We start from the raw sequence: 70,106 nt of genomic DNA, 5'->3' as shown, positions 1-70,106 counted from the left end.
GACCAAAAAGTTTCTTTAAGGTTTTCTTTTTCTCAGCTTAATATCATAATATCGTGCGCTTAAGTCACATTCACTCATTTATTAATTCAATATTGTTTTTGCTATCAGTACGCTGTGTAGCTGTGTGGGTAATAAATAATAATCATTCACTTCAACTCCTGTCGATACCTATAATATGAGTGGTGAGCGGTCAAACCCGATAAGTCGAATAAATGGGATTTTGAAATTGGAACTATATGTGACGTGTCAGTGTGTGAAGTTCTTATTTAAACATATAGAAAAATAGACCCGATAAGATTTATCGGGTTTGACCGCTTAGCCCTCGAATATGTTCACAGCATTAAGTTTGCCTTACATAAAGTTTTTCTTTTGTGCAACAAAGCTAAAAATAAAAAAAATATGTTTCTAGGCGGGCGTCAGTAAAGGCCTGTTCTTCGACAACCATCTGCGCTACATCGTTCTCAACTCGGAGTTCGTTGAGTTCACCAAAAGGGATCTCAGTTATTTATTAAAGGTAACTTTCTTATCTATTTCTTAATAATTGAATCTAAACTGGAATTCACATAATTTAAGACGATTGTTGTAATTTAGTCCGATTCCGCAATAAAGATTTCACAATTGGCTACAAAAGAAAAATAACTTGTCGGCGTTAGAGCTTTTTCACATTGTCCTATTCGATATCGGATGTCGGATGATGCTTTATTTTTGAAAACTTTGGCTCTTTCTAAGTCCGTTCTAAGTTTACAAATAATTTATAGTCTTAAACACAAATCTGCGGCTTTAAATCCCATTCATAACCAAAACTTTATTTTTAACAGGAAAACTACAATCACAACTTTACAAGATACGTGTACTCCCTCCCTGAGACAACGGCGGAGGAAGTGATGGCGGGTGCGGCGCCTGCCCCCTCCGTGAGGGTGTCCTATTCTAACCCCAAGACGTTCCACAAGTCGGCCAAGCGGCTCGGCCTCATGGACGACTTTCGGGTGAGTTCTTTCGGCGACAAGTGGATTCGTGGACGGAACTGAAACGTCCAAAATGCACATGCGGAGTTTTTGCGAAGAACCTATTAAAAAAAAATGCTTTTCGATGGAAAAATACACTTAAGGAACAATAAATGTGGTATACATTTTCTCAAATTAAGGCAAACTTAAAGCAGAAAAAACGTCTATTTACAAAACTACTACGACAACGGACATTATTTTTTTCATTACATGTCCGCTCTGTCATTCCCTTTCATGTTTCATGTTTTCCCTTTCAGAGCGGAATACCCCGGACGGCGTACCGAGGCGTAGTCCAATGCTCAGTGAAAGACCGACGCGTGTACCTCGCGCCAGACTTCACGTGGACGCAGTACGACCGTACGTGGGAATAGCGAACGTAGACACGCGTAGATAGTCTTAGATTACAAAGTAACCCAATGTCCTTTTTTTAGGACAACAACTAATTTATCAACACTTCTCCGACTGCGAATTTCCTTTTTGTAGGACACTGGGTCTCTATTTCATTTATAGAGTTTAAAAGTGACAAACATTTTTTTTAGAAAGTGACTCTATGACATTTGATATAGAACTTTTTCGGCGTGGTCTTTGTTAGGATATTTTTTTCAAGGAAAGTAGAATCAGTGGGCCGCCTCTCAAGGCCAGTATTTATCACAAAGAGATGGACAACATTTTTCGCGTGGCATGTTCCAATCAACACATTTTGATGTCACACAACAGCATAGTGCTTGTATAGTTCGCGCACAGGTTCTGAGGAAGCAAAATGATCACCCTCGACACCTTGTGCGCTAACTGTAAAAACTGCTGCGCTATTCTCCATACCTTTCCTTTTAATACAGCCTGAGAAAAAGTAACATTTGCCTCTCTATTTGAATAGAGAAATTTTAGTAACCTATAATATCTGATTTTAGTTCTAAACTCCTATAGGTATAATATCACTTATAGTACTTATAAGAAAGAGTTATCGATTGTGAAAAGAATTCTTAAGTCTGGGAAAAATCGTTCCTAATGAATTTGAGAGCTGAAATAGATCGTCCTGTTACCACAAAACACGTTTGTGGTAACAGGATTATCAAACTTAAATTTTTGATAGTCAGAATCACCGCAAACCGTAGGAACGCTTGTGTGAACGCGTGCATTGAAATACTGTTGCCACTAAGTCGGATCCTGCAATAAACAGTTCCTGCAAAGAATCGGATGTCTCCGTGTTTTTTTATTTTATTCTTTTTTTATTGATAATAACATGGAAAATACAACATGTGCACCATAATACAATGTTTCGCCAAACTGCGGAGCAGTTTGTTGGCGATGAGCTCGCTCTTTTATACATCAAAAGCAGGTACATAATTTTTGCACTGTCCTACCGTCCCAGCGTAGTCCTTTTTTTATCAAGTACCTATAGGTATATTATAAGTGGACATTGGATAAGTGAGCCATCGCTGGTGGCGCGGGCGCGGGACAGGAGTACAGCGGTGCTTAAAAATCTACCTTACACTAATAACTATGTTTTATTTTAAACTAACAACTCGTAAAAATACAGGTGGCTAGTGGCGCTGTATACATTATGGATAAGTACTTACTACTATTGTTTTATGGAGTTATCGAATTTATCTAACAATATTTCTTTCAATTTTTCTTTTAAGGTTCCTATTTTTAATTTGGGGTTACCTAATAATATTGTGAACGAGCTTTAAGCGTGGCAGCGGGATTAGTGTGGCTGGCCTTTACATTGAGACCTGTTTACACATATGGTACTTGCTACTTGCGTTTAGTGGCAAATGTTTGAAGTCGCACTAAACCACTGAATAAATAATAGTACTACAAAACCGACGTTTGACAGCGAATCAGAGACGAATCATGTTGTCCCTTTCAACTGTATGGCACTATCCCTTTCAGCTATTTAGAGTTATCAAATTTCAAGTAATTATCTGATCTGTGGTTGTGTACGCAAAGGAACATCAAGTTTGCCAAACCTAAGTGGCAACGCTGAGTCGAATGGAACCGAGAGCGCTCGAAAGGTCGTGTTACCCCACAGACTAATCAATCATTGTGTAAGTAAAACTGCCCCGGTTTGAAGGCCAGTTACACTTACCACGCGACCAAACTTACCCGTATTCCTTATAACTTTCTCCGATTGATAACTTTTTGCTTATAAATTTGGTCGATATATTCGATCGTTAGACAAATTTTGTGAGAATGCAACTGTGAGTTGTTTAAATTTTAATTTACTAAATTATAAGTAACATGTCGTGCATTTAGATAATATTGACTATTTTACAATTTTATACAATCTCATTCATTTATTAAACATGTATATAATAATTGAAATATATGTAAATATAAATATAACATTTGTGTAATTGTATTCATACGGGACAAGCCATGGTCCAATACAAAATATGTCACTAAATATAAAATTGCCAGACTTATTGTGTATAAAATAAAATATGCCAATGTAATATTTAAATTAATTTATGTAATTAAATATAATTACTAGTATGTCAATTTAGGTATATACTAAACTAGTAGGTTTTTTGTGTATTTTGTCCTAAGGAAATAAAAATCAAGTTTTCCTTAACTACCTAGAAAACTTGAACTAGATTGAGAATAGAATATTAGTTTGTGGGGGAAAATATTTTGATTGATAATTTATTTAAATAAAATACCCAAATGGACATACTATGTATATACATAAATTAAGAGGCTATTGTGCACTGACACTAGAGAAATACACTAAAATTGGTGTCGCAATTTGAGAAGAGGTGAATGGAAAGAACGATGAATGAATGAACTTACACACACACAGATGAAAAAAATATATGGAAGTAACTAAAAAGGCACTGATATTTTTTTCCCTATAAACGACGTATTGTGTATAACTGTGTATGCCCTCTTCTTACCTACTATGCAATAATAGTAAATATGAAGAAGCTTACGATTTTGACTACTTCGGTGTTATGTTTCATATAACTACGCCCTGCCCAATGTTCTAAATTAAGGTCAATTTTGTCGTCTTTTTCGGAATTGGGCAGTAATGACATAAAATGAAGTGTTTTTTATTAAGGACATTGGGCGGGACTCGCATTGGTTGCACCTAAAGGAGGCGGATTAACCCTTTTCCAGGCATAATTTATCGACCACATACGCGCCAATAGAATTTCTACTTTAGCGTTCCGATTTTAGGTTCAAATTATATTGCACTTTCGGGAAATGTGACATCTTGAAATAAATCATCAAAGCTGGATTAATTGGGATGTGGGATTTCACTGATATGCGTTAAAATTGTTAAATAACAAACGAAACCGTCGACGCCATCTATCTATACAAATTTTCTTGATTTTCGTGGCACGTTTTTTCCTTAGACTGTATCCATCTATTACGGAGTTCTATCTATCTTTGTTAAAACGAAAAATCTTAAAAATATAATTATTTATTTATTAAAAAGTAACAAAAAATAGTCTTGACGGGACTTCATCCTCGCCTTTCACAGCCATGTCAGCCATTAGGGGTTTTTCCAGCTAGTTACCATCAAGTTGTTACCACTGGCATAGAGTAACTTATACTAGAGCGGTACTGTCATAGTAAATTTTGTAACCCCAGTAAATTCACTGCCATCTGTCGACACACTTTAAAACTAAAAATGAAGATTTATAAAAATACGATAGAATGTATTTAAATATAGATAAATGATTTTTTTTATTTGCATTAATTATTTTTATGATTTTGACCCATGTTCTTTCACTGATATGCGTTAAAATTGTTAAATAACAAACGAAACCGTCAACGCCATCTATACGACTGTAGGCCAAAACTAGTAGCGCCCTCTGAACGAGAATCAAATTTTCTTGATTTTCGAGGCACGTTTTTTCCTTAGACTGTATCTATCTATTACGGAGTTATATCTATCTTTGCCAATGGTAACTAGTGGGAATAACTCGCCATTAGTAGTTTTTTTTTAATTGACGTTTTTCTGCTTAATACAGTTTTTTTTCAACCCAATAAGTAACAAATTCAACATTTAATTAATGCAGAAATTCTAGGATTAATTATTAGGTAAGTCAACTATTTCTTGTCTTCTGTCCCGTCATCCAGGCGACATCAGTACCACAGTTTATTTAAACACCTCTCTATTGTACCATCCCCCACCTGACTGTTCGTAAACCTTATTAGGACAAGTGTTGCCTGTTTGTGCCATTTTCAATCAAAAAGGTACCATAATATTGTCTTCGGTTACCGCGATAGTTACTCATGAAATAAAACTATGAACCCGTTCGTGGTCACCCGTTGACCACGAACGCTGTAAAGGGTTCGAAACGTAGGGATGTATAAATTCAATATACGCGATATAATCCATTTTCATAGATTTATTTCAAAAAAGGTACCACATTGTCGCTTGCCTAGATTCAATCCATGTCCTTATGGTAAGCGACAATGTGGTACCTTTTGCTTGAAAACGTCACATTATTATTGTACGTGGTAGATGGCCCTATGGCCCTTTGTGTATGGTTAATAAATGCCATAAGACTAGAAGTAACCATGGCACGTTGCTTCGACATGTACGAGAGGTACTTTTTGAGTAGAACCATAACTATAGTTTGTCAAAGGACTGTCTCATTTCAAACATAGACAGAGAGAATCATACTATCTTTGTCTTACACTTGTACTAGCACCCAAAAGAAAAGGATGAGTATAGTTTTTTTTTCTTATTTACTGACAAATTGGTTTGACCAACTATATATAACCTGTGTAAGACTGTGATCTGCATATTCGTTAGTGTGCGCTGTATAAAGCTCATGTTATGTAATTGTAATTTAATATAATTCAGTTTGTTATAATTCTGTCATGTTTTATTTACACACCATTTTACTGACTATATTTACCTATAAAGAAATTATGCTGGTCTTTGTAAGATACTAGCTTTCTAAACTAAGCACAGATTTATGAATAGAATCTTTACTCTGACCTCTGAATTGTAGAGGAAAAGTGGAATGAATTTTTCGATATTTTTTAGAAACATGAGTTTTTTTGGACGAGAAAACTATTTTCCAAAATTCGCTTCGAATATACTGAAATAAGACCAAGCTCACTTTGCATGACATTTGCAATGACAAAGTGCAGCTATGTCATCATAAATGATAAATTCCTATGAAAATATGACGTTTATTTATAATAACACTCGCTCACTTTGTTCTGTATAAATTGGTGCAAAGTTAGCTCAGACGGACTAATATACTTAGGTTTTTAATCTTTTTACGCAATTATAGTGTGTGGAAGTAGCTTATTAGTAATTAATATGCTATGTCAGTGTGGTATAAATTCTTATTTATTAAAATATGACGTATTTTTATTATTTAAGGAGTACCAACAGCTACAAAATCATTATGCTTATACGCAGGGCCGGATCTAGGGTAGAGCGAGTGGACCGACCGCTCTAGGCGCCGGATGGCAAGGGGGGCGCCAAAATGGCAAATGAGAAAAAAAAAATAAGTTTTAAAAGACGCGAGTGTGACGCGGGCCCAAAATACGGTTCGTTTTGCTTTTGAGTAAAAAGCTTCAACGAAGGGCGCCAAAACCCGATTTCGCTCTACCCTGATACCCTGATCAAGGACTCGGGCCGGCACTGCTTATACGTATATTGTGTATTGTGTGGTGTATAAGGGAGAGGTAGAAACGGGAGTTGGAAGAGGCAGACCTCGGCGGACTTTCTCTGATCAGATCGGGGAAATCCTGAAGAAAGGCCAGGTCAAGAGCACCCTAAACCGGCGAGCGTGTATGAGGAATGTTATGAAAGTGAAGGAAGCGATAGAGGTATGTCAGGATCGTAGCAAGTGGAAATCCGTGGTCTCTGCCTACCCCTCCGGGAAATAGGCGTGATTATATGTATGTATGTATGTATGTATATTGTGGCACACCGACACATGGTCACGTCAAAGTCGGTGTAACCTATAACCTAACCCACCTAACTATAGTGACATCAAAGCCGGGCTCCAGGCCCCGTCGGCCATATCATGTGTTGCAGCGCGCGCCCGAACACATGGAGCGTCCGTAGTTTCCCTGTTCTATGGTCCTCGTCTACCACCACATGGTAGCCTGTCTTGTGGAGGCCCCGGAATATAGCAGTGTCTTTGGCGACGATGAGGAGATGGCCTGAAACAAACGGGCAGTGTAATAATCCGTGCAAAAAGGTACAAGTTGGAAGTTGGAATCCGGCGATGTGTCGGGGCGACACGACTGGTTTCTATGTATTTCTATAAAATACCATTTGAACTATTCGATGTCAGCGACGCGTTGCCGAGCAGCAGACGACTCGTCGCCTACCGCAAATCTACATGACGCGGCGACGTCTCAACACGTCGTCTGCAGTTAAGACACGTCACCTGGTTCCAACTTGAACGTACATTAACGTGCCTTAACGCTCTTACGATAGATGTTGCTGGGTGAATATGATAGAATTGCGTGTGCTAGACAGTCGCTAACAAGCCTTCAGACCATCTGACCTTGGTAATGTTTATATGATATTTTGTTGGAAACAACTGTCTACACGGTCCGTCCAGACCACGCGGTCGGAGGGGCTTGTCGGCGACCGTCTAGCAAGGGCTTTAGTCAGCTTGGTTAGTTGGTGGCTTGGCGCCCTTGGGCACCCGTAACAACAGAAGGGTTGTACGTTGCCGGCCTTTGAGATCGGAGTACGCTCGGATCTTTTCTTGAAGGTTGGTATCTCGGAGTCGCGAGTTCGAGTCTCCGCCGAGACCATGATTTTTCCGTTATTTCTAAACATATCTTTTCTTGAAGGTTGGTATCTCGGAGTCGCGAGTTCGAGTCTCCGCCGAGACCATGATTTTTCCGTTATTTCTAAACATAGGAGGCTTTGGTTCGCATGCGAAGTTGCAAATATACACATTTAACATATATTTCAAACGAAAGGTAACTTGTCGGCTATCAAGTTCAAGACTACCTACCGCGAAAGTCAAATGTTTATTATCGAGTGATCCAGTTTTGTTAGGGAGTGAATCTTCTGTACCTAGTACTGTTATATATTAATGTTATTTTTATTAATGTTATTTTATATTTTTCATTTTTTTATTTTCTATTTTTCTTTTCGTAATTTTTGTAATGTGTTAAAATATGGGTTTGTAAGACCTGAAATAATAGATTTATTTTTTATTTTATTTTTTTATATATTCTGTGACGTGACAGTGCGGTGAGACAAATAGCGATGCCACAATTTAGATGATCAATGAAACTGATATTCAGATGCAAGCGCGGCCTCTGTACAATAAAAACACCTTTCTCATTAAAATACTTTATTACACAAGCCATAGAATAGAGGAATTTTGATTTGTGTTAGAATGTCTTAGTCATCCAAAAGGCCAAGTCATCTGCCGGCCGCCCAGCACCTGCACACAGAAGCAGGGTTCCGCCCCAGCGTCTCCCTCATTTATTACCACACGGAAACCGTCCCATAAACGCTTGTCCCGAGCCACGCGCCGGGCGACTAGAAGGAGGTGGCCTGTATGCAAACACATTTAATGTTAATGAAGTAACCTTGTACCAGTTGTACTGTATATACCTAAAGGATAGGTACCTACACGGGCACCAGCACTAACGGCGCTAATAACTAATAAGACAAAAATGTCAGATCATAAAGCTATTTCCTTGTATTTACGCGCAGCAAACAAACGCTTTGGACGTTGTTTGGACGCCACCCCTATCGTGTGCTATTGAAATCACATTTACAATAAAGCCGCGACCAGAGGGCCCACCGGGACGTGTTGCCTCCCAGTCACACTTACGTACGAATTTACAAGTGCGAGTGCAAGGCAACACGTCGAACGTGGTTCGCGATAGGCCCGCGGATTATTTCTTACATTCTTTAATGTTTTCTTAGATATAATCGGCTCGGTAAGTCGGCACTCAGCGAGTTCCGCGTGGTCGCGGCTATAAACGCCTTCTTCGCTAGAAAAGACATCCAAAGTCAACATCTACATCCACAACACCAATCTTATTGCAACGAAATAAGGTCCAACATTAGGTAGTCAGTTGTTTTGCTGTTAGTAAACTTACCAAGAATTTTCTCGTCTTCATCTGTAGCGTGGCATAGTCTCGGAATATGCTTCTTTGGCGCAACCACGTAGTGGACAGGGGCTTGCGGATTGTATAATTCGTCGAAAACGTAACACTGTAAACACATTCAATACCTACATTATTTTTGTGACTTGATATGATTGGGAATTCAATATTAGGGGTGGTAAGTAAAGTTGCAAACGTCAGTCTAGAAATTAGATACGGGATCGAAGCTAGGTTTAACCAAAGATAGATAATGGTTTAACTCTTGACCATCTTTACCTATAAAGTGCGCTCCACACTACGCGCCGCGATTCGCGCACGAGTGTGGAGGAAGCTTAAGGATTAGTAAATGGTAAAATGTTCCTTTTTTTGGACACTGTCATATTTATAAAATATATCTTTCTCTGTCCCATTCAGCGGAAAGTGTTCGACGAAAAGATAGATGGTATAAAAACCATAACCTTCACCAAAAATGTCACACACACGCCAACCGCATTAGTACAATACTCAAGGTACTTTATTGGTGCTTCCTAAGGGATCTAAAGTCCGCCCCAGACTACGCGGCGCGAAGCCGCGAACGCGAGTGTGGAGTCGATTTCGCTGATTAGCAAACTAGACTCCACATTCGCGCATGAGTTAAGGATAATCCTAGGTACATACCAAATCGTCCTCGTAAATATAGTCTTCGCGCTTAACACCAAAACAATTTCTGTTCGAATTCGTTTTGCTTTCTATTGCAGCCATTATTTAAAAATAAATTATTCTGATAATTTAACTCCTGAATATTCATTGAAACTGTCAGATACTTGTAGAATACTTGTTTTGGCTCTAATTAAACATGGATTTAACAAGTCACCGTGAATCTTGATAACTAAGATTGATAATGAAAACACCTGATAAAACTTTATCATATCAATCTACTTATTGTTTGCAATAATTCGTTTTATTTATAGGAATTATAGGTTTTCATGTTTTCATGAACTGCAAACAGTTAGGTAGCTGTTTATTGTTTGTTTAATTTTCCCTGATCTTATTTAAGCTGTATTTAAGTTATTCAATAGGTTTTAACACTTTTAACATCAAAAACATAGTGTTAAATTAAAATAAGCTTTTTAAAGTTTTGATATCGTTTTAAATATCGTAGAACGGAACGTAATGCGCCATCCTGTCAAGTGTCAACGAGAACGAGAAATAAAAAAAACAAAGTAAAGACTTAAGAAATATGGCGGGTGGAGAGGTCGAACTCGCGCAATCTGCTGCCCCTGGTGGCGATACCATCTTTGGAAAAATTCTCAGGAAGGAGATTCCAACGAAATTCGTTTACGAAGATGATCAGGTATTTATTTCGTTATTTATATGCTTACTTATTTTTGTATTCCTGCTGATTTTCACATCCGTTCACCGGCTCTTGACATTTGGGTCAGCTGTTTAGCCTGTTTATCTCAAACCTTTGCGTTTTTAGTGTATTAACTAATCTCAATATTACATGAATATATATTGTTGAAATAATTTGAAATTAACCCTTAAATGCATGATTTTTTGTATAACTTTTTAATAAATTGAAATAGATGTGTCATGCTGTATAAAAGTAATAAATGTGATTTTGGATAGCTGCATATTGAGCCACGGACCATCAAATATACGATGCATATATACATCATTATGCATTTAAGGGTTAAGAAAATTCATCAATATCAATACAGAAAATTGTCCTTAATTTGAAGGTCAGGTCAGTGTTGCCAGGTGTAACCTTTTACCGGAATTCTTAGGGATTACATAATTGTATTTTTTATTATTTTCAGTGCGTTGCTTTCCACGATGTGTCTCCGCAAGCTCCTACGCACATCCTGGTGATCCCGCGTAAGCCCATCGCTCAGCTATCCAAAGCCGAAGATTCTGATGAGCAGTTACTTGGTAAATATGTTTTACTTGGCTAAAATTTATTCTATGTTCATAATTACACAGGTTATTTTTGAAATAGCTTGTCAAGTTGTCACACAACTAGCTGGCCAGGGTCTTCAATGGTTGTATTTGTAATAAATTGAATTCCTCAGGACATCTCCTGATCGCGGCGCGCAAGGTGGCTGCACTGCAGGGTCTGGACGAGTCTGGCTTCCGTCTGGTGATCAACGACGGCAAGAACGGCGCCCAGAGCGTCTACCATCTCCATATTCACATCCTCGGCGGCCGCCAGCTCAAGTGGCCCCCGGGCTAATTTTGTTATAATAAAGTTTTTGTTTATGTGAAGATCTTTTTTTATTTTTCGCAAATTGTAAAGAACACTAGCCGCTCTAAAATTTGATGCCAAATGTGCTTTGCTAAGGGCTACTAGCGCCATCCAGGGTTAGCCACTAACTCGAGGTTGACTGGTAAAGCCCAGTTACCAGAACAATTTAACCCTGTGTTGACGGTTAACTCCGAGTTAGTGGCTAACCCTAGATGGTGCAAGTGGCTTATGAAATGCTACTTAAAATTTGTATATTTTACGAATAGTTGAAATGAAGTGTATAATTGTACATGCACATTGGGCTTCAAATACCAACTCTCTACTAGTAAAATAAAACTATAGTTTGTCAAAGGACTGTCGCATTTCAAACATAGACAGACAGAATCATACTATCTTTGTTTTACACTAGTACTACCCCAATAAGAAGGATGAGTATAGTTTTTTTTTTTTTTTAGTTACTGACAAATTGGTTTGACCAACTATACTTATTGTATTCTTTGATTTTAATCCTATAGTCTGTAACAGCAGCATACTTGCCATCATACTTAAAACAAAAACGCATTTCTGCAATAAGAATTACGGTTCCAAATCGAATAACTATAGTTTGTCAAAGGACTGTCTTATTTCAAACATAGACAGAGATAATCATACTATCTTTATCTTACACTAGTACTAGCACCCGAAAGAAAAGAATGAGTATAGTTTTTTTTGTTCTTATTTACTGCCAATTTGGTTTGACCAACTATAGAAAGGAACCCTCTGGGTTAAGCTTTTTTAGTATAATGCGCTGGCTACATTTTAACATCTTGTCGCGTGTAACGAAACGCAACGCAAACTCTCGCTTCCCCCGCCGCCGCACCACTACCACTTGTATTGTACAGTTCCGGTTGGTTGTTTGCAATCCATTTGTTTATTTACATATTAACTACATCTTATAAGTAAGAAAACGTTAAGAATGGGTGATAATCACTTAATAACGTCCATCTTTACGGAGTTTCAAAAAACTCTTGACGAAGAGCAAGAATTGCGGGAGGTAAGATCGAAATCGAAATTCTTACATATAAAAACTTAGATTTTTCAATAAAATTACTATTTTTGACTGTTAAAAGCTGTACAATTAGTACAATATATATTTTTAAGTTTTAATTTACTGTGTCGCTATTTGTTTATGGTGTATTTCATGTGTTTTCTCATTAATTTTAGGTTATCCGCACAGTATGTAAGGAGGTTGATCAAATCTCACGGGAGGCGGTCACAATACTGCAGGTCATTCATCACAGTGAGGACGGAAGTAAGTTTAATTTTAGTCCTCTTTCTGCCTTATAAAATACCCGTTTCTACAAGAAACTGTCTTAAGCGAGGTTTAGACTAGGAAGAACTTGCATGCAATTTTCATTACATTGCGGTATCTGATAAACATTTTGAGTGCAGTTTAGCTTAGTAGTCAGCAATGTAACGTAAATTGCATGCAAGTTCTTGCTAGTCTAAAGCTCACTTTAGGAAATGAAATGTTTTTTAGGGTTCCGTACCCAAAGGGTAAATCTTCTTCTTCTTCTTGTGCCATGTCCTCATCGGACGTCGGTGACCATCTCTCGGAACTTATTCCTATCCTGTGCCACAGATTAATAAATAGTTACTACGTAACAGATACATCATTCCCATACAAAAGCGAAAATACCTACGCTATAATAGCCTACAAAATCTTAATAATAATACCTGCTGCTCAGGACGAGAAGAAATGTACCATAAGTACGCGAACAAAGAGTCGAGACTGCCTTGCTCGCCGTGCGAGTCACGTGCCAACGCGTCATCGTAAGAATGCGCTAGGGTTGTACTGTTACTTATGCTATTATTGTAATAAAACAAATGTTGCGAATCAACCATATTTTTTATTAGTCAATCAAATATTTAAAAACAACAATTATATTACCTGACTCAAAAAACTCCTTCATTTACGATTTACCTACTTATGTTCAAAGAAATAAATGATGACAAAATTCATAAAGATAGATTTAAAATACTACTCGGTAAATACGACAAATTTTCCTTTGTTTTTTGACTTTTACACCCATCTACTGCACAATAATTTTGTGGTTTCGGCATTTCGAAGCATAGGCGCGGGAAACGCGCGGGCGAGCGCTCAGGCGGGCGTTCGGCGGCCCTCTATCGGTTGAATCGTCGACGATACGCCGAGCGGTAGGCATATAGCGCGTGGCCTTGAGCGAGTGAAGGAGGCCTGCCTGTGCCAATCTGCTCAGGTTGGCAGCGTCGTTAATATGAGTCCAGCTTTTAATATTGTCCATCCAGGCTAGCTTCCTTCTTCCTCTACCTCTTTTGCCCTCTACTTTGCCCTCTATGAAATGAAATGTTTTTTAGGGTTCCGTACCTAAAGGGTAAATACGGCACTAAGACTCCACTGTCCGTCTGTCTGTCACCAGGCAGTATCTCATGAACTGTGATAAATAGACAGTTGAAATTTTCACAGATGATGTATTTCTGTTGCCGTTATAACAACAAATATTCAAAACTGTTAAATAACAAACGAAACCGTCAACGCCATCTACACGAGAGTAGGCCAAAGGTAGTGGCGCCATCTGATTGAGAATCAAATTTTCTTCATTTTCGACGTTTCTTCCTTAGACTGTATCCATCTATTACGGAGTTATATCTATCTTCAACATTGTTCGTACATAAACTAATTCCAGTTGCCCCGGCCTGCCAGCACGCTCGAGAGCTGTTTGAGAAGGCCCGCGCCGGCTACGCCAAGCTGCGGGAGACAGTGCCGGCTACAGATTACTACAAGTTGGTATCTCTTATTTTTTCTATAATCAGAAACAAGACTAAGGTTATAGATGCACTAAGCCAGGCCCAGAAACAAAATGGAGATGGGCTGGCCATGTTGCCAGACTCCAGGACGAGAGTAGACCTTACAAGCAACAGCTAGGATAGGTCCAGATGGGAAAAGAAAATGAAGATGGCACGCTGGGCTGACAACATAGTTAAGGTGGCGGGGGCCAACTGGGTATGGGAGGCGCAAGATCAAGAGATGTGAAAAATTCTGGAACAGGCCTATACCTCTGGGGGTTCTGGTGTGATTTTTTACTCTTTACAAATTAGGTTCACATCCTACACTAAGTTTGCAATAGATACCTAAGGATACTATCAAAGAGGATATAATAAGATAGAGCGGTACTGTCATAGTAAATTTTGTAACCACAGTAAATTCACTGCCATCTATTGACACACTTTAAAACTAAAAATGAAGATTTACAAAAATACGATAAAATGTATTTAAATATGGATAAATGATTTTTTTTATTTGCATTAATAATTTTTATGATTTTGACCCATGTTCTTTCACTGATATGCTTTAAAATTGTTAAATAACAAACGAAACCGTCAACGCCATCTATACGACAGTAGGCCAAAGCTAGTAGCGCCCTCTGATCGAGAATCAAATTTTCTTGATTTTCGAGGCACGTTTTTTCCTTAGACTGTATCCATTTATTACGGAGTTATATCTATCTTTGATACTATGTATAGTATTCACATTAGCTATCTCAGAATACATAAAAATACTATGTACAGAATTATGAATAGATATCTAATAACTAATAATATATGTGTATTCCCATTTGTCCCTTCCGGGCATGGATATGGATAGGTGCATTTATATAAATAATTCCCACTTGTCCCCGCCTCGTGTGGCGGCGGTCACGTAGGGCGGGGAAAAATGGGAATACACTCTGTGACAGCAAAAGGTCACAAATCTTCTTGGATCAGAGGTGTAGGGTTTGAACCAATGGTTGTTTTCCTCTTTGACATTCTTAAGCACATTGTAGCACAAGCTGTATAGTACAAATAGCAGAATAAGCAACCAATTAGCCTCATGCATGAAGTTTATATTTGAACGAAATATGTTTTATTCGGATGTTTGTTACCGTTATATCATGTTATAAATGCATTTCCGTTTTTAAATTACCATTTAATTACTTAAAATTATAAATAAAAAGTACAAAAATTTGCCCGCGAAAAGCTAGTGAGCGAAACGCTCGAACGCCACGTGACGTCACGCGTTCGACAGATTAGTGTCATTAGTAGTAAACGTCAGTTGGACCGCCCAACGTGTGACGTCATCACGCTCTGTCGAATTCGCGCCAAAAATTGTGAGCGTTTCAACCGCTCAAAAATTTTCAACATTTTAAATATTTTTTTAATAAAATAATGTTAAGGTTTACAAAAGTATTTTTATCATTTCCGGTGTTACAACGATATAAATTATGAATCCAAAAATAAAAATAAATTCATGCATGGAGCTAATTGTCACTTACCACCTAAGACACTATTGTAAATACTTTCTTTGCAACTAAATACTTTAGAGACCTGAAATATTCGGGCAGTCATCGATTTTTTCTTTAGAATATGACATTTGCATACTTTACTTAAAATAGCATTTAATTCGTGATAAAATTCCGCAGGTACCACGACCACTGGCGCTTCATGACCCAACGCTACTGCTTCCTCATATCACTGACCATATGGCTGGAGAAAGGCATCCTGGCCACACATGAGACAGTGGCTGATGTGCTCGGCAGTAAGTACACCTCAAGGAAATTTTATTTTATACAAAAGTTCTTTATTTATTTCTATTACTAAGACTTCGCTGTCCGTCTGTCACCAGGCTGTATCTCATGAACCGTGATAGCTAGACAGTTGCAATTTTCACAGATGATGTATTTCTGTTGCCACTATAACAACAAATACTAAAAACCGGCCAAGTGCGAGTCGGACTCGCGCACGAAGGGTTCCGTACCATTACGGAAAAAAAACACCAAAAAAATCACGTTTGTTGTATGGGAGCCCCATTTAAATATTTATATTATTCTGTTTTTAGTATTTGTTGTTATAGCGGCAACAGAAATACATCATCTGTGAAAATTTCAACTGTCTAGCTATCACGGTTCATGAGATACAGCCTGGTGACAGACAGACGGACAGCGGAGTCTTAGTAATAGGGTCCCGTTTTTACCCTTTGGGTACGGAACCCTAAAAACAGAATAAAATAAATATTTAAGTGGGGCTACCATACAACAAACGTGATTTTGCCGTTTTTGAGCTTAATGGTACGGAACCCTTCGTGCGCGAGTCTGACTCGCACTTGGCCGGTTTTTATAAAAGTTATTATTTCAATTATGACAATCACATTTTGCGCAATATTTTTCAGTTAGTGCAGTGGAGGAGAAAGAAGGCTTTCACCTGGACGTGGAAGATTACCTGGTCGGTCTACTGCAGATGTGCACTGAACTGGTGAGTTTTATATTTTTTGAACCTGTTTGTTTGTTTTGAAGACCGCCGTCGCCTGGAAGCATTCGAAATGTGGTGTTGGAGCAGGATGCTCAAAATCAGCTGGACAGAAAAGCACACCAACCATGAAGTTCTAGAGAAGGCAAAAGAGAAAAGACAAATAATGCACGCCATTGAAAAACGTAGAGCTAAATGTATAGGTCACATACATATAAATAAAATAGATAAAGCCTTTATTACTGACTTATTTTTAACAATAAAAAAACATCTTTATATATATATTTCACTTATTCTAATTTGTGTTTCTGACATCCGGGACGTTTTCATTGTCAGTCTGCCCTTTGGCAAAGGCCTCCCCTAGAATTTGCCATAACTCCCTGTTCACATACATATAGGCTAAACTAAATTATACTGGAGGGTAGAATTGAGAAAGGAAGAGAAAGAGGAACACCTAGAACACACACATAGATACATGACACGGATAAAAGAATGGTGCTGTAGCCATTCATACCAGCATAGAGTAACTTATACTAGAGCGGTACTGTCATAGTAAATTTTGTAACCCCAGTAAATTCACTGCCATCTGTCGACACACTTTAAAACTAAAAATGAAGATTTATAAAAATACGATAGAATGTATTTAAATATAGATAAATGATTTTTTTTATTTGCATTAATTATTTTTATGATTTTGATCCATGTTCTTTCACTGATATGCGTTAAAATTGTTAAGTAACAAACGAAACCGTCAACGCCATCTATACGACTGTAGGCCAAAACTAGTAGCGCCCTCTGAACGAGAATCAAATTTTCTTGATTTTCGAGGCACGTTTTTTCCTTAGACTGTATCCATCTATTACGGAGTTATATCTATCTTTGATACCAGGAAGTGAAAACGAAAGCCCAGAATAGGCTGGAATGGAAAATGCTGCAGCGACAGAGGGCCGGGCCCTCTTAATATTGATAGATAGTTTGTTTGTTGCTTTTTTTTTGTATATAGGGCGTCCCAAGACTATGGGACATGAAGGGAAAGTACCTTAAATATCTTATATAGGATACTTTGCTGAAAGAAGACTATGTTATTTTTAAAGGTTAGTAATACTGCATTCAAAGATTTTCTAAAAAAATATTTGCTTCGTCTGGGAATCGAACCGACTTAAATGTGAAAAAAAAGTCACCCGTATTTTTATGATGCCAATCGAAAGAATGGACAAAAAATAATATTTCTTCTTAAGTAACAAATATCAATATTAAAAGAAAGGAATATAATAAAAAAAATGGACCCCAGCGAAAATGTATGAAAAATTTAAATTTTTTTCGCGATTTCGGGGTTGGTCCCATAGTAAAAGTTGCTCAGTATAATCCCATAACCTCCCTGGCAACGGGAATGCACTTATTTATTAGCCACTCTGTATAGTAATGCAACAAGTAATTCTGTTTGATGGTGTTGGTAGTCGCGGCTGGCGGTGAACGCCGTGACGCGCGGCGACTACGCGCGGCCGCTGCAGATCTCCAAGTTCGTCATGGAGCTCAACGCGGGCTTCAGGTGATACTCCTCACTTAGGGCACTGAATAACTCATCTTCCTCGCGTTATCCCGGCATTTTGCCACGGCTCATGGGAGCCTGGGGTCCGCTTATATCAATAATATCTCCAAGATGCAATATAATTTTAAATTACAATCTCTTAACCATTGTTATAAGACCTAATTTATATAATGATAACATTAATACTAATACCTAGCATGCTTTAGATTTAAGACTATTGCTGTGCCCTACCAGGATCCATCTGAAACCTACTATGTATGTACCAACATGTAAACCATGGATGCAATAAATAAATAAATTATAAACCGATTTAGATGCAACTTGGTATGGGGATGGTTTAGCTATGGGGAAAGGATATAGAATAATTTTTATCCCCGAGATCATATCCTAAGGGTGTAAAACTTGGAGTGAAAATTTATCGAGTGGACTAAATTGGGGTTGAAAAAAAAAGGATGGATTTAAAAGCAGATTTGTTTAAAAGTTAAAGTACCCAGATTACTAATTCCACGCAGACGAAGTCGCGGGCAAAAGCTAATGCTAAATATTTTTGCAGACTCCTAAACCTGAAGAACGACCACCTCCGCAAGCGGTTCGACGCTCTCAAATACGACGTGAAGAAGATCGAGGAGGTCGTGTACGACCTCAGCATCAGGGGTCTGCTGCCGCGACCGGACCCTGTCGCTGTTTAAACCACACGTGTCTCTCCTGTAGTCCTGTACACAAACATTCACTTTTACAAACATACAGAAATAACTAAGGATAGTGCTAATGCTAACTCCATAGACCATACATCAGTTTTCTTATCAAAATGCGGGTTATTTGGTAGTCGGCATCTAACGTCAAGTAGTGGATTTATCTACAGATTTAATATATACGCTAGATGGCGCAAATACCACGATTTGTATTGAAACCAAGCGTGCTGACTTTTTCGTACAAAATTTACACATAATATAATTTTAAAATTACTTATCTGTGATAGGAAAATGTTCTTGCCTTTGGGTGCTCGCAATTTTGGGCTGTTGCAATTAATTATCACGCAACGAAGCAGTTTTTAAGTTTTCACGGACGTCCGGCTGCAACAACTGACGCGCGTGGACTGTAAAGAGCGACGGTCAACCTCGACGCTTGGTCTGGGTTCGGACACGCGAAGTAGATGCATTTGCGTCTTCTATGGTATATTTATTTCTGTGGATTTATCAGTATCGCTACTTGACACCAGATGTCGCGAGTCGCGACTGACGAAATTATTGCTAAGACAATTTACAACTAATATTACAAGGAGTTGAAAATAGAGTTCCGGTTAATCCAGTTATAATATTAGCTGAAAATTGTTGAGCATTAGACTTTTCGTTCTCCGCGACATCTATTGTCACCTAGAAGTACTGAAAAGTCCACTACTTGACGAAAATAACCCGCGTTTTGGTAAGAGAACTAATGTATGGAGTTAAAATCTCTACTTACTTATTTCTCTATGTTTACAACCATACACGCAAATTAACCTATTAGTATTGAAATTAAATGTGTGCGGCGCTACATTGTGAATCTTATCTCAATGCACGAAGGTTGATATTGGGCTGCAGCCGCGCTGGTCAGCTGACGTCTTTAGCGTTCAAACGGTAAGTTGGTTTTACTGTAATAGGGTAGTTGGCAATTTTTTTAATGGTATCAGTCGATCAGGTTTGTTTTGAGGATCAAATGTCTGTATGGGACTCATCCCATTGTCTTAAAGCAATACAAAAGCCACAAATGATGGTCAAAGTCTGGCATCGCCACTTTACTGAGCAAACAATTTAATTCAAATAATATTATGCCCCTTCAAATCATACGCGAAATTAGGGATCAAACTCTACTATATAAAATCCTAAATGGGCTGGTCGATTCCCCGCTCCCCGCGCTGCTCTAAATTATTCGCTGTCCCTTTCCATCGAACCACTTACGCAAAGAACAGTTTTATCGTAAGAGCGTGTAAAAATTACAATGATAAATATTCTCATGTTGACTTGTTTTTCATTCCGTCAGTACAAAAATTTGTTTCTGCAATTAAAGTGTAGCGGCTGTGATTTCAAATGCAGTGTTGAATCAAACCTGCGACGTCACCAGAAGACGCACAACCGGAAGCACCAGAGAATACTCACTGTTAAATAACCTTACAAATGTAGTAATTGCGAGTACAAGTGCAGTAAAAGTTTTAATTTACGACGACACGAAAGGACACATACTGGCGAGAAACCTTTTACGTGCAGCTACTGTGATTACAAATGCAGTCGGAAGTCAAACTTACAACAACACCTGGTGATACATACTGGGGCGAAGCCATTTCAGTGTAGCCACTGTGATTACAAATACAGTAAGAAGTCAGACTTACAAAGACACCTGATGATACATACTGGGACGAAGCCATTTCAGTGTAGCCACTGTGATTACAAATGCAGTCGGAAGTCAAACTTATCAATACACCTGATGAAACATACTGGGGCGAAGCCATTTCAGTGTAGCCACTGTGATGACAAATGCAGTCAGAAGTCAGACATCAATACACCTGATGAAACATACTGGGGCGAAGCCATTTCAGTGTAGCCACTGTGATTACAAATGCAGTAAGAAGTCAGACTTACAAAGACACCTGATGATACATACTGGGGCGAAGCCATTTCAGTGTAGCCACTGTGATTACAAATGCAGTCAGAAGTCAGACTTACAAAGACACCTGATGATACATACTGGGACGAAGCCATTTCAGTGTAGCCACTGTGATTACAAATGCAGTCAGAAGTCAGACTTACAAAGACACCTGATGATACATACTGGGACGAAGCCATTTCAGTGTAGCCACTGTGATTACAAATGCAGTCAGAAGTCAGACTTACAAAGACACCTGATGATACATACTGGGACGAAGCCATTTCAGTGTAGCCAGTGTGATTACAAATGCAGTCGGAAGTCAAACTTATCAATACACCTGATGAAACATACTGGGGCGAAGCCATTTCAGTGTAGCCACTGTGATTACAAATGCAGTCAGAAGTCAGACTTACAAAGACACCTGATGACACATACTTGGATGAAGCCATTTCAGTGTAGCCACTGTGATTACAAATGCAGTCAGAAGTCAGACTTACAAAGACACCTGATGATACATACTGGGACGAAGCCATTTCAGTGTAGCCACTGTGATTACAAATGCAGTCAGACTTACAAAGACACCTGATGACACATACTGGGATGAAGCCATTTCAGTGTAGCCACTGTGATTACAAATGCAGTCAGAAGTCAGACTTACAAAGACACCTGATGATACATACTGGGACGAAGCCGTTTCAGTGTAGCCACTGTGATTACAAATGCAGTCAGAAGTCAGACTTACAAAGACACCTGATGACACATACTGGGATGAAGCCATTTCAGTGTAGCCACTGTGATTACAAATGCAGTCAGAAGTCAGACTTACAAAGACACCTGATGATACATACTGGGACGAAGCCATTTCAGTGTAGCCACTGTGATTACAAATGCAGTCAGAAGTCAGACTTACAAAGACACCTGATGATACATACTGGGACGAAGCCATTTCAGTGTAGCCACTGTGATTACAAATGCAGTCAGAAGTCAGACTTACAAAGACACCTGATGATACATACTGGGACGAAGCCATTTCAGTGTAGCCACTGTGATTACAAATGCAGTCAGAAGGTATCATGATAAATTGCTCATTTTCTATCTATTTAACCAGATTTAGTTATAAAATTCAACATGTGTCAACTACCCTATTACCACCAACTATTACTTTGATTATTACTAGCAGTAGTGTAGTAACAAATGAGAAAAAATAACCCAACAGTTACCAGTGGTAACAACTTCATCTAGGAATCACCCATTGTTTTGAAACCATAATTGCTGTCAGTGTTGGCCGAACGCTAATGCCATTAACCATTAAAAATTAACAATTAAAAAGGTTAATGGCCATTAACCATTAGCCATTTAATTCGGATTAAAGTTAATTCGGATTAAATTTTTGAGACGTTAATGGCCATTGAAGTTAATTCGGATTAACTTTAATTCGGATTAACTTCAATGGCCATTAAAGTTTCAAAAAATTAATTAGAATTACTCTCAAGTGCATTAACGTCTAATAAAATTACATTCGTGATATTTTAAAATGAGACAGCAAAATGACCCTGACTGAACCTTGGCAGTAGTAGCAGTACCTACCTACTACCTAGTAGAATTCTGGTTTGGTGCAACACAGACATACGCGGTTTTGGTCATTTAAATCGTCTTGATGAGCACTTCGGAGAGCCGTACCCATGATAGAGCTGATGCTGAACCCTGGCAGTACCTAATGGATCTAAGGTTTGGTGCAACATAGGCACACGCTGTTTTAGTCATCCGACTCGTCTTGATGAGCACTTAGGAGAGCAGTACCCACGATAGAGCTGATGCTGAACCCTGGCAGTACCTAGTGGATCTAAGGTTTGGTGCAACATAGGCACACGCTGTTTTAGTCACCCGACTCGTCTTGATGAGCACTTAGGAGAGCAGTACCCATGATAGAGCTGATGCTGAACCCTGGCAGTACCTAGTGGATCTAAGGTTTGGTGCAACATAGGCACACGCTGTTTTAGTCATCCGACTCGTCTTGATGAGCACTTAGGAGAGCAGTACCCATGATAGAGCTGATGCTGAACCCTGGCACTACCTAGTGGATCTAAGGTTTGGTGCAACATAGGCACACGCTGTTTTAGTCACCCGACTCGTCTTGATGAGCACTTAGGAGAGCGGTACCCATGATAGAGCTGATGCTGAACCCTGGCAGTACCTAGTGGATCTAAGGTTTGGTGCAACATAGGCACACGCTGTTTCAGTCATCAGCTCTATCATGGGTACTGCTCTCCTAAGTGCTCATCAAGACGAGTCGGATGACTAAAACAGCGTGTGCCTATGTTGCACCAAACCTTAGTTCCGCTAGGTACTGCCAGGGTTCAGCATCAGCTCCATTATGGGTACTGCTCTCCTAAGTGCTCATCAAGACGAGTCGGGTGACTAAAACAGCGTGTGCCTATGTTGCACCAAACCTTAGATCCACTAGGTACTGCCAGGGTTCAGCATCAGCTCTATCATGGGTACTGCTCTCCTAAGTGCTCATCAAGACGAGTCGGATGACTAAAACAGCGTGTGCCTATGTTGCACCAAACCTTAGATCCATTAGGTACTGCCAGGGTTCAGCATCAGCTCTATCATGGGTATGGCTCTCCGAAGTGCTCATCAAGACGAGTCGGATGACTAAAACAGCGTGTGCCTATGTTGCACCAAACCTTAGATCCATTAGGTACTGCCAGGGTTCAGCATCAGCTCTATCATGGGTACGGCTCTCCGAAGTGCTCATCAAGACGATTTAAATGACCAAAACCGCGTATGTCTGTGTTGCACCAAACCAGAATTCTACTAAGGAGTAGGTAGGTACTGCTACTACTGCCAGGGTTCAGTCAGGGTCATTTTGCTGTCTCATTTTAAAATATCACGAATGTAATTTTATTAGACGTTAATGCAATTGAGAGTAATTCTAATTAATTTTTTGAAACTTTAATGGCCATTGAAGTTAATCCGAATTAAAGTTAATCCGAATTAACTTCAATGGCCATTAACGTCTCAAAAATTTAATCCGAATTAACTTTAATCCGAATTAACTTTAATGCAATTAGTTAATGGCGGAACTAATGGTTAATAAAATTGATCAATGGTTAATTAAAATTAACAATTACGGCCAACACTGATTGCTGTATTAATATTATAATATATTAAAGAAATAGAGGCATTTTCATAAGCATGTTTTTTTTTTAGTCTGGCAAGAAAGAGCAGAAATTAAAAAAGGGCAACACTGTAGTGTCGTCCCGTTTTTCTTAAATTGATTTGAAAGGGACGACACTACAGTGTTGCCACTTTTTAATTTCTACTCTTTTTTGCCAGACTGTAATGTGATGAGCATAATAAAATTCTAGAATGATAATTAGTTAGCGCTTAGATTTTTGTTTGTATCTATGGTTGGTTCGAGAAAGAATGTGTAAAGCATTTTGTACTTACCTGTATGATGTACACAGCAATAGTTGCTAAGCGGGCGAGGTGTTCAAAATTATCTTGACGCGACTTTATTGTTAAGAGAATAAGAGCGTGTCAAGATAATTTTGAACACCTCGCTCGCTTAGCAACTTCTGCTGCTCACTGTATAGTATAAATTTTCTCAAATGATTTTTACGCCTCACACCCTAATCTGTTAAACAAAAGCCTTTGTTTCTTTTGTTCAGCGGCTACCAATGCTACCGCTACCGACTGAACGGGAACAAATTCGTTTTAAAAGAAATTTTACCGTCCTATTTATATGGTTCAAATTTATGTAACAGCTCTGTATTCTGAGGCCACACAGGCAACCGATCGTCCTTCATTACCCAAACTCGTATCTCAGAATGAGCTGACATTTTGAATCTTAATACCATCACAATAGTTGCTTTTTAACGACATGGTTGCTTTGGCACGTGCTTGGCACGCGACTAAGGCGCCTCTACATAAAAGAAACAATGGCTTTTGTTTAACAGATTAGGGTCTTAGGCGTAAAAATCATTTGAGAAAATTCATACTATAACAGGTTTTTTTTTTAATAGGTTGATCAGTTAAAAATAAGAATACTTACATGTTTGATAATTTGTAATTATTAAAATAAAGTAATCATCAAAACAATTTCAGTTTGATTCACGATTGGTCAAACTTACTTAGTATACAATGATCCTGCTTTGGTACAGCCATCAGGTATATGAGAGCGGCCAAAGTACTCACAAATATCTGAACACGCGTCTATTGTCAATGCGCTAGAGTGCGTGTTCAAATATTTATGAGCACCTCGGCCGCTCCGATTTATCTGATGCCGACTGTTCCAGTTTTGTACTAAAATTAAACTGTAATTTTTTTAGTAATAATAAAACAATGTTTTGATAAGTGATCTGACGGAGACTGATCGAGAACATTCGTTGTTTGTCTGATTTATGTTTATTACGAATAAACAATAAGATTTTATAAACGAGTTTTAATTATACCGAACTGTACTTATAGAGATATGTGGGTTAGAGGGTTGAGAGGTGAATTCGGGTAATTTTGGAAATTGGATGTTTCCGGAAATAACATAAAAATCAATCTTATTCCGTTGTAATAAGAGTTTTGCAATCATATTTCTGTGTTTCTAATATTAGTAAAATAGGATTTTAAGTTGCACACATTTAGAGTTAGACCAAGAAAAGTAAGCAACGATTTTGACAGTGCAAGTGTTATTTTAAACGCCAAACTTCTATGAAATTATGACGTATAAATAACACTTGCACTGCGTGTGCTAACAAAATCGTTGCTTACTTTTCTTGGTCTTGGTCTAATTCTAGTCAGTATTCCAGCGGTCACCAGCTGGTGGTAACGCTTGCTCTAGGTGTAGGTCCAGGTCTTACGTGGTGGCAGGTCAGGTCGGTTTGACGTTACCAGTAGAAGTAGTCGGTATTCCAGCCGTATTCCAGCGGTCACCAGCTGGTGGTAACGCTTGCTCTAGGTGTAGGTCGAGGTCTTACATGGTGGCAGGTCAGGTCGGTTTGACGTTACCAGTAGAAGTAGTCGGTATTCCAGCGGTCAACAGCTGGTGGTAACGCTTGCTCTAGGTGTAGGTCCAGGTCTTACGTGGTAGCAGGTCAGGTCGGTTTGACGTTACCAGTAGAAGTAGTCGGTATTCCAGCGGTCACCAGCTGGTGGTAATGCTTGCTCTAGGTGTAGGTCCAGGTCTTACGTGGTGGCAGGTCAGGTCGGTTTGACGTTACCAGTAGAAGTAGTCGGTATTCCAGCGGTCACCAGCTGGTGGTAACGCTTGTTCTAGGTGTAGGTCCAGGTCTTACGTGGTGGCAGGTCAGGTCGGTTTGACGTTACCAGTAGAAGTAGTCGGTATTCCAGCCGTATTCCAGCGGTCGCCACCAGCTGGTGGTACGCTTGCTCCAAGTGTACGTCCTGGTCTTGCGCGATTTGTCTTTGGTGGTGCGCGTCCAGCGCTTCCCATCCTGAAACACGCCCGCTGGAAATCGGAAACATATTATTATACTACTGACTAAAAATGTTTAAAATAAATACATTTATTATTATACATATTAAGGGCGCTCCAGACTACGCGGCGCGAAGCCGCGAACGTGAGTGTGGAGTCGATTTCGCTGATTAGCGAACTAGACTCCACACTCACGTTCGCGACTTCGCGCGGCGATTCGCACACGAGTGTAGAGGACCCTTTATAGTCAGTCTGTGGCCTTTACTCATCTTGCAACAAATCTTATACGATTTTAGATACAGTTCAACGAATAGGTTTGGCGATTGTTGTAAGTTGAACCTAAATGTATAAATAGCACCAGCGTAGGATTTACAGTCTGGCAAAAAAGAGTAGAAATTAAAAAGTGGAAACACTGTAGTGTCGTCCCATTTTTCTTAGATTGATTTGAAAGGGACGATACAACGGTCTCTAATTTTTATTCTGAGATTTGGCTTAAAGGACCTATGTAGACCATTAAAAAAAACAATTTGATATTTATTGTCCCGTCTGGACAGCCGTCAGTAATCTCAGTATAAAAGTTGTATCGATCTACCACCTACAAGGGCCTACTGACACTCTTTGATAGAGAAAGATAGTCTTATTGCGATTCCTATAAGAGGAAAGAGAAAATAGTGACATGCTTTGTCATTATCACCGACCGGGTGGCATCATAAGTAGTAGGCGATGGCGAAATACCGAAATTTATAAGAGTGAAAGAGAAAAATCCTACGCTGCCCAGATTTTATATGAATATTCTTTCTCTTACCCCCGGTCGCTCGGAGGCGCGTCTATAACTACTTGTATACACTATGTCTATGACCACCTACATCGTGAGAGATACGAAATATACCGACCGATACATCGCATGGCATCCAGATTGCGATACAATTTTATGCGGTGGTTAAAAATAACGCGGAAGTTCCGCAGTTACGGATACGGATGCGAATATTCGCAACATCCCTGGTTGGATGACTTACATGCGTTGATGGTGGCATCCATCTTGTATTTGTTCTCGACTTCATGCAACATGTTGTGTAGGTGGTATATCCGCCAGTGCAGCTTCTCAAATTTCTGCAAGAACATCATGTGGTCCAAGGTGCGCACTTCGGTATTGTTCTTGCGTATCTCCATTGTCGTATTGTATAGGTCCAGCATTTTTCTATAGGTATCCTAAAGATTTATATATGTTAAGCCCCCTCCACACTCGTGCGCGAAGCCGTCTATCTAGTCAGATTTTATATATTAGAGCGTTCTTAATAAAAAAAATACTCCCAAACGCGAATACTAGACCCACAAATTGCGTCTTGCGTCCGCACGTCCATTTTATCGGCAATATCGGTCATAATCAGCGAGCCTAATTGGCGTTTGCGTCCGCACCACCTGATTAGATCAGACAATTTAATCAGATTGGCGAAAAACTGTTTCCGTCTGGACTGGCCTTAATCCTAAACCCAAAATATTTCTGACTGTAAGGCCAGGATTACACTTGTAAGTTTTACTTACGTAAGTAGGGACAAAGCTATTTGCTAGAATGAGACAACGATATTCATATCTCATTCTGTAGTATAGCTGTGTCCCTACTTACGTAAGTAAAACTTACAAGTGTAATTCTGGCCTACGTAAAGCTCATAGAGAAATATAGGTAAGGAATGAGTGCTAACTCCATACATCAATTTTCTTATCAAAACGCGAGTTATTTCGTAGTCGACAACTAGCGTCAAGTAGATGATTTATCACTACTACTAGAATATGTCACGAGTGTCGCGACTAACGAAAAGTGTATTGCTCACCAATTTACAACTAATATTACAAGCAGAAGTAGTTGAAAATAGAGTTCCGGTTAATCCAGAATATTAGCTGAAAATGTATGAGCATTTTAGACTTTTCGTTTGTCGCGACATCTATTGTCATGTAGATGTCGACTACGAAAAGAATAAGCGTTTTGGTAACAAAACTGATGTATGGAGTGAGCGCTCTATGCTTATTACTTACTAGATTTTGCCCGTGACTTCTTCTTCGTGGAGTTAGTAATTTGGGTACTTAGTTTATTTTTTATTCAATCTGTTTTTTATTAGCTTTACAAGCTTCCCATTTTCACCCCCTTAAAGGATGATTTCTGAAATAAAACCTGCCCTGTGTCCTTCCCCGGGACTCGAACTATCTTTATACCAAATTTAATCTCAAATTTTATATCAAATTTCAAGTTTTGTAAATATTGCATGTCTTTTTAATGAAATAAACAGAAAAAAAAACAATATCTAAATCGGTTCAGCCGTTTAAGCGTGAAGTAACAGACAGACAGACATACAGACACACTCGCATTTATAGTATTAAGTACGGTAAAGCTGTAGTAAAATCCTTTAAATTAAATTAAATTATCATTTATTTCGAGCTTCATGGCTCATAAAATGTTAGTACTTACAATAAAACTTAAAAAACTATACCTCCAGAGTCTTGAACACGAAGCCGACCTCAAAAGACGCGCACTGGTCGCTCCTCATCCTGATGTCAGCGGTGCGCCACACCAAGCCATTAGTCCCGTGTATAATGTCAGCCGCTGACATCACCAGCAATTCCTTTTCCCTCTCCTCATCCATCAATGGACTCGCAGTCGGTCGGCGGGCCGGCACCGCTCCTTTCATATAGGCTTCCTGAGGTAGCTGCTGGGTGATGCTCAGCCGTAATAAGCCTGGACATATGCCAGAATCAATATAAAAAAACCGGCCAAGTGCGAGTCGGACTCGCGCACCGAGGGTTCCGTACTTTTTAGTATTTGTTGTTATAGCGGCAACAGAAATACATCATTTGTGAAAATTTCAACCGTCTAGCTAGCACGGTTCATGAGATACAGCCTGGTAACAGACAGACAGGCGGACAGCGGAGTCTTAGTAATAGGGTCCCGTTTTTACCCTTTGGGTGCGGACCCTAAAAACAGTTTCGAAATAATTTTCGTAAACGTATTCATTTTGAGTCACTCATGTATGATACGACGAATGTCATAAAGACAGTAAGAAGTAGTAGTTAATTTATTAGGGTTCCGTACCCAAAGGGTAAAAACGGGACCCTATTACTAAGACTCCGCTGTCCGTCCGTCCGTCCCTCTGTCTGTCACCAGGCTGATATATCTCGTGAACCGTGATAGCTAGACAGTTAAAATTTTCACAGATGATGTATTTCTGTTGCCGCTATAACAACAAATACTGAAAACAGAATAAAATAAATATTTAAGGCTCCCATACAACTAACGTGATTTTTAGTCGTTTTTTGCGTAATGGTACGGAACCCTTCGTGCGCGAGTCCGACTCGCACTTGGCCGGTTTTTTTAAACAGTAAACAGCGCCGTGAATTTACATTCTTTTGCTTGCATGTTTTTTTGAAATAGGTACTTAAGTCTTTTAAGTTTTTAACTTTTTAGTAATTAGTTAATAAATCAATAATTAATGTTAATATTACTTACCTGTTAGTAAAATTATATGCTTGCATATTAAAATGAGGAAACTACCGCGTCTTTGCATCATCTCTTATCACATTGTTAATGTTTCATCGCAGTTTATTCCAGTAATTACTTGTTTATTGTTTATTACGATATTTAATTAACAATATAAAAAATACAGTTTGGTTATATTTGGCTAATTAAAATATTGATTATCGTGCTTGACCAAAGAGGATATAATAGGATAGAGCGGTACTGTCATAGAAAATTTTGTAACCACAGTAAATTCACTGCCATCTATCGACACACGATTAAAACTAAAAATGAAGATGTATAAAAATACCATAAAATAACGGGCTTGATTAAGTAAAATTATGTTTTATCCCTTTCTTACAAATACATAAATCAAAATGAAAGATCAAGACAAACGATGCATAGCCTAATTCGGCCAGTACGCGTTTATGAATAACGCCAATAGTCACCGTCACTACCAATACCAACTTATCAAAGTGACGTTTAAAAAGTTAAACACTTATTAAAATATAATCATTTATTTACTTAATTATAGTACAAAATTTTTATTTGAAAACTTAGCACAGACTTATGACGCAAACACCGGATTGACGGGGGCAAAAGTGCACCAGTTCTTGTGATTAATTAGAAATCGCCTAAATTTATCGACATCGTAAAAAACAATTGAATCCATCATTATCAAAATGGCTAATAGCTAAGTTTGAATACATTTAATTGTGTGCAAACCTCTTTCATTTATATTTATCACAAGTATAAACAACCGATATCTGACATTGACGGTGTCGAGACACTTGTGACAAGTATTGAAATTACATTAAATAATTAATTCGGTACTTTTGACTTCCGGTTCGAGCGCCATCTTGATAGTTAGCATCGTGATTAATTACTTTGTTTTTTGCTCATTAATATTGTTTAAAGTGTAATATCGATAGCTTATTATACAGTAAACTAATGTGGTAGTGTGCAGTGAATGGAGAATTAATTTTGAAGCGCGTTTAACCACCATCTTGGAGTAAACGGCCGGTAGTCCACGTGCTTCTTGTAAAGTCTAGCTATCGATTTACAAGAGCTAACAAATCACCGTACACTGTCTTGTACAACCGTACAATTTTTGTCGTTTTTAAACCTCTTAATACCTTGATACTGGCGAAATAGTCCCACTGGGCTGAAGCCATAATTTTAAAAGAAGAAGAAGAAGAATTCGGTACTACAATATTATTTATCATTCCGATTAATTAAGCCTACCTTTTTGTTTTTTTCTTCTTCTTGTTGTTGTGCCATATCCTCAGCGGATGTCGGCGACCATCTTACGGAACTTGGTTCTATCCTGTGCCAGTCTAGACAAATTGCCAGTGTCATTAATATTGGACCAGCTTTTAATGTTGTCTATCCAGGTTAGCTTTCTCCTTCCTCTGCTCCTTTTGCCGTCGATTTTCCCTTCCAAGATGTTACGAATTATGTTATACTTGTCGTGTCTATAGATATGTCCAAAATATGAGGTTTTCCTTGTCTTTACGGTGGTCAAAAGTTCAAGTTTTTTGTTCATTCTATTCAGAACTTCAATGTTTGAAACTTTGTCTCTCCAGGAAATTTTTAACATTCTTCGGTATAACCACATTTCGAATGCATTGATCTTAGCCTCCGTGGTCTTATTAATGGTCCACCCTTCGACACAATAGAGAAATATCGACAGGACGTAGCATTTGACCATGCGCCATCGTAACTTTAATATCCTTATGCCTTTGTTTTTTTAAGTCGGTTAAAAATGCCTCGCAAGAAAAAAGATCGTTTATTTTCATGAAAGTTTAGTTTAGTTTATTTATCACATTTATACAATTTTCACACAGGCAAAATATACGTACATTTCAGCTTGTACTACTTGTCGTATAATGATCGTTTTTTTTAAACTGACCATTCAGATATAGAAGATATAGCACAGAATAACTAATAGTACTACCGTACAGAAAATTCACTCCTTCACAAAAGCCAGATTTCGGTATAAAATTATACCTACACTCGCCGCCTGCAAGCAAAATTGAAACTTATAACTGCGCACGAACCGTGAATCTTCTTTGCGCGCCGCAGTTTTATGACCGAGCTGCGAGTGTCGGCACGGGGTTGTCACTTGACAAGTTTTGTACCTATACCTACTGATTTATTATTTTTAAGATAAATATGTAGGAATTACAAACGTTGATTCTGTAAACATAAAATTTTTAGCCGGAGATAGTATGTCTGATTCTCACGGAAGTAGGTATGCCACAGAAGTACCTATTCCTTTAAAAATATTTTTTTCTGCTTCCTTGTTCTTCCGTTTATTCAGAGATCCGTAAAAGGAACATTATCTTTTATACAGATAAGATCGCGATTTAGGTTTCGAAGCCATTGCGTATTTACAATTTTGCGCGAGCGCCACGTGACACGACTATCGTGCGAGCCGAGCGGCAGCCCACTGCCATACACCTTCCCGGGCGGTGCGCCGGTCAAATATACCTAAACTGCGCAGTGACACCCCCCTGGATATAGTTACTTTTGCAAGAAATGTAAAATTCATATGTCACGAAAAAAGTTTTCCGTACAAAGGCATATAAGAAGCAAAAGGCATAACAGGCTCGCTAAAAACCAAAAAGTAATTTAACCTGGACTTGCTAAAATTTATTTTAGCTTGCAATATACAATTATTTCACATTCTTAAAATTACACAACGGTTGTACGTCATTTTTATCGATATCAAGTAATAAAATTAATTTAATTTGTCCTCGCACTATTAAACGTCAGTTCAGATTTGCCCCTGTCAATCCGGTGTTTGCATGAGGTAACAATATTAATAATAAACGCTAAAAACTGTAATAGATGTCATATATTAAAGAAAAAGTGACGAAGCCCTCCAGTGGTGAAGGCCGGAAGGAAGGTTGGAGGGCTTCGTCACTTTTTCTTTAATATATGACATCTATTCATGAATCTAGTATAACTGGATCGGTCATGAGGGGTGGGGGAAAATGACCGAACGGGATAGTCTTATGTATCTTTCAGTAGGAGTAGCAGAGAAAGCGCTGTTATTGTTTGTCCTTGTCATAGTTTCACTTTTCCACCGCTGCCACAACCGAGGTTGTGGCAAACAAATAAGTACGTGACATGTCATGTTTGTTCGTTGCTGGTTTAATTATCGTTATTTTGTATGAAATTGTGCTTTCTCTTATGAAATATAGTGATGGTTAGCGTTTTGAATGCTTGAACTTTGATAAAATACTGGTGAATTGTTCTGTAATCGGCTGTAATAGTCGCTCTGGGCAAAAATATGAGATCATAACCTTTCACACGTAAGTACGGTATTTTACACCTTCCTCTTAACGCAATATGTGAGAATAACATCGTAAAATTACGTTACACTCAAAGCAATGTAGAATCAAACGATTACAATAAAAATATCACAATTATTTACGCAAATTAACAAAACATTATTTGTAAAATTATCCGCCCAAATTACGTAGGTAGGTAGGAATCTGAGGTCAGCCATTTTTAAACTTCTTCTTAATTAAGCTGCATAACAATCATGTTAGGGATACCAGATGAAAATATCATAATTTTATGGGTAATTTTGACCTCGAAGTTTTTTCGTACTTCTAATTCCAAAAAATAAATAAACAAATGTTGTGAAGATTAAATGTGGTGTACATTAATTGGTGTGATTGCGATTTGTGATTTCTTTAAATTAAAACCCATAATACATTTTATTTTACGTTTTATTTACTAAACATGTTTAGTTTTGTACCACCTGCGCGAATTATAGGCGGTATTTCATTGTTTATACGCCTAAAAAGAACGGCCCATTGACATTTTATTTAACAATTTTTTAATACCGTCAAACAAGCTAACTTTGCCTCCAGGGTAATCGCCCCAACGTGATATCAAATATTGGGGTAATTTTTACCAATATGGTATCCCCACGTTTATGACGTCATCTATGTCTATCCCTTACGGGCGCACGCGTATAGCTGGTCTATGTAATGCTAGGTCTATGCATCTATTACAGTTTTTAATTTATATATAGTAGTGTGACTACTTAAAAAAAAACACAAATTAAAAAATAATAATAAAATAATTTGATTTGTTCCCAAACTTGTTAATAAACGCTAACTTAAGGCACTTCTTTTGCCTGCTGGTATAAAGCAGTCATTTCTGTACCCTACAGAAAATCAGTATTATCATGTATAGATTGAGTCCCTTACTAAATTAGTACCTTATACTAAGATATTTGTACTTATCATGTTTGGCAATACAGCCCAGGTAGCATTTATACGTTATTATGACGTCATTGTGACTTCATAATGACGTCGCTGACGTCACTTTGCCACCTGGGAGAAATTAGATGTTTAATAAGTTTTTGGCAAAAATTTCATTTAAATTTCAGTTTTGGTACAAGCTTTTATCGCTGACTATACTTTTCTTTCCACAGGCAACTAATACTCATCGAGACAATTCTAACAACCCCAAACGCAATTAGTTTGCGTTGTTTTATCACAGTTCCCATGGCCTCCTCCTGTCTCCATCATCAGATCAGCTCCATGTCGTCATAATATTGCATCATCATCCGATTTACTTATGTATGCAAAATTTCAGCTCAATCGGCATGTGGGTTAATTTTAGCTTCCAAGATTTGACCCACATTAACTAACTAGAGTTAGACCAAGATAAGTCTGCAATCTGCATCGATTTTGATAGCAGACGCAGTGCGTGTTATTTATACGTCATAATTTCATAGAAGTTTGACGTTTAAAATAACACTTGCACTGCGTGTGCTATCAAAATCGTTGCACTTATCTTGGTCCAACTCAAACATACATACTAAGAGAGCAAGTTAAATAAAAGCTTGTAGTAAAACCGCAAATGGTTCTAAAGACATGGCTGTTTACACTACACTCTTTCTACTCATTATTATAGCGGGTAAGAAATACGGATAGTATGGATACACACCCCATATCTCTGGCACTTACCCACTAATATTTTATTATTACACAACCTAATTTTCACATCTTGAATTTCAATTTTACTTATATATTTGAATAGCCTCTAACAGATAAGTCTTAATATAACCTTAGCCATTGGACAAACCCTGAAATCCCACGTAGGGTTACTTCTCAGGAATGCTGTAACGTTAATATTTTTTTAATTAGAACCAAAGATAAAAAAATAATTTTTCTAACAAAAATTAATTCCAATGAAATAAAAAAGATAATCAATAAGGTCGAAGGTTTCATACTATTTATTACCTCAGGGGCTATTAACACATACAGGCTGCTCCAAAGCAAAAAAATCGTAATTTGTTAATTAACGTAACCGCTACACCGGTTGTTATGATACTTGGTATACTGATTCTAATAAATACCCTAATGCATATGTACATTTCGGCTTTGTCCAATGGCTAAGCAGACCCTGTATGATAAATCGTATTGTGTTACACATGCTCGGTATGACCAACAACGAAACGTGATATAGATATTACCGTAATCAAATTACATATCATAAAATATGCCGTAAATTAAGCAAATTTATGGTTTTTTTTTTATACTACGTCGATGGCAAACAAGCATACGGCCCGCCTGATGTTAAGAAGTCTCCATAGCCTATGTACGCCTGCAACTCCAGAGGAGTTACATGCGCGTTGCCGACCCTAACACTCCTCTCCCTCGAGCTCTGGCAACCTTACTCACCGGCAGGAACACAACACTATTAGTAGGGTCTAGTGTTATTTGGCTGCGGTTTAGAAATTGTTTTATTTATAATTGTGTATGTGATTTAGTATAATTTTGGGATACTTATTAGTGTATAGGTAATTTTAGTTTTCGCTCTTTATCCTTGTGCCTACGTTTGTCCTACCATAGAGTAACTTATACTAGAGCGGTACTGTCATAGTAAATTTTGTAACCCCGGTAAATTCACTGCCATCTGTCGACAAACTTTAAAACTAAAAATGAAGATTTATAAAAATACGATTAAATGTATTTAAATATGGATAAATGATTTTTTTTATTTGCATTAATTATTTTTATGATTTTGACCCATGTTCTTTTACTGATATGCGTTTAAATTGTTAAATAACAAACGAAACCGTCAACGCCATCTATACGACAGTAAGCCAAAGCTAGTAGCGCCCTCTGAACGAGAATCAAATTTTCTTGATTTTCGAGGCACGTTTTTTCCTTAGACTGTATTCATCTATTACGGAGTTATGTTTGGTCCTACTCAAAGGACATAGACCGCCGTTATATATGTGGTATATAGTTCAAATTAAAAATACGAGTAGGCAGGAGGTTAAATGTTTTTTTAAGTTGAGCGTACATGTATAGCATTCCCAACTAAAACCAATATTTGCTTGTCTACTTTATTTTATTGTAATTTGTGTACCGAATAAATAAAATAAAACTCGACTACGAAACCCATTTTTGAAAATTTATCATAACTAAATATTTTCACCCGCACAGATGCGTCTATGTTTACGCAAAGTACTTGCGTCCGCAAAGCTATTGCTGCAATCTTCACAAGAATAGGGCCTTTCGCCAGTATGAGTTCGTCTATGTATTACTAACGCTGATGAATGCGCAAAACGTCTGCCACAATCTTCGCACGAATATGGCTTCTCACCAGTGTGAGTCCGTTCATGAGAAGACAAACCAGACGAACAAGTAAACTGCTTTTTACAAACTTTGCACGTAAAAGGCCTTTCGCCGGTATGGAGTCGTCTGTGCCTATTTAAGGTATGCGCATGTGCAAAAGCTTTTTTGCATATGTAGCATGTATACGGCTTTTCACCACTGTGTATTCTTTTATGACTGATCAAACTGTTTTTTTCCAAAAACTTTTTTTCACAGATTTCACAAGTATAGGGCTTTATGCCAGTGTGGATTCGTTTGTGTCTTACCAAGTAACTGTAATCTTTGAACTGTTTATTACATATTCCACAAGCGAATGGTTTTTTGTCACTATGAATTTGCGTGTGTATATTCAAGTGACCTTTTTGAGCAAACCGTTTGTCACAAATTTTGCATGAATAAGGCTTCTCGCCAGTATGAATACGTTTATGCGTCTCCAGATAATCCAAACGGGTAAACGATTTCTTACATGTTTCACATGTAAAATCACGCTTCTTGTGAATCCTTTTATGCTTTTTAAAGTCCCTCAATTGAGAAAATTTTTCATTGCATATTTTGCACAAATACGATTTTTCTTTGTGAGTTTGTTTATGTGTATGCAAATTTTGCGAATACGCAAATCGTTTATCGCAAATCTCGCAACAGTAGGGCTTTTCGCCAGTGTGAGTTCGCTCATGCTGACGCAAGTGCTCTGATCGCGAAAACTGCTTTTCACATACGTTGCACGAGTAAGGCCTCTCGCCGGTATGGGTCCGTTTATGTGTATTTAAGTGTCCAGAATCTGAAAACTCTCGATAACATATCTCGCACACATACGGTCGTTCGCCAGTATGGATCCGTCTATGTACACCTAAATGACTCGCAGTCTTAAACCGTTTTTCACAAAACTCACACGAATATGGCCTTTCGCCTGTATGCACACGATTGTGTGATGTGAGACTGCAAGAATACGCAAACTGCTTTTTACAAATTTCACATGAATAAGGCTTTTCGCCAGTGTGCATCCTTATATGCATTTTTAAACCAGCCCCAGTAGAAAACGATTTACTACAAACATGGCACGAAAAAGCCTTTTCTCCCGTATGCCCTCGTTTATGAGCAAATAAAGAACCATGATTCGAAAACTGCCTTTTACATACTTCACATGCGTACGGCTTTGCACCAGTGTGAATAAATGCATGTATTTCCAAAGAGCTTTTATGTTTAAAAAAAATTCCGCACGTATGACAAGCGTATGGCTTTGCGTCAGTGTGAGTAAATCTATGTGTATTCAAGTGGCTTTTTTGTTTAAAAAATTTTCCGCACGTATGACAAGCGTATGGTTTTGCGTCAGTGTGAGTAAATCTATGTGTATTCAAGTGGCTTTTTTGTTTAAATTTTTTTCCGCACGTATGACAAGCGTACGGTTTTGAGTCAGTGTGAATAAATGTATGTGTTTCCAAATGGCTTTTGCGTTTAAATTTTTTCCCGCACGTATGACAAGCGTACGGTCTCTCTGTTTTACAAATGTTACTTTGAATATGGCGTATCAAGTTAGATTTTCGGTGAAACGTTTTGCCACAATCGTTACACACATACGTCTCAGGGTTATTTTTGTTAGTGTTTGTTTCGTGTCGCGAATCAGAGGGTCCAGTCACGGCGTGCTTAGCTTGTGACTGGTGGTGCGCAGCGGGCCCCATGTTGCATCTATGCAGCGCCTCGTGGTGTTGGAGACGTTCAAGCTTCACGCAGCAGTCTCTTAGCTGCAGGCGTTCTTGCTTCACCGCTGCAGCGATGTTGGTAGCAGCTAAAGAGAAAAAAGCAATGTTCAATCTCATCTAATAAAGCAGTTAAGTGAGTTAAGCAATAGTGGTCTAAACTGGGTTGTTACTAAAATAATCTTATTAAAAAACGAACTTGGTATGGCTGACTTTTATGGTGTTGAAATCCATGTCCTATAGATATTGTAGTTTAGGAACTATATTATAGATTCGAGTTTAAATCTAAGTATACATAGTGGTGTAACTAATGGGGTTGGCAACTGAAAAAGGTTTTTAAAGATGGCGCCAGCGTTAGTTTCACCTAGCTTGTAGACTTTGTAGTTTTGTTCTATGAGATTTGGCTTGAAGAATTAAAATTCCACAAAAAAATACAAAAATTTGACACTTTTCGTAGTACACAGGTAAAACCTATACAAGTTCAATATAATAATGCGTTCCGGGTGTTGATGGGGCTGCCGCGCTTTGCAGTGCGTCACAGATGTTCTCTGACGCGCGTAACCTGTTTTAAAGCAGCAATGCGCCTGCGAACCGAATCGCTGGTACGGCGCGTGCGCGCCAGCCCCAACACCATCCTGTCTATGATTGCGGATAGAATTGACTGTCCGTACATAATGCACTGTTGTGGACTTTACAAGCCCAACGGTGTAATGTAATTGTAAATTTAGTTAAGATATGTATTGTCTTGTCACTTACATAGTTTTTAGGGTTCCGTACCCAAAGGGTAAAAACGGGACCTTATTACTAAGACTTTGCTGTCCGACTGTCTGTCACCAGGCTGTATCTCATCAACCGTGATAGCTAGACAGTTGAAATTTTCACAAATGATGTATTTCTGTTGCCGCTATAACAACAAATACTTAAAAGTACGGAACCCTCGGTGGGCGAGTCCGACTCGCACTTGCCCGTTTTTTTTTTAAGTTTTATTGTAAGTACTAAACTAACATTGTATGAGCCATGAGCTCGAAATAAACGTTAATTTAATTAAATTTTATGCTGGCACCATACTTTGACCAGCCAACCCCATTAAACAGAAAAATCGAAAATGTTTATTTATTAAAATAATTAAATTTGTTCCCTAATAGGGAATATTACGCGAAACTCTGCACAGTGCACAGGGGACAATCTGAGGGTCTACCGCGAAACAAGAAAATCGAAATTTCCTTATCTAACACTTGCATATTCGAGCGATAAAGAGGCATATAGCGAAATTTCGGATTCGCGTTTCCCTCCTCCTGTCCTCTGTAAACAGCCTTGATGCATCAATGTCATATTATACTATTTCTGAAAACTTGTCAAAAAACTGTTAAAGGCAAAGTATGTATAAGTTACTCTATGGTCTACTTTAGGTGCTAGTGCTGCACTCTGGCAGCAGAACATTGCAGTAATACCCCCTATTAATAAATACTTACAACTGTCATCCAGTGTTTCAGTTTCTATGCCAGTTCCCTTATTAACACATGTTGGGGAAATGGTGTTATAGTCCACTGTCTTTGGACACATGTGGATAAGTAGTTTATCAATGCGCTCGAGCCTTACATAGCAGTTCTTCAGCTCCTGCCGCTTCTCCTTAACGGCTGCCCCTGAAATTATGCTTTAATTAACATATCGCTAACTGCACGACACGCACATCACTAACTGTTAGTCCAGAATCAGTAGCATTAAAAAAGTGCTAGAATCAGCGGATGCCAAACGTCGACGACCTTGGTGTTAAATTTATTTTGACTATATTCTGCTTTTTTATTCCGTCGACTAAAATGACATTTCATGTGGTTCTAAGAAATGTCATGTCTTACACATGAAACGTCATTTTAGTCTACGGAATAAAAAAACCGGCCAAGTGCGAGTTGGACTCGCGCACGAAGGGTTCCGTACCATTACGGAAAAAAACAGCAAAAAATCACGTTTGTTGTATGGGAGCCCCATTTAAATATTTATATTATTCTGTTTTTAGTATTTGTTGTTATAGCGGCAACAGAAATACATCATCTGTAAAAATTTCAACTGTCTAGCTATCACGGTTCATGAGATACAGCCTGGTGACAGACGGACAGTGGAGTCTTAGTTCTGGAGTTCAAGTCCCACCCGAGATAGTGAATTTTTCCACTTTTAATTTACAAATTGACAATAAGCTCAATAAAGCTTGTGTTGTGGGCGCTTAGACAACAATAAATATAATTTATAAATACGTCAATACATGAATACACTACAACTAAAATACACTAATAATAAGAGAATTTCAATATCATGGAGACAACTTACAAAGTATATTTGCTCTCAAGGTGGAACTGTGATAAATTCGCTATCTAATCTATTAATTTAAAAACAAATAAAACCATATATATAGTTTACCATGAAGTTTGTAAGCTGTTTCCTGTGCCTGCACATGTTTTGATTCCAGCATGGGCTCATCCTGCATGCTGTGGTCCATGAACAGATTGGATGCCATTTCGGCCTCGCTCATGCATGGGTTTTGAATTTCCCCGCATGATAGCTCCTCATTTACTTCTGCTTCTTTGGTTTTAAGCTCTGTATCCTCTTTAATGTGCACTGCAAGATTGAAAATATCATTAAAGTCTGAAACATTTTTGAATGAAACAGCCTCCGTTTGCTTGTAAAATTAGTATAAGAAATATTTTAGTTACTTTTCGAAGCTTGCACCCTACCCATTCATACCCTACCCTAATCATTTTGTATTTCTCTTTTATATATTATGTAGCATAAGGCATGGCACAATATGATAAACTGGTGGACTGGAATGGACTACCCATAGTTTGTCAAAGTCATAGACTGTCTCATTTCAAACATAGACAGAGACCTTTAGACTCTGTCTTACATTAGTACTAGCACCCAAAAGAAAAGGATGAGTATAGTTTTTTTTGTTCTTATTTACTGACAATTTCTACTTAAATTCTACTCAACACTGAGAACTCGGTTTATGACTCTGGATACAGGCATTATCAGTTGTTTAAACTGCCTGCCTGCATTACAAATAATAATAATAATTTTATTTGTTAATATATTTATAATTGAAATTGTATGCCACAATATGGGACCTGTCCTGAAATAAATACTATTCATTCATTGATTCATAATAATAATTTGGTTTGACCAACCATATGTATATTCTATAGCATTGTTTTGGGTATTAGGTATGGTAATGGAATATCCAGAATTATACAAAGTAAACTGACATAGTAGATTTTTTGGTTACTGACATAATTTGTTTGCTAGACTAGGAAAAGACTTTGTCACTCACCTTTGTCCGCGAGCAGCGATGCTGTCAAGTCCCACACGCACGCCGCGACTTGGTCTTGGTCACCCGCCGGCTCCTGCTTCACGCGCGTCGCCTGCGCGTGCGCAGACATGCTAACTATACTTCAACATAGGTACATCACAACAACTAACACTAAGCAACAGCTTTCGCCAGGAACGTTAGTTCACGTAGCTAAAGCGACAAGACAAGACAAACGTTACTGAATTGTTGCACATTTTTATTTTATGCTGACGAAAACAATAATGAACAACCTACACTACAACAGAAAAGTGAATTGACATTTGACATGTGAACATGTGATTAGTCGATTACCACAGATTACACAGGTTTATGAGGTTTGAATTCGTAACACACCATCGCACCGCACCAAGGTCATTGTGTGACGCAACCATAAGTAAGACTGAGAACGAGATATCGCTTTCTCGCTCTTATTTATAGGTGCATCGCACAATGATCTTGGTGCGGTGCGATGGTGTGTGTGTTATGTCTTTTAATTTAGTTAAGGTGTAAATTGGTGTGAATGCCCCGTTAGATAATTTGTAAAAAAAAGTAACTGCCATAGTCTATGGTATAAACACAAAAATTTCGAACGTGTCGTTTTCGGCGTCCCTCTTGCTATTTCTCATGTATTTCTGTAAGATGTAATATCAGCCATCATTTTTCTAAGTTATCGGGGAATAGTATTATGTATGGAAATGTGGAAATTCGACAAAATTTCATTCGGCCAAGCACATATGCCGCGAGAGGACAGTGGTGGCAGCATGGCGATGGAGGCGCGCGTAAAAGAGGAGACCCACGATCAAGTTTCGGACCATGGTGAGTTTTGCTACACAACTATGCAGTCTCCTCTAAACTCAGTATGTGAACTGCACGCGAAAGCCGCAGTGGGGCACAATCGGGACTAAATCAAGGCTAAGGTTAAAGTCGCGTGTGAAGGATTTATGCACTAACTTATAATTTGTAATATATAAAAAGTGGACCTACCTATGTATACTACCGCCGCGGATTGCGCGCGGTACCGCGCAATAACTAGAAATGCACAAAACGTTATTAGCTACGTCACATTGCCGAAACGCGGCACCGCGTTCAATCCGCTCTCAATACGCCGACCGAATGCGGAACCGACGCGGGGTGGAAGCGGCGCGGTCGCGGTCACTCGCTCGTTACATTGGCGCGTATTGGAGGCGAAGCGGTTGTGCTGCCTGAGCCCGCCTACCCGTAGCCGTAGGTAACTTAAACGCGGTTGCAACGCGGGTCCGCTATCAAAACGCGGAGCCAATTCCGATGTAACAATGTGGTTAACCAGTCAAAGTGTTTTACAGATGGCGCCAGCATAGGTTTTACCTGTCAATAGTGTCAAATGCTTGTTTTTTGTTTTTATGACCTGGATGCTTAGCTCTTTAAGTCAAATCTCACAGAACAAAACTACACAGATTATTACCTATTTTACTCAAAACTAAAACATATTTATTGCTAATCATCACCTACTAGACATTTAAAGTAAAATCTACTATGCTGGCACCATCTATAAAAACCTTTGACAGTTGCCAACCCTATATCCTATTTTTTCACAGCACTTATTAAGAGAGAAGCAGAATTCACAGATGAAGAGATGCATGTAAAGACGGAGCTACTCAGCTTGGGCAATGAGTGTAAAATTAGTGAGGCAGCTATGCTGGCCGAACTGTACAAAGATCATATAGTCAAGGGTGAACTGGTGCTGGGTCCGGAGCACCCTCATCAGCCAGATGTAATGTTGGTAGTACATGGTAAGTTGTTTTATGTGGTATAGTGGGGAATGTGAGAACTAGACTCGGTAGCGACGGTAGCACGGTCGCATTTTTATCGCTTGTTACCATGCCTGTCACATTCAAATTAACAAGTATGTAAGTGCAAAAGTGACGGGCATAGTGACAGGCGATAAAAATGGAACCATGCTGCGCCCGCAGGGCTCGAAACGGACTAGCATCCTCTGCGTTCGCGGCAGATGCCTAAAACCGCCTTGGCCATTCGGGCAGTGGCATGGGTCGAATTTTCTCATGTATATGAGCTAATACCTAATACATTAAGAGCTTACGGCGCCCTTTGCATTAAATTTACAACATAATATACTAACTAATTTCTGTTTAGCCCAGTGGTTGACTGGTAGAGAATGCCTCAAGGCATTAAGTCCGCCTTTTGTACTTTTTACTTGTTCTTGTGCAATAAAGTTTAAAATAAGCGGTTGTGCTGCCTGAGCCCGCCTACCCGTAGCCGTAGGTAACTTACAACGCGGTTGCAACGCGGGTCCGCTATCAAAACGCGGAGCCAATTCCGATGTAACAATGTGGTTAACCAGTCAAAGTGTTTTACAGATGGCGCCAGCATAGGTTTTACCTGTCAATAGTGTCAAATGCTTGTTTTTTGTTTTTATGACCTGGATGCTTAGCTCTTTAAGTCAAATCTCACAGAACAAAACTACACAGATTATTACCTATTTTACTCAAAACTAAAACATATTTATTGCTAATCATCACCTACTAGACATTTAAAGTAAAATCTACTATGCTGGCACCATCTATAAAAACCTTTGACAGTTGCCAACCCTATATCCTATTTTTTCACAGCACTTATTAAGAGAGAAGCAGAATTCACAGATGAAGAGATGCATGTAAAGAAGGAGCTACTCAGCTTGGGCAATGAGTGTAAAATTAGTGAGGCAGCTATGCTGGCCGAACTGTACAAAGATCATATAGTCAAGGGTGAACTGGTGCTGGGTCCGGAGCACCCTCATCAGCCAGATGTAATGTTGGTAGTACATGGTAAGTTGTTTTATGTGGTATAGTGGGGAATGTGAGAACTAGACTCGGTAGCGACGGTAGCACGGTCGCATTTTTATCGCTTGTTACCATGCCTGTCACATTCAAATTAACAAGTATGTAAGTGCAAAAGTGACGGGCATAGTGACAGGCGATAAAAATGGAACCATGCTGCGCCCGCAGGGCTCGAAACGGACTAGCATCCTCTGCGTTCGCGGCAGATGCCTAAAACCGCCTTGGCCATTCGGGCAGTGGCATGGGTCGAATTTTCTCATGTATATGAGCTAATACCTAATACATTAAGAGCTTACGGCGCCCTTTGCATTAAATTTACAACATAATATACTAACTAATTTCTGTTTAGCCCAGTGGTTGACTGGTAGAGAATGCCTCAAGGCATTAAGTCCGCCTTTTGTACTTTTTACTTGTTCTTGTGCAATAAAGTTTAAAATAAATAAAGAATATACTGTGATTACCAGGCTGGGCGTCAGCTGACGCGGATGGCTGTCCCGATTCACCAGCGCTGGAGCGCGTCCACCGCCCGGAACTCGTGCTCCGGGATTGCTACGTGCGACTGGAACGTCTACGAAACCACGAGGCGCTCGCCAGTCACGATGTAACCCCCATGAACACAACTATTGATACTAACAAATATTATACTGAAGATAAGATTTCCACTAAACTTTTCTCTGAGAAAAAAGGGAAAGAACTAATAAGTGAAACTTTTGGTAGCTTTGTTTCAAAGTCGGATTTGAAGAAACATGCCAAGAAACATATTCAAAAGTCAAGCATGAAGAAGGAAAAAGACAAGCATTGTGTTGCGGGGAGAGGTGAGTTGATTTCAAACGAAACCATTGCATATTTTTAGGGTTCCGTACCCAAAGGGTAAAAACGGGACCCTATTACTAAGACTTCGCTGTCTGTCTGTCTGTCCGTCTGTCACCAGGCTGTATCTTATGAACCGTGATAAATAGATGTATTTCTGTTGCCGTTATAACAACAAATACTGAAAACAGAATAAAATAATTATTTAAGGGGGGCTCCCATACAACAAACGTGATTTTTTTGCCGTTTTTTGCGTAATGCTACGGAACCCTTCGTGCGCGAGTCCGACTCGCACTTGGCCGGTGTTTTATTTTATCAAGCAGATACGTCTGCGAGCGATACTATAAATGGGAAAAATGACTCTACTTTAACAGAAACGCGCAAATCTTTCCATTCCTTCCTTAACTTCCTTTATACTGTATACACGCCTTGGGGTGGCGTAAAGAGACATCTACCGAAAGACTTCTATCTTAGCTCAGTTGGTTGTGTTTTTCTATGGTAGAAACGTTAGTCCCCATTTTCCTCTTAAGCTTTGAGTGTATGGAATTCTTCTTTCACTCCTAGGTTAATATGTATAAAGGGCCTAATCAGCGAAATCGACTCCACACTCGCGTTCGCGGCTTCGCGCCTTCCTCGCGTTGTCCCGGCATTTTCGCCACGGCTCATGGGAGCCTGGGGTCCGCTTGGCAACTAATCCGATTCGACTTCCGGAAGGCATTCGATACCGTCGACCATGATGTTTTACTCGTGAAATTGGCAAGCGCGGGTTTCACTCCACATACTCTTACTTTCCTTGCCAGCTATATAAGTAACAGGCGCCAGTATGTGGACTGTGCTGGTCACGTGTCAGAACCATATTTCACGAGGTCTGGCGTAAGTCAGGGGAGCAATTTGGGCCCCTTAGAGTTCATTTTAATGATAAATGACCTTCCTGACGTTGTTAAAGATTCCATTTGTCTACTCTTTGCTGATGACCTCAAGCTTGTCCGCAGAGTTAATGACAGCTCTGATTGTATTAAATTACAAGAGGACATACACCGAGTGGTCAAATGGAGTCAAACGTATAGGTTAAATTTCAACGTGTCAAAGTGCGCCATTGTCTCATTCACCAGATCTCGGAATCCACTTTGCTACCAATATGTGTTAGGAGAGTCACCGATGCAGCGCGTCGGCGAAGTGAAGGACTTAGGGGTGCTGCTGAAGTCCGACCTCACCTTTCGAGACCATATTGTTTCAGTATGTAAGAAGGCTTTCCGAAATCTGGGGTTTGTAATGAGGCAGGCTCATGGGTTTAATAATATTAACGCGATACGTGTCTTGTACGAGGCAATAGTCAGGAGCCACTTGGAGGGTAATGCGGCAATCTGGAGTCCACACGAGTCAAAATATAGGTTAATGTTGGAACGCATCCAAAATAAATTTATTAGATTTATATATTTAAAATTATACGGAGTATACCCTTTTTATCCGTTAAAGTATCCTACGTTGTTCGTGTTAGGAATGGTAGGATACAATAAACTAGAAGTTAGAAGGGAGCTGGGGCTAGCTTCATATATATTTAAGTTGGTGCGGGGCAAGTTGTGCAACCCTGGAGTCCTGGCAGAGGTGCGTTTGAACGTACCAGATCGGTATGTGTGGCGGCGGCGGCGGCCGAGCCGCTCGCTCGAACGCAACTCCTTCGCCAGGCGTCCTGCACCGCGCGCATACAGGACCCTTAATAGAGTAGCGATCGAGTTAGATTTGTTCTCTTGTTCTCTGAACGAATTCACAAGGGCTACGCTTTACGTATTGTGCTACTGTAATCTGTAAGCTAATGTATTGTACCTATTTTTTGTGTCAATTTCCATACTGTCGAATTAGGATTTCCTGTAATTGATGGTTGTGTGTATGTAAATAAATAAATAAATAAAATCCCGACAATTGGCGTAGTCACTAGTTTTTCCGAAAGCGACTGTCATCTGACCTTCCAACCCAGAGGGAAAACTAGTCCTTAATAGGATTAGTCCGGTTTCCTCGTGATGTTTTCCTTTACCGAAAGCGACTGGTAATTAAATATTAAATGATATTTCGTACACAAGTTCCCACAAGGGATTTGAACCCTCAACCTCCGGATTTAAAAAAAGTCGCACGCTCTTACCGCTAGGCCACCAGCGCTTCTATATATAATATGTATTGTATGTATACATCAAATTGTGTAAATATTTTGCATAATGTTAATATCCAGAGAGGAAAACGAAGCGGTCATCTGTATATCCTCCTAATATTAAAAACAAATACCTATATGTTTTTTAGGGTTCCGTACCCAAAGGGTAAAAACGGGACCCTTATTACTAAGACTCCAATGTCCGTCTGTCTGTCTGTCACCAGGCTGTATCTCATTAACCGTGATAACTAGACAGCTAAAATTTTTACAGATGATGTATGTCTGTTGCCGCTACAACAACAAATACTAAAAACCGGCCAAGTGCGAGTCGGACTCGCGCACCAAGGGTTCCGTACATTACACAATTTAAACAATGTATTTTTATGCGAAACGTGAGTGAAAGGTAAATTGCGGTTTACGATTTATGACGTATTAAAAAAAACCTACTTACTAGATCTCGTTTAAACCAATTTTTGGTGGAAGTTTGCATAGTAATGTACATCATATATTTTTTTAGTTTTATCATTCTATTATTTTAGAAGTTACAGGGGGGGGGGGGCACACATTTTACCACTTTGGAAGTGTCTCTCGCGCAAACTATTCAATTTAGAAAAAAATGATATTAAAAACCTCAATATCATGTTGTACACACGTATGTTTTTTTTTTGTTTCAGATAAGAACAAAACGTTTTCTGGCGGACGCAAACAGAAGTCAGCACGGGAGCGCGCCTCAAGCAAACAACTCACGTTACGGGAGTGCTTTGTGAGAATCGCGCGCCTCCCGCACCATGCGCTGCTCAGATGTAACATGCGGCCGCCAACGCGCTCCGCCAATCTCCAGCCGCGAGTCACACAGGGGAGCCCCCACCTGATTCACCAAACAAAATTAAATCAAAGAAAATAACTAACACGAAATAATACGTGTGCGACACTTGCCATCGTACATTTCTACATCGAAAATACTTAATCAAACATATTAGACTTCATTTAAGAAAAAAATTTGAGTCATCAAACGTTGAGTACGATAATTATACACGAATTAATCTTCTAGTATTTCTAAAATACTGCCTGCGTTGTTGAGTGGCTCTACGCAGCATAAAGAACTACCTGAAAAATCCTATTGGTGCGAAAAATGCAACGCACGGTTTGAAATATTGCACCATTTTAAAATACATAGACGTCTTCATATGGGTCTAAATGTATTCACGTGCGAAGTATGTGAAAAGAAGTTTACCAATTCGAACAGTTTTGAGTCGCATAAACGAATCCATAGTGGCGCAAAACCTTACTCTTGCGACATATGCAAAAAGAGTTATGCCCAAATGAGCAACTTGAATTATCATAAACGCGTACACACTGGCGAGAAACCGTTTGTTTGCGAGATTTGTAAGAAACGGTTTACGTACGCGACCTCCTTAACTGTACATATACGTATTTGTCATACGGATATAAAGCCATATACGTGCAAAGTATGTAATAAACAGTTTAAAACCCAGAGTCAGTACAAAAGCCATGAACGTGTACATACTGGCATAGAGTAACTTATACTAGAGCGGTACTGTCATAGTAAATTTTGTAACCCCAGTAAATTCACTGCCATCTGTCGACACACTTTAAAACTAAAAATAAATATTTATAAAAATACGATAAAATGTATTTAATTTATATGGATAAATGATTTCTTTATTTGCATTAATTATTTTTATATGATTTTGACCCATGTTCTTTCACTGGTATGCGTTAAAATTATAAATAACAAACGAAACAGTCAACGCCCTCTATACGAGTGTAGGCCAAAACTAGTGGCGCCATCTGATCGAGAATCAAATTTTCTTGATCTTCGAGGCACGTTTTTTCCTTAGACTGTATCCATCTATTACGGAGTTATATCAATCTTTGATACTGGTGAACGACCGTACTCTTGCAAAATATGCGATAAGCGGTTCAAGCACAAGCATGCTTTAAACGGACACGTGCTGTTACACACCGGCAAAAAGCCATACTTTTGTGAAGTATGTAATAAGCACTTTGCGCTGGAAAAGTATTATAGGTCACATAAATGCCGCGTCGAAAAGCCTTACTCGTGCGAAGTTTGTTCAAAGAAATTTGCCCGTCCCAGTCAGTTGAATGATCACAAAATTGTCCATACGCGCGAAAAACCTTATTCATGCGAGTTATGCAAAGAGCACTTTTTGTATAAGAGCCAATACAAGAGGCATAACTTACGTCATCACACTGACGGGACGCACTATTCGTGTGAAGTATGCTACAAGATATTTGTTACACGGAACAATTTTGAGGCACACAAACTAACTCATACTGACGAAAACCGTTTTCGTGTGAATTGTGTGAACAGAAATTTGCACATATAAAGGCTTTGAGTCATCATAAACGAGCCCACACTGACGCAACGTACTCGTGCGATATATGCAAGAGAAAATTCTTCAATAAATTATCGTTGACTGGTCACATAAGAGCGCACATTGGTGATAAGCCGTTCCTGTGCGACGTATGTAACAAGCGATTTATGCACCTGAGCCATTTGAATAAGCATAAACGCGTTCACATGAAGAATAAAACATATACATGCAAAATATGTAAAGAAGAGTTTTCACAGTTTTACCGTTATCAAATACATAGACGAATTCATTTAGGTGAATTCTTATATTCTTGTGAACGTTGTGAAGAAAAGTTTATACATAAAAATCATTTTGAAACACATAAGCGAAAGCACACTGGAGAACGACCATACTCATGCAATATATGCGACAAGAAGTTTGCGGAACCGAGTTATTTAGCTGTACACATGCGAATCCACACTGGAATAAAACCTTACTCATGTGACATTTGTAACAAAAAATATGTTCATCCAAAAACGTTGCGAGCATAGATTAGTATATGTTATTACTGTAATAGATAAGAAACTCTCGGACATTTCACGTTCACGTCTCTACTAGTGCTGCCCCTAGCGGTCCTGCTCTCAACTAATGAGACTGTATATGCAGTAAACACGCACACATGTACACACACACACACACACACACACACACACACACGTACTTATGGGTTCTTTACCTACATGTAACAACTTTAATATTGGAAACTGATTTATGTAGTAATCTTTGTCGTACCAATTTCCATTTGCTTAGAAAACTACATAAATCAGTTTTTCAGAATAAATAAATGAAAACTTATGTTGAATCAAGTACAATATATTAGTTATAAGTACCTACTTATTTACATACGTTCCATTCCAAGTAACTAAGACACATGCAAATACAGCGACGCTTTAAGCGCACTTCCGTGAAAATAACTTAACAGCAAGTATGTAACAATTTATTTCCTGACTATGTTTTAAACAATAATTAGAGGCAACCTAATTCATTTCTTCTTCTTGATCCCAAAATAGCTTGGAAAGCTTCAATAGTTTGATCCAACTTTTTTTGATTTAATTTAGATCCATTTTTGTCGCATATTTCATAGTTTTGAGAACATTCAAGCTTTTTATCCACAATTTGTGGTGCGGTGATCTGGGTGTTACAGCGCATTAGATTAGGTAGATTTTCCTTTTTTAGGTTCACTGAAATTGCCATTGACAACATCGAAAAACTTATCGAAGAAAAGCACGATACCTGCCGTGTCGCAACTTTATTCTGAAAGCTTTTTAATACCTGAAAATATATTAACAGTTAAGATGTTATCAAAAGTATAAAAAGGTTATTTTACAGCGAAACAGGACAAGTGTTGAGCATGCATTTTAAGGGTGTGCTATTGTCACATTTAATGTTAGGTAACAAGAAATCAGTGAATCGGGATATTATTCATGTAAAATGTCGACAAAGGTAACGTATTGTGGTTGGATTTTATCAGTAGATGTATGTCTTTCTAATTTTGGCAGGTTGTAGTTGATTTATCAGATTAAGACCTAGGCACGGAAAATAGTATCTTAATTATGATAATCAGAGCAACGTGTATGACGGGCCTTACGGGCACTAAGAATGGTGCTAGTTCAACGGCTGTTATTTGAAATGTTACAATGTTCCATCGCCAACATTTCATAAATATGCTTTACCCGAAGCCTCTATCAAAGCTTTTGATAAAGATGAAATAATAAATAAATGTTCAGGAGGTATATATATATATTATAAACTCGAAAATTTACTTACTTTGCCCTTATACCGATGTACATACAAGAAGGTACACAGATTCGGCGCGGCCCGGCCGGCATTGCTTTTCATCTTGCCTGCGTTGGTTTGGTTGAATGAGTAAGAGCACAACTCAACACAACTTACAAGGTTGGTTGTGATATAAAGAAACGCTGTTTGTTAATATCTTAACATAAATCTGACCAAAAATATGTTTAAACGGAATTTATATTAAAAAACAACTTAGAAATAATTTCAAAATTTCCCGTCAAACCAAACGTCATTTGGCTTTTTTATTCGTCTAAATACGTCAGTCTGTCATTGTACGGTGTTTGCACTACATATTAAAAAAACTACTTTTACGTTTCAAATTTATTTTGTTTCCTAGTTCATTTGCAACGTAAGGTTAGTAACACCATCAAAACATTTTTTATTAAAATATATTCTTCTAGATTTAATTAAATACGATTAAGTTACCTGCTTAAATATTTGTTTTGGTATATTTTGTTTTCTACTATCTACACACAAGAATGATATCTAGCCACACTCAGCCCTCCTTATGCTAAAGGCGGTATCTCAAAAACGAATGAACTGGAAATGGAACGTTATGATTCAAATTTAAGGTACTTATTTGCATGCAATCTTCAATTGAGATACCGCTTTTTAGCTCAGCAGGGCACCACGGCTGAGGAATATATGTCCAGCATAACCCAGAGATGGCATTATTATCAGCATTACATTACTCCTCTTCAGAGATACTATACCATGGTTGCGAGCACATAGACGAACCCATACTGTGCGTAAAACCTTAATCATGCGAAACATGTTAAATGCGTTTTACACAATTCAATAGTTTCTAATCTAACCTAACCTAACTCTCAACTCTGTTGGTTTTGGGACCAGGCTCCATACAAAGTTGCCCATGGTCCTTTATAATAATAATTTGATTTGTCCTCAAAGTTGTGTAATCAGAGCTGCCAAACCGGCCACCCTAGAAGTTTTTTTTTGTTGTTAATCAATATACATTTATATATATAGGTACTGTAATATACTAAAAGCATATTATGGCTTTGTTTAACGCCATTCGTGAATTTAATCGATAATAATCATTTTGTTTTTTTTTCTGGGTAAAGTTTATATTTAGGTTGTAAGGAACATTAATGTTGAAATAGACAGTTGTTGTATTTAGAGTTTTATTTAACCTACCTACCTGCGGGGCTAAGATGGACGGCTCTCTATCATTTGTCACCATACCTGTCACGCTCTAACAAGTACGTAAGTGCGAAAGTGACGCATGATGTGACAAATGACAAAAACGCGACCATGATACCGGTCACATTAGTATAGTCGGCATCAATAGGGAATATTACGCGAAACTGTCTAGGGGGCGCCAGGGCGCCACTACCACAATCTGAGGGTCTATCGTGAAACAAGAAAGTTTCTTTATCTAACATCTCTGTGACTCATGCATATTCGAGCGATAAAGAGGCAGATAGCAAATTTTCGGATTCGCGTTTCCCGGTAGGTCCTCTGTAAGCAAACCGCCTTGATGCATCAATGTCATATTTTATTATCTCTGAAAACTTGTCAAAAACCTGTTAAAGGTACAGTATGTATAAGTTACTCTATGGTTTACTAAAAAGGCTAGTCCTGCACTCTGGTGGCAGAACATTGCAGTAATATATCCCGTATAGTAGCGATGAGACGAGGCAAAGAAAATATCTGCGACTCTCGAATTCTTTTCCTATTAGATATCATCATCTCTGCCGAAAGACGTCCACTGCTGGACGTCCCCGAAGGATCTCCACAACGAACGGTCATTCGCTGCCCTCGACCAACGGTATCCCGCGACTTTAACCTTTTTGACGCCATCTCAAACACAAAAGCTGTCACTCGGACGCCACTTCACCGAAGTGTCAAAACTGAAATTGAACTTTATGCACATGCACGTAGGTCTATGTTGCTCTGTGGTCTGTGACCGATTAATCCGTCTTTGGCGTTGGACCTGCGGTGCCGATATATCCGTCATTGGCGTCCAAAAGGTTAACCAGATCGTTGGTCCATCTAGCCTGGGGCCTTCCCACGCTGCGTCTTCCGGTAGATAGACTAGATAGATATACTTACGATTAAATCTTCACAGTCCGATTTCAAAACGATCTGTTACAGTCTAATAGTTCTACATATATTTACACGGTGTTTTGTTTTTTAGGGTTCCGTACCCAAAGGGTAAAAACGGGACCCTATTACTAAGACTCCGCTGTCCGTCTGTCTGTCACCAGGTGGAACTCATGAACCGTGATAGCTAGACAGTTGAAATTTTTCTGTTGCCGCTATTACAAATACTAAAAAGTACGGAACCCTCGGAGGAGCGAGTCCGACTCGCACTTGTCCGGTTTTTTTAAACTTCGGGGTACCTATGTCTAATTATAAGTACATTTAAGGAAACTGAATGGCACAGTTATTTTTCGTAAAAAGAAATTAATAGCGTTGTTGTAACATGGACATTATATTTATTTCCACCAAACAATTGAAAAATGTGACATAATTATCAATAACATTTCGAATATCGATCGTCCGAGATAGTACTTGCGTTTAGTAGCAAATGTCACTCGACTCATACTAAACACTAATCAATATGTAGGTAAACGGGCCCTAAGGCAAGTGTACACGCTCGTAGGGGCCTTATCAGATAAAAATAAAGCTCAATTAAATAAAATCTGCAAGTGTCTGTAGATTTGTTTCTAGTTTTACCTAAACTTTTTTCTTATAATTATTGCATATACATTTCTTGCCCATAGAAAACCAAGTGTTGGCGGCCTAGCAGTTATGCGAATTTCTAACTGAAGGTCGCGGGTTCAAACCTCGCTCAGACCAATGAAGCTTATGTATGAACGTGGTATAAAGTATTAGTAAAGATACGTGCTCCCATGGATGTGAACCTATAGCTTCTAAAGGTCAGCAACGTGCATGTTACACCTCTGGAATTTCAGGCGGTCATATACATAGTAGGTAGGTTTGTTTATTTAATTAACCTACAATCATCCTGGTATAAAAAAACACGTAAATGTAGATAAGGATCACGAAACCCTCATTGATCGAAGATAATCCTACTTAGCATTCCAATTAAATAGGCTAGATATGATCTCATCATGCGGGATAAATCGAAACCTGTCTGTATAAAACCTCATGAAAACCACCATCACACTATCAGTAACTTACCAGTCTTACCACCAGTTTTGGAACGTACCCGCCAATATTTGACAGCTACATTTTTTTTACAATGGGGTTTAAATTAAGCTTCGGTATCGCGGTTTTCTGCCTAATTTGTTTTTTGGAAACGCAAGGGTCTTTTATTAAGGGGAAGAACATTCCAAGGGTCGGGAGAAGCAACGAGGCCGATGGGCCTTTTGACCAGGGGGCAATGGGTTACGTTATCAAGACGATTCCGGCGAAAAACATACCGCGCATGGGGCGGAGGAATTACGATTCGGTAAGTTACTTGCAGTCAGCTGCAAAGAGATATATAGTTTGTCAAAGGACTGTCTCATTTCAAACATAGTCAGAGAGAATCATACTATCTTTGTCTTACACTAGTACTAACCCGAAAGATAAGGATGAGTAGTTTTTTTTGTTCTTATTTACTGACAATTTGGTTTGACCAACTATAACCGAAATTAATTTTAATTATTATTTATTAAAGTTTAAGTTGGGTGCCTTATGTGGTAAATATCTAAATACATCTAATTATATGGACCTCGCACTTATTTACTTACTGCGCCAGTGTGGTGGTTCAGAAAAAAGTACAATAAAAGGTTCTTTGTCTGGTCCTAAACAAGTGCTAAACAACCAAAATTGCTCGATCAAATTCAAGATATTTCTCAGGCGTTCACCTGTACAATCATATTGTTATTTTAGACCCGCGGGTATTTATGTATACATTTTTCAATGATGTTTATTTTTGCAGCAAAATCGCTATGATATCCCGAAATTTTATCAAGCGCCTGCAGAAAACTTGGAATTATTTGGAGGTTAGTAACATTTTAACTGGATACTTTCTGTGTACCTTTTCAATTACGTTTATTGCCGACTCCCCAATGTTCGAGATAGCATTGTCCAGTGCACAGAGCATTGTGCAGTGTGTAGTATATACAAGTAATACTTACATAGTAAATACAACTAATACTTACATAGTAAATACAACTAATACAATTAAGTTGAATTCGAATATTGATTGGATTAATTTGTGCAAGTAAAATTTGTCTTAAGGAGTAGCAAAAAAAAATGCCAAAAATTTTCTTATTTTTTTCTTTTTTTAGATGACGGTCAACCTGGATTCAACCAAGAACAAATAGAGGGTTATTATAGCAGCCAGCTGGAAAATATGAAGAAATAAGAAACAGAAATGCTCGACTTGGCTGAGGCACTATCGTGACCCTGAATCTAGAAAGTGGATCATTGGATTTAAACCCTTTTTTGTTGCTTTTGCAACTGTTACTATCTAGTCATTATGTAAAATAAAATCAAATTAAATTGCGACTTATAATTTAAAATGTTTAACTCGATTGTTTTATATTTAGCTTAAGGCCAAAGCTCCAAAGCCTCTATAAAACTAGATTAAAAATAAAAATAAAAGTGTTCCAGACTACGCGGCGCGAAGCAGCGAACGCGAGTGTGGAGTCGATTTCGCTGATTAGCGAACTAGACTCCACACTCGCGATCGCGGCTTCGCGCCGCGATTCACGCACGAGTGTGGAGGAAGCTTTAGAATCGGGTTTCCATTGGCAACTGCCAAAGGTTTGCATAGACGGCGCCGAAACAAATCTGCAGACAAACTGTGAAAACAGTTTTGCAGGAAACTGTATAACTTTGAATAATAAATGTCTCTATCTATCTATCTATCATAGTTTGCCCCCATTTCTATGAGATTTAGCTTAAAGGACTGGCACTAGGGCATAAAATTCCATTAAAAAAACAAAAAATTGACAATTCTAGGAATTGACAGGGCAAGCTATGCTGGCGCCATCTGCTTAATACTTCGACCGGCCAACCCCATTTAGATGGCTTAAAAAAATATGGCGTTGAACCATGAATCTAGTATATACTAGATCTATGCGTTGAACGGAACGTAGTTATGTCAACGTCAAAAAGTAACCCTATTACCCTACTAAATACAAAAGTCAATGTTACGAACTTCAAATAAGTCTTTGCTCTTTCGTACTTGAAATAAAATACGTATTTCTTCTTTCACTCGCACAGTCTTCAGACGTCTACTCTAATCAGTCACTTAATATCCTTAGATTTCTTTCACGATATCAGTGGAAGAAATTTTCCAATTTCTTTCGATTAAAACTTCTAAATTGCCAGTGAAACTTTAAGAAACCAAAATGGTGCTGACCGCGGACGTTCATTTGCCGGAAGAGTCCGAATTGACCGTCCCCGAGGTCAATTTATCTATGGCCAGTTTGAGGGCTGGTTCATTCCACCTCGGAAAATACTGCGAGCAAGCTAATAATGTGGGTATTAAGCTTAAATAACCTAAGAAACGTATGACCTAGTTTATTTAGCTAGCATTCTGGCCCTTGTTATTGTTTCAATCGGTATGATGATTGCATAATCACAAAAATGAGGTTATGTTTTGGTCAGATATTTTTATCAGATTTTTAAGGCAGTGAGCCTACTTATATGCAAGATACCGTCAACTGATATTATTTGTTCGTCGCATAAATGTTGCGATTCTAATTTTATTTTTGCTTACACATTTGTAACTACTGTTAACATAAATCCTATGCAATAATATTATGTTTGCGGGTGACGAATCTTACTTCACCGTGATACAGTTTTAACTAGTACGGGGAGTAAAGGACTCATTCTTCTCATAATGTATAACTTTACAACCAAATTAGTTTATTTACGTACCTAAATCAGACTGATGTATGTACCTCCATCCTTATCTATTTATATGTAATGTAACTTTTAGTTGTGTTATTGAAATAAAGAAATTTATTATTATTTATTATTATATTATTATTCGTTAATGTTAAACAGTGTTATTGACCATATTGTAATTGGTGATTAAACCCTTTTTCAAGTTTAAATATATTGAAAGTACATTGTAGTATAATATAGTATATAGTAAACAAATTCAATTTATACATACTTACCTATTTACATTTTATATGCCAGAACATAGGTTAGATGTAAAACAGAACTGTGTGAGACTTTTTTCTACAAATTATCATATTTTAAAACATGTATTTTAGTTTATTTTGTAACAAACATAAACATCTGCAAACAATGCTATTAAGTTATTTAATAAATTTAAGTGGAAATATTACTGCCTCGGGTGAGACTTGAACTCACGGCCTGGATCGATACTCCAGCGCTCTGCCAACTGAGCCACCAAGACCTCATCCATAGTCAGCAAATTAAAGTTGATTCATTTTAGATTAAAGTTGTTATGTAGTGCATAGCTTGGTAAAAGTAGTGGGCTGAGAGAAACATGCCGTCTTTTTCTTGTACTAATATTACAACCCCAAAGAGAGATGAGTATTTTTTTTCTACTGTTACAGACTAAATTGGTATGCCAGACTATTCAGAAATCAGAAATTTATTTGCATAAAACATGGTTACAAAGGTATTTACAATAGAAGAGAGTTTCACATGCTTTGTCAATTTAAGACATGCAAATATTAGTACTTATTCTAACTAAAACTATTATTACGAATCTATATACAATCTATTGTTTTCATTTATCTGTATAACCAACTTTTTAGGAGTTTTGAATGATTCACGGTTAGTTTCACTAGAACAACAACACGCATGCATCTTGTTCACGTCAACAAGATGCATGTAACTGCGTCGAAATATCGGGAGCTAAAAAACAATGCATCAAACATTTATTCAGCAAATAGGCCACAGGGGCACTTTTACATGTGAATTTTTACATGCAATAAAATTTACCAAAAATTACAAAAACAATTACAAATATGGAATCAATAAAATATTAGATACTTTGTTAGATATGTATCCAGTCTAAATGTCAAATTACACAAAAATAAACTAATAAAAAATATACAAACAACAAACAAGTACTGAAATTGTTTAGAAATGTAAAAGTGTCAGAGATAAAATATATATAATAAAAAAACGATCATCAAATTATCCTTAGAAGTGTAAAGGGTCTCCAAGACTTGAATTGATATATAAGTACAAAAGGTAATCACGGTCTATATCCCGGTCAATATAAGTAACTTTTCAGGAGTTCATGCTCTGCAGATTCGAGGAGAATGATCCCCGCAAGTGCGTCAATGAGGGCAAGGCGGTGACGGCTTGCACCATGGAGTTTTTCCGCAAGGTGAGATGGACCATTTAAGCTCTGTTTTATATCCTAGTCCAGATATTAATTTCATATCGGCTCGCACTTGGCCGGTTTTTAGGGTTCCGTACCCAAAGGGTAAAAACGGGACCCTATTACTAAGACTCCGCTGACCGTCTGTCTGTCTGTCACCAGGCTGTATCTCATCAACCGTGCGCGAGTCCCACTCGCACCTGGCCGGTTTTTTTTACCTGACTTGGGCTCTATTACACTAGGGTAATTAGAGCGGTAGGACTGTGTGGGGGGATGGTAGCCTGGGGAAAATTCAGGACCCTTCCGCATCACACGAGACGGTACATTTATCGTCATTTGTTTTTCTTATAGGTGAAGAGCGCATGTATGAGTGAGTTCAACCAGTACGCCAACTGTATTGACAAGAGCTCCGGTGACTTCAGCTTCGAACAGTGAGTGTCTGTTAGTTTCCATGTAGGCTACGTAAAGGTTGGCAATAACCGAATTTAAACTGTCAGACATTCTAACATTAAGCTAATATTGATGTAACCAAATTTTTTAGAACTGTTTTCATTTTATAGATAGACACGTAATTATTGCAAAAAAGAAAATGACATTTTTATTCATAATTTTTTTTATACAAAATCGACTTTAATTAGTTTAGTGTTTAAATTTCACGCAAAAACGCTTCAAGCTGTCACGTGATCTTGATGACGTAACGATGTGATAAACAAACTGCTGTCAGTGCCAGAGGACCACCACGTTTGACAACTTGTCTGTGCGTGTTTCTCACACCGTGACGTCACGCGCTCCGATTTGCGTTTGCAGTCACGTGATGCTGGGCATTATTTTGAATACTTTTAATTAATTAATTACGCATATTTACACTTACAAAATATGATTTTCAGCATTCTAATATTCCCTGCTATGGTAAAAACATAACATTTTATATATTCGCGATTCATGTCAACATCCCTATTTTACGGCATAACTCACGTGATTTTAGTCACTCGCGCGACATGTTTCGGAGAGGCTAGGTCACCATTTTCAAGCACCAACAGTAACAGTGTATGAGTAGCGTTCACGATGGCTGCGCGCTGCGTACTGCTGCACGTCGCGCCGCGCGCCTGGCGGGGAGATCTTGCGCTGTCCTTGTAGGCGGGCAAGGTGGCGTGTCTGGGTACAGCACGGACTCACTATGTCCACTGATTGAGAAGTATCTCGGTCGAGGTGATGCGGCCGCGACACGTCTACACAGCTGCCTCGCGCGGCAATTTCCTCGCGAGGCGGCTTGTTCTGTGTGGACCGCCTTATGACTGTTAAATTAGTAATAATTGAATGTGTAATTTTATTTTATTAATTTTAGGGATATAAATAACTATACAATATAATGTTACATTTAGTAGTACAGTTAAAATTAACATATGCATAGCCAACGACATTATCCACAAATTACAACAAAATTATGCAATGGTTGGCACAAAAATAAATAAGTAATAAAAATAAAATATCCAAATGTCCATATTTCTTAAATTAATATTAAATAAAATTAACTTAATATTGAAATCAAAATTAAAATTACAATTAAAATTAAAATTCCTTTTTCAGACGAGTCCCCAGTTTCTATAATAAATATTTAATTTTGTTCGATATTGATCCTTTCAATAATTCCTTGTCTAGTCTAAAAACGCTAGTAAGACGTAAACTCTTTTAGCAATTCTGTTAGTTAGTTATGTATTCTTAAACTAAATACTACGTTTTTCTTACCTACCTTTTTATTTTATTAATATTGTTTTTATGAACCTCTAGGTCTGTTTGTATCGCATCTCAATTTTTGTACATTGTGTACAACATATGTAACATGCATATTATGCGTGTTCTAAATAAATTAAATTAGAAAAAAATATATCAAAAATTAAAATTAAAGTTAAAAGTACGATTAAAATTAAATAACGTACATCACAATAACTAATACAATTAAAATGTTCTATTAAAATTAATAAATAACATAAGTATAAATTAAATTACATTAGATTAAATTAAATTTACAAAGTAATGCAATGGATGTTCTTTTTCAGCTGCCGCACCACACAGGGCGTGCTGGACAAGTGCATGCTCGACAAGCTGAATCTGGAGCGCCCGGCCTTCGGGTACTTCACCGAGGCGCGCGTGCACCACACCAAGAGGTACGATTACTCAATGTCGCAACAAACATTGTCTGCGAAGCAGGCTGAGAATACAACTAGGATAAAAACTAAGATAAAAGCATTATGTGAGAAACATTCCTATGTCAAAACAGGCGTAGCCGGAATCGATCTGTATAGTACACTATCATATCAGCAGCAGCACAAAGATATATGTAACTTCTAAGTCTAAGAATAAAACGTGCCTCGGAAAATCAAGAAAAATGTATGCTCAAATAGATGGCGCTATACCTCTGACGTATGCTCTTGTTCATGTAGATGGCGACAAATAAATTTACTATGACTATAACCCTCTATCTATACACTCTATTCTCTTTGGTCAGCATAAACAGTTCTATTACATAAATCTGACCACTTTTCGAGAGAAAATGCCCAAAATATTTAAAAAAATACACAAATCACAGTTAAAAAGTTCTTTCGAATTCTACGGGGCCCCATCAGACCCTGACCTGATAACAATTGGACCATCAACCGTTATACGATTGACAATCAAAAATAGTTAGGTACGAATTAGTAACCATATTTAATTTTAAAATTTACCTAAATAATTATAGCTCTACTGTTCATAGTATACATTAAATGATATAAGGTACTTTCCAAATATGTCCAACAATTATCTAGATATCGAGGAACATGACATATTCCAAACAAATTGACAAACAAGGTTTAAACGGCTGATCATACTTCCCGACCTTTAACAATACATTTTTTTTTTCAACAGGCTTGTATAAGTATGTATTGAGTATCAAACATGGGTCGAAGTGTATCCGTAAGGGCCCCCCGAAACTATAAGATAAGATAAGATAAGAGTATCAAACATCAAACACATATTCAGCAAGTGGGCCACAGGGATACTTTTACATGTCAATTTTTACAAGCAATAAAATTAACCAAAAATTACAAAAAATAGTTACAAATATGCAATCAATGAAATATTAGATACTTTGTTAGAGATGTATCCAGTCTCTAAATGTCGAATTACACAAAAATAAAAAACGAATAAAAAATACACAAACAACAGACAAGTACTAAAATTGTTTAGAGATGTAAAAGTCTCTAGGTGTCAGAGATAGAATATATATATATATATATATAATTTTTAAAAAACCGGCCAAGTGTGAGTCGGACTCGCGCACTAAGGGTTCCGTACCATTACACAAAAACGGCATAAAATCACGTTTGTTGTATGGGAGCCCCACTTAAATATGTTTATGATATTAAATTTATTTTTTATATTTGAGTTGATTGAATGAAAGGTAAATTGCGGTTTACGATTAATGACGTATTAAAAAAAAAACTACTTACTAGATCTCGTTCAAACCAATTTTCGGTGGAAGTTTGCATGGTAATGTACATCATATGTTTTTTTTAGTTTTATCATTCTCTTATTTTAGAAGTTACAGGGGGGGGGGACACATTTTACCACTTTGGAAGTGTCTCTCGCGCAAACTATTCAGTTTAGAAAAAAATTATATTAGAAACCTCAATATAATTTTTGAAGACCTATCCATAGATACCCCACACGTATGGGTTTGATGAAAGATTTTTTTTTGAGTTTCAGTTCTAAGTATGAGGAACCCCCAAAATTTATTGGTTTTTTTTTTCTATTTTTGTGTGAAAATCTTAATTCGGTTCACAGAATACATCTACTTACCAAGTTTCAACAGTATAGTTCTTATAGTTTCGGAAAAAAGTGGCTGTGACATACGGACAGACAGACAGACATGACGAATCCATAAGGGTTCCGTTTTTTGCCATTTGGCTACGGAACCCTAAAAAACGATCATCAAATTATCCTTAGAGGTGTAAAGGGTCTCCAAGACTTGAGTTGTTATATAAGTAATTAAAAGACAAGAAATTAAATCAGACAAACAGGCAAGAACCGAATGAAGTGTCTCACGTTAATGCCACTCAAAAGTAAAGTTACATAGGTACTTATAACGTAACATGTTAGCCCGTGTCTCCACAAACAGCACCCGTTCACGAGTATGACACGTATCAATTTCATATATTGTTGCTATTTCAGCCATCGTCTCCCTCAACCTTATGTATAATATGTGTTGCAGGCCTAAGCCGAAAGAGGAGCCCGCGCTGGTGTTCCCCGACGCGACCCCGGCGCTGCCCGACGACGCGGAGCGCAAACCTGCCCGCATGGGCTCTCGCTTCTACTGGATGACCGAGTAAATCGCTCAAGGTACGTACAGCAACACTCTTAACTAAATTAATTTTGTATAAATACATAAATGTGACGTTTTCAATCAAAAGGTACCACATTGTCGCCTGTCGATAAGGTTGATTTCTAATTGAAGCTATATGGAAATAGCGTCTTACTGACAAGCGACAATAAGTACCCTTTTGGTTGAAAATGGCACAAATATTATAAGGACATTTTTACACATATTGACTAAGTCCCAGGGTAAGCTCAAGAAGGCTTGTGTTGTGGGTACTCAGACAATGATATATATAATATATAAATACTTAAATACATAGAAAACACCCATGACTCAGGAACAAATATCTTAGCTCATCACACAAATAAATGCCCTTACCGGGATTCAAACCCAGGACCACAGGCTCACTACCCACTAGGCCAGACCGGTCGTCAAGCAGCAGCCGGTATTATACAGAAATGTCTGCAAACGATGCTATTAAGCTTAGAAATAAATTAAACGTAGAAAAAATTCACTGTCAAGCGAACCCGCGAACCCGGGAATGGAACCCACTGCATCACTAGTCCATGCTCTGCCAATTTCTCCCTAAGGTCAAAGAGAATTAAGTAGGAATAGGGTGCTCACTCCATACATCAGTTTTGTTACCAAAAAGACTATTAATTTTATTTTATTTTATTTTAATTCAGATACCAACTGAGATCATTGTTGTAGTACAAATAAAGCTTAAATAATATGGTTAGTATTATACACTATAGAACACACACACACACACACACACACACACACACACACACACTACACACTATTATTTTCGTAGTCGACATCTAGCGTCAAGTAGCGGAATTATCAGTACTTGAGGCCGAGCACATGATTGACGCGAGGTAGACTACCCGTCTTTTACTAACTGTATGAATTAAAGGGGGACGGGTAGTCTATGTCGCGTCGAGATACTCTCGCGCCAATCATGTGCTAGCCCGGCTGCTACTCGACAATAGATGACGCGACTAACAAAAAGTCTAATGCTCGAGGATATTCAGCTAATATTATAACCGAGTAACCGGGATTCTATTTTCAACTCCTGCTTTTAATATTAGTTAAAAATTGTTGAGCAATACACTTTTCGTCAGTCGCGACACATGTGACATCTAGTGTCGAGTAGCAGTACTGATAGTTCCGCTACTTGACGCTAGATGTCGACTACGAAATAAGGCGCTTTTTGGTAAGAAAAGATGTATGGAGTTACCACTCTTTCTTTACTATATGGATATACGTGGGATATACTTTGCTATATAGATAAAGTCCGAAACAGACTAGTTGCCTAAGTAACCTATTACCTATACCTATTAATAATTAGTTGTTGTATTTTTTTTTTCAGTTGGCGAAACAACAATTGAGGTTCGGTCTCCAAGGCGCTACCAAAAGCTAAACAACTCTTCATTTCTTTGTCAGAAATCAAAAGAAATGTTAATGCAATCAGATTTTTAAGCCATTGGTAAAAATAATCAAAACTATGCTATTGACATGTTTTTCTTTTGATATTTGACAAGTTGTAGAAAATGAGTGTTCTTTATGTATAAAGTAAAATTAGTCTTTTTTTGAATTTTATTTAAAATCTTTTTATTTGTTTTACGACAATTATATCTGTCATAAATATAAGAGCAACTTTTCTAATGTTTACTTTATACATTAAGTTAGGGAAACAAATCATGTAGATTAATAAAAAAATATTCAAATTATGACTTTCTTTATTTAGTTGTATCAATGCACCTGTATATCCTGAGTACAAGTTCAAAACGAATTAGTATAAAATAAATTATTATTATTATTATTTAAGCTTTGTTTGTTCTACAGTCAAGTTTTTTTCTTGTTTTTGTGTTTTTACTTTGGCTTTGTTTTGGGGCTGACTGCAGATCCCAACTGCTGGGTAAAAGCCTCCTCACTTTTTCTCCACTCATCCCTGTCTTGGGCTTTTTGGAGCCAGTCTTTTCCTGCGACGGAGGAGATGTCGTCTATCCATTTCTTTTTGGGCCTTCCTGAGCGCCTCCGTCCTACAGGTCCAGTCCACTTTGTTGCTTCCAGTGTCCATCTTTTGTCCCGATATCTGGATACATGACCTGCCCATTGCCATTTTAGATGAAGAGTTTGTTGAAGAGCGTCTGTAAGTTTGGTCTTTTGACGTATTATTTCGCTTCAAATTTTCTGTATTTTTCTTATATTTAATAGACTTCTCTCCATCGATCTTTGACAGGTCGTTATAGCTTTACGCACTTTATTTGTGTATGTCCAAGTTTGGCTTCCGTAAGTTAGACTTGGCAGGATACAGGTGTCCATAACGATTTTCTTGTGGGCTATGCTGTATTCGCCTTTCAGGATTTCCTTCTGGGACCAAAACTTTTTCCAGGCTGTGTTTATGCGTCTGTCCACTTCTTCCTCGTTGTTAGATGGGCTAAAGGATATGTGTTTTCCCAAGTAAATGTATTCATTAACATAATCAATTTCAGTCCCTGCCACATTTATTGATCTTCTTCGACTGTTGGTCATAGCTTTTGTCTTAGATGTGTTCATGTGCAGTCCTACTTTCTTGCTCTCCTTGTCAAGGGTATTCATCATGTCTTCTAGTTGGGTCGCAGATTCTGCAAAGATTATAATATCATCTGCAAAGCGTAGATGGGTCAGACGTTTATCCAGTATACTAATTCCTTTATTCTTCCACTGCATGTTCTTAAAAACTTCTTCTAGCACTGCTATAAACAATTTCGGCGAGAGTGGATCTCCTTGTCGGACCCCTTTGCCTATAGCTATCTCCTCTCCTTTCCTTTCCATTTTTACTCGGCTTACACTTTGGCTATAGATGTTTATTAGGATGTTTATGTATGTTTTGTTGATTTTACATGTTTTCAGATAAAATAAATAGGTTTAAATATAAACAGCAGAGATTTTCTGTATCGTACGTCTTACTTTAATGTCTAAGACCTATTGAGAAAAAGTAATACCGAATATAGCAGACTATACCGAAATATTTCATTAAATTATGAGAGCCAACATCGAAAAACGTGTTTCTCTATCGCAGCTTATGTTTTCGAGCGAAAGAGACTAAATAGACCTGTACCAATAACTTCTGAGGTTATAAGAATATTAATGTTGCTTATTTTTTATATATAGTTTCCAGACCATATACTAAACCTAAAAATAATATTTTGTGTCATCCTAGGTATTTGCTTAGGTAGAAATTTAGGTATTTCTTTTTTCAATCAGCATTCTGTAAAAAAAATATTCGAGACGAAATTCTTTGTTTCCCTGTAAAGGCAAAGTGGCTTCCGACGTACACACGCATTTTGTGTCATTTTCATCCACGGGTATAATGGCATTTAATAAATACCTAATATTGATCCTAAAACGCCTAAAAAAATATTAGAGTCGGTAAGTGAAGTGTTGTACTTTACAGAACATTGTTATATGTTATTCAAACAAATCTGTGTCAAATTCATCCACCGCTTTTATTTAAAAAAAATTTTTTTCTAATTAACACCCTGTATCTGCCACAAAAAAAAATTCATATTATTAAGTTTACGTCTATAATATTATAATACCACATTGAGACATCATTCATAATTTGGGTCATTTTGATCCACGGTTTTTTTTCTATCTGGCAAAATAAAACTCAATTGAGCAAGAAGGGCGTGCGCGGGGAAGGGTACCTACGCGGGTGGGGTGCTTATTATACTTGCCGCAATATCAGCTGGCGACTGAGATCTTAATACTATCTCCTTTACCCTTGTTAAGTTAAGACCAACCAAGAGATGGCATTATGAGCTGTCTCGCCACTTAGTTTTGCGATACAGTGTATTTATTTCATTCGGAGGCATAATTACATTGTCTTATCAATCTTACCGTAGTAGGTATATAAATATAATTAAAAATAAACTGTAGGCTGCACTCCTCATACTGACCAACATTTGTGACGTTCCTAATCAAAAGGTACCACTTTCTCTGACAGGTTATTTGTATAAAGATATAATCAAATTTCGACTTTATGGTAAACGACAAAGTGGTACCTACCTTTTGATTGAGAATGTCACATCAGCGACTTAAAAATTACTTTTGTTTCGATTTTTAGTAGACTTTTTAAGTTTATTTTAAGACTCAATTTATTGTGATTTTTGTTATGTTTAAGCGTGGCAAGCAACATTAATTACATTGATGATGATGTTCATTAAATACAATATTTTTTCATACTATACTGAACTGTCACCCTATACGTGAGAATGAACAGCGCCCTCTTGACAATGATCATATATTACTGGTCAGGCTTTAATATGTGTCATAATTTAGTAAAGTCCCCTTTGTGGATTATAAGTTTCCGAGTTACAGCAGTTTAGTGAAAGCGTTTTTTTTTAAATATAAATTAAGGGTTGAATAAAGAGGAAAGAAAATTTGATTATTTTTGCGCTACGACGCACGGTTTAGGAGATACAGCCCTATAAAGTTTTTTTTATTGTTTTTTTCTTTTTTACATTGTGTTTTTTGTATATTACTTTGAGGTTTCATAAAGGGGAACGAAAATTTAATTATTTTTGCGCTACGACGCATGGTTTAGGAGATCAAGCCCTATAAAAAAAACTTTTTTTTTTGCGTTTTTTTTTTGTATAAATTAATGGTTACATAAAGGGGACCGAAAAGTTGATTATTTTTGCGCTACGACGCACGGTTTAGGAGATACAGCCCTATATAGATTTTTTTCTTTTTCTTTTTTACGTTTTTAAATCTTAATTAAGGGCTTCTTAAGGGGAACGAAAATTTGATTATTTTTCGCTACCATGCACGGTTTAGGAGATACATCCCTAAAGTTTTTTTTTCTTTTTTTTGTCATTGCGTTTTTTGTTATTACTTTGGGGTTTCATAAAAGGGAACGAAAATTTTATTATTTTTGCGCTACGACGCACGGTTTAGGAGATACAGCCCTAAAATGATTTTTTTCTCTTTTTCTTTTTTGCGTTTTTAAATCATAATTAGGGGCTTCTTAAAGGGGAACGGATATTGATTATTTTTGCGCTACGATGCACGGTTTAGGAGATACAGCCCTATAAAGTTTTTTTGTTATTATTTTTTTCTTTCTTTTTCTTGTGTTTTTGTATATTATTTTGGGGCTTCATAAAGGGGAACGAAAATTTTATTATTTTTGCGCTACGACGCATGGTTTAGGAGATACAGCCCTATAAAGATTTTTTTTTAAATTTTGCGTTTTTTTAAATATAAATTATGAGTTGCATAAAGGGGAACGAAAATTTTATTGTTTTTGCGGTACCACGCACGGTTTAGGAGATACAGCTCTATAAAGTTTTTTTTCCTGGTTTTTTTTTTTTTTTTTAAGTATTAATTACGGGTTTCTTAAGGGGTTTTTTAAATTATTTTTGCGCTACGACGCATGGTTTAAGAGATACAGCCCTATAATGTTTTTTTTTTAATTTTGCGGTTTTTTTTTAAATATAAATTATGGGTTGCATAAAGGGGAACGAAAATTTTATTATTTTTGCGCTACGACGCATGGTTTAGGAGATACAGCCCTATAAATATTTTTTTATTGTTTTTTTTCTATTTTTCTTTTTTACATTGTGTTTTTTGTATATTACTTTGGGGTTTCATAAAGGGGAACGAAAATTTTATTATTTTTGCGCTACGACACATGGTTTAGGAGATACAGCCCTATAAAGATTTTTTTTTTAAATTTTGCGTTTTTTTTAAATATAAATTATGGGTTGCATAAAGGGGAACGAAAATTTTATTGTTTTTGCGGTACCACGCACGGTTTAGGAGATACAGCTCTATAAAGTTTTTTTTCCTGGTTTTTTTTTTGGTTTTTTTTTAAGTATTAATTACGGGTTTCTTAAAGGGGTTTTTTAAATTATTTTTGCGCTACGACGCATGGTTTAAGAGATACAGCCCTATAATATATTTTTTTTTAAATTTTGCGTTTTTTTTTAAATATAAATTATGGGTTGCATAAAGGGGAACGAAAATTTTATTATTTTTGCGCTACGACGCATGGTTTAGGAGATACAGCCCTATAAAGATTTTTTTTTTTAAATTTTGCGTTTTTTTAAATATAAATTATGAGTTGCATAAAGGGGAACGAAAATTTTATTGTTTTTGCGGTACCACGCACGGTTTAGGAGATACAGCTCTATAAAGTTTTTTTTCCTGGTTTTTTTTTTTGTTTTTTTTTTTAAGTATTAATTACGGGTTTCTTAAAGGGGTTTTTTAAATTATTTTTGCGCTACGACGCATGGTTTAAGAGATACAGCCCTATAATGATTTTTTTTTAATTTTGCGTTTTTTTTTAAATATAAATTATGGGTTGCATAAAGGGGAACGAAAATTTTATTATTTTTGCGCTACGACGCATGGTTTAGGAGATACAGCCCTATAAAGATTTTTTTATTGTTTTTTTTATATTTTTCTTTTTTACATTGTGTTTTTTGTATATTACTTTGGGGTTTCATAAAGGGGAACGAAAATTTTATTATTTTTGCGCTACGACACATGGTTTAGGAGATACAGCCCTATAAAGATTTTTTTTTTAAATTTTGCGTTTTTTTAAATATAAATTATGGGTTGCATAAAGGGGAACGAAAATTTTATTGTTTTTGCGGTACCACGCACGGTTTAGGAGATACAGCTCTATAAAGTTTTTTTTCCTGGTTTTTTTTTTGTTTTTTTTTAAGTATTAATTATGGGTTTCTTAAAGGGGTTTTTTAAATTATTTTTGCGCTACGATGCATGGTTTAAGAGATACAGCCCTATAATGATTTTTTTTAAATTTTGCGTTTTTTTTAAAATATAAATTATGGGTTGCATAAAGGGGAACGAAAATTTTATTATTTTTGCGCTACGACGTATGGTTTAGGAGATACAGCCCTATAAAGATTTTTTTTTTAAATTTTGCGTTTTTTTTTTAATATAAATTATGGGTTGCATAAAGGGGAACGAAAATTTTATTGTTTTTGCGGTACCACGCACGGTTTAGGAGATACAGCTCTATAAAGTTTTTTTTCCTGTTTTTTTTTTGTTTTTTTTTTAAGTATTAATTACGGGTTTCTTAAAGG

General features: G+C 37.7%; 9 protein-coding genes across 10 annotated transcripts in view; 6 read left to right on the top strand and 3 right to left on the bottom strand.

Annotated features, from left to right (window-relative positions):
* LOC134752832 (alpha-1,3-mannosyl-glycoprotein 2-beta-N-acetylglucosaminyltransferase-like) overlaps window positions 1–1,540 on the top strand; it is a 12,107-nt gene extending 10,567 nt beyond the window's left edge. The window contains exons 7-9 of the mRNA XM_063688591.1: window positions 410–514; window positions 819–986; window positions 1,262–1,540. Coding sequence (XP_063544661.1) covers window positions 410–514; window positions 819–986; window positions 1,262–1,375 — 387 coding nt within the window. The 3' untranslated portion in view covers window positions 1,376–1,540. The remainder of the gene's footprint in view (window positions 1–409; window positions 515–818; window positions 987–1,261) is intronic.
* A 5,414-nt stretch (window positions 1,541–6,954) lies between these two features.
* Window positions 6,955–9,855, bottom strand: LOC134752896 (adenosine 5'-monophosphoramidase HINT1-like). The gene is made up of 3 exons (XM_063688675.1): window positions 9,729–9,855; window positions 9,066–9,180; window positions 6,955–7,148 (listed from the first exon to the last, which is right to left on the bottom strand). Exons 1-3 carry the CDS (start codon window positions 9,810–9,812, stop codon window positions 6,976–6,978), a joined length of 372 nt encoding a protein of 123 aa, XP_063544745.1. The 5' UTR covers window positions 9,813–9,855; the 3' UTR covers window positions 6,955–6,975.
* Window positions 9,856–10,246: 391 nt separating this feature from the next.
* LOC134752566 (adenosine 5'-monophosphoramidase HINT1) lies at window positions 10,247–11,315 on the top strand. The gene is made up of 3 exons (XM_063688235.1): window positions 10,247–10,404; window positions 10,871–10,982; window positions 11,123–11,315. Exons 1-3 carry the CDS (start codon window positions 10,291–10,293, stop codon window positions 11,281–11,283), a joined length of 387 nt encoding a protein of 128 aa, XP_063544305.1. The 5' UTR covers window positions 10,247–10,290; the 3' UTR covers window positions 11,284–11,315.
* Window positions 11,316–12,168: 853 nt separating this feature from the next.
* On the top strand, window positions 12,169–22,322 carry LOC134752712 (translin). Its single transcript, XM_063688397.1, has 7 exons — window positions 12,169–12,328; window positions 12,499–12,586; window positions 14,001–14,097; window positions 15,774–15,889; window positions 16,520–16,602; window positions 18,054–18,145; window positions 18,699–22,322. The coding sequence occupies exons 1-7, from the start codon at window positions 12,251–12,253 to the stop codon at window positions 18,832–18,834; spliced, it is 690 nt and encodes a 229-aa protein (XP_063544467.1). The 5' UTR covers window positions 12,169–12,250; the 3' UTR covers window positions 18,835–22,322.
* Window positions 22,323–26,055: 3,733 nt separating this feature from the next.
* Window positions 26,056–28,882, bottom strand: LOC134752761 (uncharacterized). Its single transcript, XM_063688455.1, has 3 exons — window positions 28,685–28,882; window positions 27,218–27,410; window positions 26,056–26,234 (listed from the first exon to the last, which is right to left on the bottom strand). Exons 1-3 carry the CDS (start codon window positions 28,880–28,882, stop codon window positions 26,089–26,091), a joined length of 537 nt encoding a protein of 178 aa, XP_063544525.1. The 3' UTR covers window positions 26,056–26,088.
* A 6,523-nt stretch (window positions 28,883–35,405) lies between these two features.
* LOC134752796 (zinc finger protein 271-like) lies at window positions 35,406–41,643 on the bottom strand. Its single transcript, XM_063688513.1, has 4 exons — window positions 41,373–41,643; window positions 40,466–40,663; window positions 39,526–39,696; window positions 35,406–38,142 (listed from the first exon to the last, which is right to left on the bottom strand). Exons 1-4 carry the CDS (start codon window positions 41,479–41,481, stop codon window positions 36,167–36,169), a joined length of 2,454 nt encoding a protein of 817 aa, XP_063544583.1. The 5' UTR covers window positions 41,482–41,643; the 3' UTR covers window positions 35,406–36,166.
* A 322-nt stretch (window positions 41,644–41,965) lies between these two features.
* Window positions 41,966–48,626, top strand: LOC134752726 (uncharacterized). 2 transcript variants are annotated; one of them, XM_063688416.1, is made up of 5 exons: window positions 41,966–42,206; window positions 42,965–43,159; window positions 43,997–44,191; window positions 44,668–45,018; window positions 47,831–48,626. In XM_063688416.1, the coding sequence occupies exons 1-5, from the start codon at window positions 42,080–42,082 to the stop codon at window positions 48,058–48,060; spliced, it is 1,098 nt and encodes a 365-aa protein (XP_063544486.1). In that variant the 5' UTR covers window positions 41,966–42,079; the 3' UTR covers window positions 48,061–48,626. The 2 variants fall into 2 exon arrangements, with proteins under 2 accessions (XP_063544486.1, XP_063544487.1); XM_063688417.1 differs by lacking the exon at window positions 42,965–43,159.
* A 5,788-nt stretch (window positions 48,627–54,414) lies between these two features.
* LOC134752737 (uncharacterized) lies at window positions 54,415–55,807 on the top strand. Its single transcript, XM_063688425.1, has 3 exons — window positions 54,415–54,791; window positions 55,266–55,329; window positions 55,618–55,807. Exons 1-3 carry the CDS (start codon window positions 54,582–54,584, stop codon window positions 55,692–55,694), a joined length of 351 nt encoding a protein of 116 aa, XP_063544495.1. The 5' UTR covers window positions 54,415–54,581; the 3' UTR covers window positions 55,695–55,807.
* Window positions 55,808–56,561: 754 nt separating this feature from the next.
* Window positions 56,562–64,739, top strand: LOC134752879 (NADH dehydrogenase [ubiquinone] 1 alpha subcomplex subunit 8). The gene is made up of 6 exons (XM_063688653.1): window positions 56,562–56,814; window positions 58,560–58,655; window positions 59,001–59,080; window positions 60,707–60,814; window positions 62,899–63,026; window positions 64,379–64,739. The coding sequence occupies exons 1-5, from the start codon at window positions 56,686–56,688 to the stop codon at window positions 63,014–63,016; spliced, it is 531 nt and encodes a 176-aa protein (XP_063544723.1). The 5' UTR covers window positions 56,562–56,685; the 3' UTR covers window positions 63,017–63,026; window positions 64,379–64,739.
* The last annotated feature ends 5,367 nt before the right edge of the window (window positions 64,740–70,106 follow it).

Source organism: Cydia strobilella, chromosome 25 (genome assembly GCF_947568885.1).
Source record: "Cydia strobilella chromosome 25, ilCydStro3.1, whole genome shotgun sequence".
NCBI classification, from domain to species: Eukaryota; Metazoa; Arthropoda; class Insecta; order Lepidoptera; family Tortricidae; genus Cydia; species Cydia strobilella.
Note: the sequence above shows the minus strand (reverse complement) of the source record. Positions and strands in the feature narration are given on the sequence as shown.

Excerpts from the sequence above, each read along its gene's own strand:
- LOC134752796 (XM_063688513.1), bottom strand. The coding sequence starts at position 41,481 with ATGTCTGCGCACGCGCAGGCGACGCGCGTGAAGCAGGAGCCGGCGGGT. Across the intron at positions 40,664-41,372 it reads ATCGCTGCTCGCGGACAAAG|TGCACATTAAAGAGGATACA; the intron begins GTGAGTGACAAA and ends TCAATCTTGCAG. Across the intron at positions 38,143-39,525 it reads TGAAACACTGGATGACAGTT|CTGCTACCAACATCGCTGCA; the intron begins GTAAGTATTTAT and ends TTTTCTCTTTAG.
- LOC134752896 (XM_063688675.1), bottom strand. The coding sequence starts at position 9,812 with ATGGCTGCAATAGAAAGCAAAACGAATTCGAACAGAAATTGTTTTGGT. Across the intron at positions 9,181-9,728 it reads ATATTTACGAGGACGATTTG|TGTTACGTTTTCGACGAATT; the intron begins GTATGTACCTAG and ends ATGTGTTTACAG. Across the intron at positions 7,149-9,065 it reads TGAAGACGAGAAAATTCTTG|GCCATCTCCTCATCGTCGCC; the intron begins GTAAGTTTACTA and ends CGTTTGTTTCAG.
- LOC134752879 (XM_063688653.1), top strand. The coding sequence starts at position 56,686 with ATGGTGCTGACCGCGGACGTTCATTTGCCGGAAGAGTCCGAATTGACC. Across the intron at positions 58,656-59,000 it reads CCATGGAGTTTTTCCGCAAG|GTGAAGAGCGCATGTATGAG; the intron begins GTGAGATGGACC and ends TTTTTCTTATAG. Across the intron at positions 59,081-60,706 it reads GGTGACTTCAGCTTCGAACA|CTGCCGCACCACACAGGGCG; the intron begins GTGAGTGTCTGT and ends GTTCTTTTTCAG.
- LOC134752566 (XM_063688235.1), top strand. The coding sequence starts at position 10,291 with ATGGCGGGTGGAGAGGTCGAACTCGCGCAATCTGCTGCCCCTGGTGGC. Across the intron at positions 10,405-10,870 it reads TCGTTTACGAAGATGATCAG|TGCGTTGCTTTCCACGATGT; the intron begins GTATTTATTTCG and ends TATTATTTTCAG. Across the intron at positions 10,983-11,122 it reads TTCTGATGAGCAGTTACTTG|GACATCTCCTGATCGCGGCG; the intron begins GTAAATATGTTT and ends TGAATTCCTCAG.
- LOC134752712 (XM_063688397.1), top strand. The coding sequence starts at position 12,251 with ATGGGTGATAATCACTTAATAACGTCCATCTTTACGGAGTTTCAAAAA. Across the intron at positions 15,890-16,519 it reads AGTGGCTGATGTGCTCGGCA|TTAGTGCAGTGGAGGAGAAA; the intron begins GTAAGTACACCT and ends AATATTTTTCAG. Across the intron at positions 16,603-18,053 it reads TGCAGATGTGCACTGAACTG|TCGCGGCTGGCGGTGAACGC; the intron begins GTGAGTTTTATA and ends TGGTGTTGGTAG.
- LOC134752726 (XM_063688416.1), top strand. The coding sequence starts at position 42,080 with ATGGAAATGTGGAAATTCGACAAAATTTCATTCGGCCAAGCACATATG. Across the intron at positions 43,160-43,996 it reads TGTAATGTTGGTAGTACATG|CACTTATTAAGAGAGAAGCA; the intron begins GTAAGTTGTTTT and ends ATTTTTTCACAG. Across the intron at positions 44,192-44,667 it reads TGTAATGTTGGTAGTACATG|GCTGGGCGTCAGCTGACGCG; the intron begins GTAAGTTGTTTT and ends TGTGATTACCAG.
- LOC134752737 (XM_063688425.1), top strand. The coding sequence starts at position 54,582 with ATGGGGTTTAAATTAAGCTTCGGTATCGCGGTTTTCTGCCTAATTTGT. Across the intron at positions 54,792-55,265 it reads GGCGGAGGAATTACGATTCG|CAAAATCGCTATGATATCCC; the intron begins GTAAGTTACTTG and ends TTATTTTTGCAG. Across the intron at positions 55,330-55,617 it reads AAACTTGGAATTATTTGGAG|ATGACGGTCAACCTGGATTC; the intron begins GTTAGTAACATT and ends TTCTTTTTTTAG.
- LOC134752761 (XM_063688455.1), bottom strand. The coding sequence starts at position 28,882 with ATGAAAGGAGCGGTGCCGGCCCGCCGACCGACTGCGAGTCCATTGATG. Across the intron at positions 27,411-28,684 it reads TCGTGTTCAAGACTCTGGAG|GATACCTATAGAAAAATGCT; the intron begins GTATAGTTTTTT and ends ATAAATCTTTAG. Across the intron at positions 26,235-27,217 it reads GGATGCCACCATCAACGCAT|CGGGCGTGTTTCAGGATGGG; the intron begins GTAAGTCATCCA and ends TCCGATTTCCAG.